Source organism: Mustela nigripes, chromosome 9 (genome assembly GCF_022355385.1).
Source record: "Mustela nigripes isolate SB6536 chromosome 9, MUSNIG.SB6536, whole genome shotgun sequence".
Taxonomy (NCBI): domain Eukaryota; kingdom Metazoa; phylum Chordata; class Mammalia; order Carnivora; family Mustelidae; genus Mustela; species Mustela nigripes.
In genome coordinates, this window is record NC_081565.1 from 5,052,563 (window position 1) to 5,120,799 (window position 68,237).

General features: G+C 60.0%; 3 protein-coding genes across 7 annotated transcripts in view; 2 read left to right on the plus strand and 1 right to left on the minus strand.

Moving 5' to 3' along the window:
• Positions 1-12,237: 12,237 nt before the first annotated feature.
• Positions 12,238-42,277, plus strand: FIBCD1 (fibrinogen C domain containing 1). 2 transcript variants are annotated; one of them, XM_059412171.1, is made up of 8 exons: positions 12,238-12,330; positions 20,528-20,602; positions 21,170-21,649; positions 25,500-25,659; positions 26,030-26,166; positions 37,414-37,510; positions 41,322-41,501; positions 41,953-42,277. In XM_059412171.1, exons 1-8 carry the CDS (start codon positions 12,259-12,261, stop codon positions 42,210-42,212), a joined length of 1,461 nt encoding a protein of 486 aa, XP_059268154.1. In that variant the 5' UTR covers positions 12,238-12,258; the 3' UTR covers positions 42,213-42,277. The 2 variants fall into 2 exon arrangements, with proteins under 2 accessions (XP_059268154.1, XP_059268155.1); XM_059412172.1 differs by lacking the exon at positions 20,528-20,602.
• A 7,771-nt stretch (positions 42,278-50,048) lies between these two features.
• On the plus strand, positions 50,049-52,641 carry QRFP (pyroglutamylated RFamide peptide). The gene has a single exon (XM_059410527.1). It carries the CDS (start codon positions 52,055-52,057, stop codon positions 52,463-52,465), a length of 411 nt encoding a protein of 136 aa, XP_059266510.1. The 5' UTR covers positions 50,049-52,054; the 3' UTR covers positions 52,466-52,641.
• Positions 52,642-52,786: 145 nt separating this feature from the next.
• ABL1 (ABL proto-oncogene 1, non-receptor tyrosine kinase) overlaps positions 52,787-68,237 on the minus strand; it is a 137,341-nt gene continuing 121,890 nt past the window's right edge. For 2 of the 4 annotated variants that reach the window (XM_059410524.1, XM_059410525.1), the window contains exons 7-11: positions 68,099-68,237; positions 65,746-65,898; positions 64,047-64,136; positions 63,586-63,750; positions 57,885-61,497 (exon numbers count right to left, since the gene is read on the minus strand). The exon at positions 68,099-68,237 is cut by the window's right edge and continues 46 nt beyond it. In XM_059410524.1, coding sequence (XP_059266507.1) covers positions 59,780-61,497; positions 63,586-63,750; positions 64,047-64,136; positions 65,746-65,898; positions 68,099-68,237 — 2,265 coding nt within the window. In that variant the 3' untranslated portion in view covers positions 57,885-59,779. Of the gene's footprint in view, positions 52,882-53,857; positions 54,168-57,884; positions 61,498-63,585; positions 63,751-64,046; positions 64,137-65,745; positions 65,899-68,098 lie in introns of those variants that run through there. The other 2 variants (XR_009406228.1, XM_059410526.1) reach the window with 2 other exon arrangements.

Below are 68,237 nucleotides of genomic sequence, written 5' to 3' on the forward strand. Positions count from 1 at the left end.
GGAGGAGGAGGCCACGCACCAGCCCCCCTGCCCCCCGTCACTGTCACCATGGTGGCAAGGCCTCTTGGCAGCGGGGACACCCAGGCTGGGCTGCAGCCCCCATCACAGCACCCAAGCTGTTGATGATGGGGGAAATTTTTAAAAAAACAACAAAAAACCAGATGCTCCTTTGAACATTTCTGGCATTCCCAAGGCTAGGAGTTGCTTCCCAAATGCCACTAACTTCCTCTCCCATGATGCCTGCTGTCTCTGCTCTGAGCGCCCCCCTCCCCCGGCCGGCATCAGGATGACAGGAGGGCCTGCGCCCCCTCCCCCTTCCTCCCTGCCTCCCCCTCTTCTTCTCCAGCCCCTGAGCCTTCCATCTCCCTGCCTGCGCCCCCACCCCACTGCCGGCCTCCCCCGGGAGCCACATGTCTGGCCTCTCCATCTGGCCCTGTGCCCAGCCCGACACGGATGGCCCCTCACCTGCCCCCTCCCCGACTCCGGAGAGGCCATGGCCTTTGCCACCCCCAGGGGCCTCCTGCAGAGGAAATGGAGCCCTAGCTGTGCTCCAGAGAGGAGAGACGGGATTCCTCACAGGGGCTCTGCTGTCGTCCTCCCTCCGGGGCTCCGCAGAGCAGCGGGGAAGGGGCTGGACCTCTCAGGGGGCTTCAGGTGGCTGGCCACCTGCCAGCTAGCAGGACGGGCCAAGACCCAGGCCCCGGGCCTTTCCTGGACACCTGCCCCAGGGTCTGGTCAGGGAAAGAATCCAGGAAGTCGGGCGTCGGGGGTGGGGGGCTTTGCTGGGCGTCCTGGGTCCCCTTTGGGCCTTGGCTCCCTAGCTGGACATGGAGGGGATTTAGGCCGAATGGCCTCTCCTGGCCCTTCCGACTCTGATATCGTAGGATTCTAGAACGACCGCCCCACTTCCACCAGCCCATCTCCACCACTAAGGGAAAATAAAAGGGAAAAAATAACACCCACCCCATCTAATCCTTTCCCGGCTTATACCACGCAGCTCAGCTCTCTTGCCGGTCCTCTGGGGGATGATGGAAATCTGAATTTAAATAGAGTTATGTCAAAAGAACATTACGCGGCACGGTCCCAGCAGGGAGAAGGCCTGCCGCGTCGCAGAGGCAGGCCTGCGGTCGGCACGTTCACAAGGGAGGCCAGCACCTTCGGACAATTACAATCAGGAGGCTTGATTAGCCCTCCTCCCCGCCTCCCCTTCCCATGAATCTCCTTAATAGCTAGCTGCCTTCTCTCGGGGCGCCGGGGCCGGCCGCGGGGGACCAGCCGGGTGTGGATAATCTGCCGGTAGCACCATGATGCCATCCACGACTAATGGGGACTCCGAACCAGCTTTCCGGGTGGCTTGCTTTCTCCTCCTGGCTGGGGGCAGCCACCAGCCCGGGCCGGGATTAGAGCATGGCTGTCGGCTCTGAGCTGCTGGCTCAGGCATGCGGCTCTGGGCGGAACGGAGCTGGGGCCGTCTCCCCTGCACAGTCCTGAGCCCATCTCCCCGGGGCCCCCACACTCCCTGCTCTTTCCCATTGCCTGGGTGCCTTGGAGGGAACTCTGCCTTGCCGACCGCCAGGCACCGAGCAGAGACTCGGGGCAGGGCCCTCCTTCCCCTGCTCCCCAAAGCTAGGGTTTAGGTAACACTCAGCAAGGTCCACTGTGGGAGGAGGGGCAGGCCCAGCAGCACGGGCTTGTCTCAGAGGGGCCCTTGCTGGCCCTCAAACACACGCTTGTGCCCAGAGCCTCACAGTCTTGCCTGGAAATTTCTGCTGCCTTGGAACATTCTGGGTGAGCTCAGATCATGCCACCCCCAGTTCTCCTCTTCTGGCCATGTGCCAACTCTTCTGCGTGGGGCCCCACGATCCCATTTGGTACCTCTGAGTAAATTTTAAAAAGGTGCCTTTCTCAGACCGTGCAACCTTTCTCAGCCTTGTGCAGGGCACAGCCTGGACAACTATCCCAGGCGACCCTGCCTCATTTCTCTGCCTGAACTCTTAGAGCAAAAACCCCTTTTGCGTTAACTGCAAGTCAGCTGGATACCCCAGGTGCACCAGCCTTGCTGGGCTACAAACAAAGCCGGTCTGGGTCTCGGTTTGGGCTCGGCTGGCCCGCCCCCCACGTCCAGGAGCGGCTGCTTTACAAGGAGCTGTTCTACAACTTGGAGTCAGCCCAGGCAGTCTAGGAGTCTTGTTGGCTTGTTTCCTCCCTCCTTCCTTCTGTCTTTCATCCTAACCAAGCCCCTACTCTGTGACAGGAGCAGCCGCAGTTCCTCTAGTAAGAGCTTCCTCCCCTGTCCTTTCTGGAAGAATGCTGCCTCACCGAGAGGCCCGGACCTCCTCTGCAGGCCCTCAGGAGGTCAGGCGGCGGGTCAGGTGCAGCAGACTCGGGCAGCTGGGGGCTGGGCAGAGGGAGGCCAAGCCCGATGCTTTCCAACGATGCTGGGCTCCAGACAGTGTGGGAAAAAAGGCGAGAGATTCCAAAAGCAAGGCCAGAGCGGGGCCACAGGGATGAGGAGTCTTAAAGATGGTCCTGCCCTCCGACCCCATAATTCTGTTCCTGGGAATCCACCCTAAGGAAGTAATTAGCGAGGCCCAGGGCAAGGGAGGGCGAGGTGTGGGGTTCGCAGCAACTAGAACATAGAAATAAACGTCTAAAGATAAGGGGGAGGGACCTCCAAACACCACGACTTCCCACCCCGACTCTGGAGTCTGAAGACCCGGCTGTAAATCTCCAGTCTACCGCTGTAGGACCGGCCCGTGCCTCAGCTTCCTCTTCCGTAAATGGGGAGAGCAATAGGGCTTCACTGCTGGTCCCTATAAGGGTTAGGTGCCTTAGCACGTGCAGCATGCCGAGTTCTGTGCCCGGCGCACAGACCAGCCTCCGTAGGTATTAGCTAAGATCATCATTAATAGGCCTAGCTATCAGGGTGAGCTTTGAATTTTCAAGAAATGGGAAATTTTCACTATCAGGTTAAGAAATGTGTGTATAAAACCTCTGTCTGGTACAGTATGGCTTTAGCCTGAAGCCCTTCTCTGGGTCAAGGGCAAGACCTGGTCACTGGGGCACAGACACCGTTGTTGTGGCCTCCAGCAGCCCACCTGCCGTGGCCAGTGCCGGGGGCATCAAAGCAGGAGGGGCTACAAACCTAATGGGTCACATGGGAATTTGCAGAGTGGTCTCGAGAATGGATGGGACCTGCAGGCACAGGGTCTGGCCCCGAGCAGTGGCTCCCTGAGAAGCAGAGAGGGGCTTCTCAGGATCCCAGCCAGCGCCGCGAGGGGGGAGGGAGGGTGAAATGGGGAAGGAAGGCAGCCGGCAGGGGTGAGGGAGCAGCGACACTTATCCTCCATCTTTCCAGCTCCCAGCCCCCTGGCCGAGGGATGCCCCCGGGGAAGAAGCCAGAGGCCGTGGTTACAGGTCTGGCGCATTCTGGAACAGTGAGTGCTGAGTGTCCCTGAGGGTAGGGATCCTAATATTTTCCCATCTTGAGCCCAAGGGCCTGCCCACAAAACACCGCCAAGCCCCTTTCCCTGCCCGTGTTGCATATTTGTACATTCAAACGGGTCCCCCCAACTCTGCTGTCCCATATGGGTCTGCTTCTTTCTGCCACTAACAGCCCCCTCTGAGCTGTCTCCACCCCTCACCAGAGGTGAGAACAAGCAAGGTCCCCCGGGTCCCTGCCCACCACCCCCCCAGACCCCCTCGGAGCCTGTCCTTGACACGGCAGCTAAAATGCACTCGTGAAAACATTGTGCTCCCACCTCATCATTAGTGTAAAACCCAAACTCATTCCCTGCCCTGTATCATCCCTCCTCCCCTCTCTGACCTCACCTCGGCCCTCCTTGTTCACTGTGCTTCTCCCACAGGGCCCGTTGTCATGGCTTACCATGCCAGTCTGTTTCCTACCTCAGGACCTTTGCATCTGCTGACCCATCGCCCTGGAGAGCTCTCCCTCCCGGCCTTCCATGAGAGGTTCCTTCAAACACCAGCTCCTCCCAGTCTTCTCAGCCTCCACCAGCCCCTCTGTAGGACAGCCCCCTGTTTTGAAACTATCTCTGAGATTTGGGACGAAGTTTTCCCAGGAGGCGTCCAGGCGGAGTGCTACCCGAGGTCTGTCTGCCGGCTGGGCCCTCTCTCTCCTGCCTCCCCTGCCCTCCAGGCAAGACCTGAAGCATGAGAGGGGGGCACCTGGAACCACACATGCCAGGGCCTTGGGCTCCAGGAAACCCGGGACCCAGGGCGCAGCACAGAGCCAGGGCACACCCCCCCGGGACCCAGAGGAGGGAACCCACCTGGTTGCCAAGTTAGGTGATGCGGAAGCCAGGAGGGTGACAGGGAGATGCTTCCCCATGGATGGGTGACCACGGGCCTGTTCTCATGGAGTCCGGGCTGTGCCTTCATTCTCTCTGCACGCTGCCAGCCGGCCTTGGCCACGGCACAGCCACGTTGAAATAAATTTGGCTATGTTTTTTCCTAAGGGCCCCATCCCTTTGCTCCTGGGTGGCGGCGGGGGCCGGGCCACGCAGCTGGACCAGGGTTGGGGGGAGCTAGAGCAGTGATTGACACGCTGACACAAACACGAGGACGAGGTTTGACCAAGACGCCAGTGTCCTCAGCGACGCAAATGACAGCCCAGCTGCTCTCCTGCCACTGCCTGAAGACGGGCCCAATGGGGATGGAGGACACCCGTCTGGGGCAGAGCCGTGCCTGCAGACCAAATGCCATGCATGTCCCGAGGGCCCATGAACTTGGGCGGTGGGGTCAGGAGCTAGGGGGAGGGCGGGGGACTGCAGTCAGTGTTTGTTGAATGACCCAGTTAGCGAAGGAAGGGTGGGAGTGATTGAGAGACGGGGTTCCGCAGACATAGTAGAGACACCATGATGCACCGAGGATCTCAGACAAGCCGTGGGAGAAAAGCAGGTGAGATACGTGGCACCCGTGCCCCGGGTACTGCTCGTGGGGTGTCACCTTGGAAAGCTGTTTCTTTTCAAGTTCACCTTTCTCCTGCTCTATCATCCTGCCGTTCTGTTCCTGGGTATACACCCAAGGAGCGTGTGCTCGTGGGTACCAGGACATGCGTCCCAACGGGCACGACCACCCTGTTCTTAACAGCCTCATGTGGACACAGCCTGAATGTGCGGCCACCTTTACGCGGACGGCGGCCGAGCCATAAAGGGAACACCACTGGCAACAGAAAGGAGCACGTCGCTGGTAGACATGGCAGCCCGGATGCTTCCGTCTGAGAAGTCAGACCCAAGAGAGTCCATACCACATGAGTCCGTGACATAAAGTTTCAGAAAAGACAAAACGAAGCTCTGGCCATAGAAATCAGAACTGGGGGACGCCTGGGTGGCTCAGCTGGTTAAGCGGCTGCCTTGGGCTCAGGTCATGATCCCGGAGTCCTGGGATCGAGTCCCACATCGGGCTCCTTGCTTGGCGGGGAGCCTGCTTCTCCCTCTGCCTCTGCCTGCCACTCTGTCTGCCTGTGCTTTCTCTCGCTTCTCTCTCTATGACAAATAAATAAATAAAATCTTAAAAAAAAAAAAAAGAAATCAGAACTGGGTGGGACGGGGTGGTGGTGGAGGGGGGAGGGGTGGCATTTGTGACTGGGAAAGGGGCAAGCGGAACTTTGCAGAACAATAAACGTGACCGGCACAGTAGTCCAAACCAAACCTTACCCTTAAGATCTGTGTGTTTTAGTATATGGATATTAGACTTTATTTTATGTTTATTTTTGAAAGAGAAAGAGCGTGTGGCGGGGGGGGCGGGAGCTGCAGAGGGAGAGGAAGAGAGAGAATCTCAAACAGGATCCACGCCTAGCACGGAGCCCAACACGGGGCCTGATGTCACGACCCTGAGATCGTGACCTGAGCTGAAACCAAGAGTCGGATGCTTAGCCCACTGCGCCAACCAGGCACCCCTAGACTTCATTTATTTAAAGTTAAGAAAAGGAAAATAGGCACCAGAGAAGAGACGTTTGTGGTCAGCGATACAGTAGACTAGACACAGACCACCAAAAGCCTACAAACGCCAAGTATGATGTAACAAACATCCTGTCCAGTGTTTAGTGAAAACGCGAATGAGGGACATGAACAGAGACCAGAAACAGCAGGAGGCAGGGCCCCCGCGTGGAGATGCCCATCTGATAGGGAAAGAGTTTCTGCTCCAGGTAAACACCTGCAGGCCTGTTCTCGTGAAAATTTGGTTTGAATTTATTCTATGCACAAGATGAGCATTGAAAATGGCCCTCAGTTCGGGGTGTCTTCAGATGCCTCCCTGAACCAAAAGCAAATCCAGGGTAGCTGAACTCACAGCCCAGGACACACCAGATTCCCGCCAATAAAGTTCTGACAAAGATAGCACGCACAATCCAAAATTACAAAACACGCTGGGAAACACGCCACCATGAGTGAGTTGGAAGAAATAAAGGCCTATAATTACCCTGGGGTTAGCACTCTAGGGACCTTGATGTATACAGTACCTTACAGCGTGTATGGTCCAGAAAAGAGGTTTGGGGTGCCAATGTGGCTCAGTTGTTAAACATCTGCCTTCAGCTCAGGTCATGATCCCAGGATCCTCAGATCGAGGCCCACATCGGGCTCTCTGCTTGGCGAGGAGCCTGCTTCCCCCCCCCTCCCTCTGCTCAACTCCACCTCAAGTTGTGATGTTCGCGAGATGCCTAACCTTGAACAACATCTTTGACCTTCATGTACACCAGTTGTTTCTTTTATCTGTAAAATGGGGAAAATAAATCACAGCAGCTGCCTCTTAGGTTCCAGGGAGATCTCCTGGTGGAAATCCCGGCGGCCGGCACGGCACCGGGCTTTCGGTAACATGGTAGCTGTTGTGAGTGCTCTAGAACGAAAATTGAAATGACTCAAGCTCAGGTCACTTGCTGGGCGGATTTTCTACTTGGGCTGAATTCTGGACCTCCTGCCCTCCCCTCCTGTAGCTGGACCCTTCATTCTGTCTGGTGCTGACCTTGGCGTGGGGTGGGGTTCTCCCCTTCCATTTTTTGAAGCACCAAAGACAGAAGGCATCCTTCTACAGCACATTCCTGAAAACCACTCTCTGCGAGCGCACACACCCCTGCACCAGCTCTGAGGGTCCCAGGCCAGTCTACCCCCCACTCCTGGGCCCCGCATGGCCTCTCTTCCCTCTTCCTCTCTGGCTGCTTTTGCTGAAACCATGCTTCTCCGGGGTTTCTGGCTTCCCTCCGGTGTCCTGCTCTCCCCTCCTGGGCCAGCCTTAAGCCTCAGCTTTTCACACCTAAATGGTCTATCAGGATTTTCTGCTGCATAGAAAACTAGACCTCTGCTTCTAGCTTTTAAAATAACATTGTCCTTGACGGCTCTGTGTTTATTGAGGATGGACTATGTGTCAGAGGGTCTCGGGGAAGGGCTGGAGGCACCGAGACAAACAGGCAGGTGCCCTCTTGCCCATAATGACGGAACTGCTCCCGAACTCCAGTCCTAGCCCCGGAGGACCTGGCCTCGGCTCACTTGTCTCTGGTTACACCTGCCCGACGGACCTCAGGACACGCCACACGGCACCCCCGTGGACTCGGGGCACAGCCCCACCGCCCCTGCATGGCACATCAACACTCACACACTCACACACACACGTCCGCTCCATGCTAATTTTCGCCTTTGATGGCGGCCTCTAGACTGTCATCACCACTCAGTGTTGACAAAGCAAAATAAAAAATAAAAAGAAAGAAAGAAATCCACCCTGTCACTTGGGCTCCCCCCATCCTCCACCACCCCCCCCGCCAGCCTTGGCAGCCCCCACCCCCGCCCCCGTCTTTGTATTATAGGTTTATGTCAAGGTATGTTGGATTCTAAATTAAATGTCAGCCCACTGTACATTTCTGGCTCCAGCCGCAGAAAATGAGGAGCCGGCGCTGGAGACCATCCAGTTGTTCAGCTCCCCGTGCCTAACCGTGAGGGGTGACAAGCCCATTGAATCACTGCACAGTAGCTTTCCATGCCACAGGAAGCCAAGATAAATTTATTTTTAATGATAAATGTGACTGTCAGAGTTAAGTTGAAACAGCTTTACAGCAAGAGCCCAGTGCCCTTGGCAGTGCGGGGCAGAGGCTGCCTGGATGAGGGCCAGGGGTCCCGAACTCCTGGCTGGGTGGACCCCCAGGCGCCGCGAGCCAAGCACCGTTGACATTCGGCCCACGTTTGTGGAGCCGCTGCTGAGACATCACTGCATGTCTCGGGACAGCTCTAGATGACGAAGAGGACAAGAGCCAGTGTCAGAGAGAGGGGTGGCCGTGTAGAGACCTGAGTTCCAGTTCTGGCCCCAACCCTTGCTGAGGGATCTCGACTAAGGGACTTAACCTCTCTGACCTTCAGTTGCCTCATCTATAAAATGGGCATGCAAACTGGTCCCACCTAGAGGATGTGGATGAGGATTACATGATATAAAATATATCCCTAATGAATGTATTTGGCCTATGGAAAATGCGGAATGGCAAGCTGCTCATTATACCAGTTTATGTAACATTCCCGAGTCAGTTTTCCCATCCATGAAATGGGGATTACGGTAGCTCCCACTTAGGAGGGAGAGTGCAGGGTGCTTAGTAGGGACCTGAGGGTGGGGGAGGTGCTTAACAGATTGTAACCCTTGAACAACCAGAACCCTGAATGCTGCCATCCGATGCCCCTGGCCATCTCTTCTCTTCTTCATTGCTTCTCTTCTCCAACCCTCCAGTGCCAGCGTGACTCACTGCCCTGCACCACTCCCTGCTAACAGAGGTGTCCTGCATCAGGAGGACCCCCACGGCCATGCCCTCCATCAGACTATGGTGGGCACCTCCATCAGACTATGATGGGCACCCTCCATCAGACTATGGTGGGCACCAGCTGTCCCTGGCCTGCTGAGGGTCTACAATTGATGTTTTGACCCCAAACGACAAGCAGGACGGATCAGTCTTTTTGGAATTTGCACTTAAATCCCAGACAGTTTTTTCTGTTGGTGGGACCAACATTGTGTCTAGGCAGACACGGGCAGGGAAAGTAGGGACGTGTGGAATTGGCGAGCCAGAGGGAGGAGGGTGAGTGGATGCCCAGGGACTGTGCTGGGGTGCCGGGACAGCCTCAGGCCTATGCCATGCAACCTGGGGTCCTGAGTCCTGGTTCCCCCAGGTCCTGGCTGGTCCCCAGATAGCCTGGATCCTGCCCTGGCCAGTTGAGTACACCTGTGCTCCTCCTGGGCTCTGGGGACGCTAGCTCTGTCACAAGGGAAAGGAGAGGGGACTGTTCCCTCTGTGAGGTCAGCTTCGATTTTTCTTACACAGATCACGAGGTCAGCGAGCTGAGGGTGGTCGTCCCCTCTCCCTGACGCTCTGCCCCAAGCGGGTCAGGTGAATACGGTGTGTAAAGCACAGAGAAAAGGCCTGCAGGCTCATTGCCAGAGCCGCACCAGGACAGATTCTTGTCTTGGGGTGCCGAGGGGTGACAGGTGGAGATCGTCCTTGGCACAGGTACTCACTGCACGCCCTCAAGGGCGGAGAAAGTGAGGGGTCTGCCCCGGAGCAGGTGAGACACCCCGCAGCAAGCAGTGCCTGGAGGAGCCGCTAGGTGGCCCCCGCTTACCTGTGCAACCGTCCTTAGGCAGGCCTGGGCGCAGAGCCCCCGGCGGCAGCCTCCTGCTTGCACCTGCCCACGCGGCCCGCCGGCCCTCACTCTCCACGCCCTGCCTTTGCTGTAACGCCTTCTCGCCCAGCGGCCAGACATCCCGCCTTCAAGGCCTGGCTCATGCCCCTGCTTCTTCAGGATGCTTCCCCTGCCCATTCAGAGCCCATGCCCCGAACCTCTGTTCACCACCCTCGGCATCACCGCGCCCTCAGATTCTCAGTTCAGGGCTCTGCCCCAGGGTGAGCTTTTGTCTTTTCAGAGACACATCTGGAGTTCACATCCTCTCCCCGTATCGGAGTCACAGACTTGCAGTCCCTTGCCTGTAAAGACTTGCAGACTTGCCTGTAAATGTCACACTTTCCCATCATGAAGGGGGAGGTCCTGATTTCTTCAGTGAGGAAACTGAGGCTAGAGGAGACAGGAAATCTGCCCAAGGTCATAGCAGGAGAGTTTGAAATGTGCTCAAGTTCTTCAATGCACCGTCTCTCAGAGCGCCACAAGAGCTCTTCCGAAGAGGGTGCTGTTAACCTGTTGGCACACATGGGGAAACTGAGGCTCAGAGAGGAGCAATAGCTTGCCCCAGGCCTCACAGCCAGGGCTCTGTGCTTTCCGCCACAACCCTCTGCCCAAGCCAGATGCCCCACCTTCCCACCCCAGGTTACCTGCCAATCCCTGGAACCCATAGGAAAGGGGCCCCGGGGGAAAGGGTGCCATCCTGAAAGAGCCTGGACTCCACGCTGGTCCCCTGCCTCTCAGCCAGTGCTGTGGGATCCTGTCCAGCAACCTAGACAGCCTCCCTCTGGGATGCAGACGGAGTGGGTCTGCAGGTTGGGTAGCCCTTAAAGGAAGAGGAAGGTAGGGACAAACAGCTGGCCTGTTGTGAACCCAGCTGCGGGTGGGTGAGTGACAGCTGCTCAGATGGCTCAGGGCATGGGGTCTCCCGGCTTTCCCCGCTCAGGGCGCGGCGACCTCGCAGGCTGGGCTGGGCCCCCACCTCCAGGCCGCCTGCGTCGCTTGTCTGGGGCTTGGAGAGGGGCCGGGAGAGGGACGAAGATGGGGCGACAGACTGGCAGCCGGTGGGGAAGAGACGAAGATGGTGCCAGGGAACAGCGTGGCGGGCCAAGGCTCCCCAGGAGCCGGAAAACAGCTTTGGGGAGAAGCGGGGGGCGGGAATGGGGGTGTCTATTCTGAAGCTGGGGGGGGGAGGGGGGGGGGGGGGGGGGGGGGGGGGGGGGGCAGTCGTCCCGGCTCCTGCGGCGGCCTGGAGAGGGGGCGGCCCGCCGAGAACGCGGCGTCGGGCCGTGTGGGCGCCTCCCGGTCAGAAGCCACAATAGCAGCTCGTTAACGGCGCAGATTAAGGACTTTGTCGATTACCTCCGAAGGCTGCGCCCGGCGGATTAAATGCTTTTAAAAGTGCTGCTGGTGGGAGGGGGCCGCTAAGAAGCCCCCTCCCGGCACAGATCCCTCCCCTCCCGGGCAGAGGAGGCGGGGGCTGAGACGGTGCGGGGCGCGCCTGGGGAACGCGGGCGGTCGGCCGCGAGCGCGGGCAGAGCGCGGAGCCGCTCGTACTTGGGACCGCGGCGCCGGTGGCTGTCGCGGTGGCGGCGGGGACCCCTGGACCGCCTGCACAGCGAGGCGTCGGGCCAGCTGTTGGCCCGCGAGCGCCAGGATCCAGGGTCGCGGACTCCGGCCGGGCCGGGTCGGGGTCGGGATCCGGAGGGGAAGGTCCCAGCAGCTCGAGACTCCAGAACGGACGCACTTGCCCCGGAGCCCGGACCGAGGCCTCAGAGACTCGGGGGGGGGGGGCGCACTCCGGCGGGCCCGCACCCCCTGCCCCGCCCCGGTCTCGGGGTGAGCCCTGCGCCCCAAGGAAGCGGGAGGAGCGCGGCGCGGCTGCCGGGAGACGCCCGACGGCCCGGCAGGGGCACCCCTGGGCCCGCCCGGCGCCGCGCCCCCCGCGCACGGTGAGTTGGGACGCGTCCGGCCCGGGAGGAAGTTTGCGAGGAGGCTTCGCTCGGGTTTCCCTGGCCCCCCCAGGGAGCCGGCAGGAGGCGGGCTGCCCGCGGCGTTTTGCCACCTCCCGGCTGGCCCCCGGGGCCTGGGGCGGGTTCTGCCCCTTTATCTGGGCTTTCTTGGAGGTGAAGTTGAACTATGGTTGGCCGCGGTGTATGTGTGTATGTGTGTATGTGAGAGAGAGAGAGAGAGAGAGAGAGAGAGAGAGGCCGGGGGGAGCAATAAAAGGCAAAGAGAGTCCGAGACAAAAAAGACACGGAGATTGAGAAGCGAGGAGGGAGGAGGGAGGAGGGAGAGGAGCGCGCAGGGGGAGGCGCGGGAGCGGGGACGGCGCGCAGCGCGAGCGGCGGGCGGGCTGGCGGGCTGGCTGCTCTCGCGCTCCCGCTCCCGCTCTCACCCGCGCACACCCGCGCACCCCGTCCTCACCCGCGCATCCCCGGACACGCACGCCCGCCGGCCCGGGCCAGCCGGCGCGGGGCCTCCAGGCGGGGATCTGGAGGGCGGAACGCGCCCCGCGCCCGAGCCCGCGCCCACCCCGGCGTCTTTGCGCTCCGCAGCGGCGCGCCCGGCCGGGCGCCCCCGCCAGTCCTGCCGGAAGATGGTCAACGACCGGTGGAAGACCATGGGCGGCGCTTCCCAACTTGAGGACCGGCCGCGCGACAAGCCGCAGGTACGCGCGGGTCCGGGGCGTGGGGACACGGAGCCCGCGCGGTTGGCGAGGTGGTGGCCGCTCCGGCCGGCGGGGTGGGCGTCCAGCTGAAGGCTGGAGTTTGGGGTGCACCCCGCGAGGCGAGGGAGGCCTGGGGCGAGGCGGCGCCCTCCTCTCCTCCTCCTCCAGAAGAGGCTTGAACTTGGGGTTCGGGGTGCGGATGGGGCAGCACCCCTGCAGGACCCGGGCGCTGTGGCAGAGGGCCCTCTTGTGCCTCCAACAGCCTCCCCGTGCCCGCCTGAGCAGAGGGAGTAGGGGACCTCTAGTTCACAGGCTGACCAGACCTTTAGCAAACTGTGGGTGCACACGAATCACACCCCTCTCTGAGTGTCTGTCTCCTCACCTCTACAATGGGCACCTTAATCCCTTGCTAGGTGTCCACTGTGGGCACCACCCTGTGCCAGGTGGCTGGTAGGGTAACCCCAGCTTTTGGACCAGGGTGCCCATCCCCTGCATCTCCCATCAATGCTCACACTTTAAACAGCCACCCCTCCCGCTCTACAGTAAAGGATCAATACATTTTTGTCTCATGCGAGAAGCCCTGGGTATGATGATTCTCCAGCTTCAAGACAAGAAAAGCAGGTCTCAGAGAGGGTGGCTCCTGCCAGAGGCCACGAGGCTCTGCTGGGATTTGAACCTGGGTCTGTGGTGCTGGGTATGTTCATTCCACCCTTCCTGCTGCCTCTTCTGGGGCAGTGGAGTGGGCGGGCTTGGAGGGTGCCCAGGGCGGTGCACTGGAAAGGGGAGCGGTGAGGGCAGAGCTCCAGGGCCGGTCAGAGAGGGGCTGGAGATGCGAAGTGGAGTGGAGGGACAGCCCTGGGGCTGCCCCAGGCCGCGCTGCCAAGGGACTGGGGCAGGCAGGCAAGACGAGGAGGCCCGCTCACCAAGGAGAGCAAATAATGGGACTGCCCGTTTTAAATTTCAAATTTCTCCCAGACAGATGTCATTGGGGAAAGAGCTGTTTGTGTTTGCAGTGACAGGAGGGGGGGTGGCAGGGATGCGCCTTGATGGGCCCTCGCGCTCTACAGGGCTGCCACTCTCATTCTGTCTGGAGGGACAGTGCCGCGGTGTGGGGGCCCAGCCCTCTACAGGGTGCAAAGCTCCTTCCCAACTATCAGCAGAACCTCCCTTCCTGCAGCAGCCTGGGGGCTCGGCAGGGATGCACAGTCCCACATCCCAGGGTGATGGGACTCAGAGAGGTTGAGGCATGTGCTCAGAGTCACACAGCGTGTTGCAGGCGAGTAAGGATTCGAACCCAGGTCTGAGCCCAGCAGCTCCCAGCGCCTCCCAGGTGGTCTGTTCCTTTGTTTTCCCTTTTTACTCTCTTAGCACTGTACCCATTCTCCTTTCCCACTAGCCCCCTTCCCGGGACTGACTGCTTGTCATTTGTCAAGCCCCAGGCCTACTACACTAGGCTGCCCCTTTCTAGACCTTTGCAGTGTCATCTTGTTGGCTCTACCAACATCCCCAATGTGTGTGCACACACGTGTGTGCACACACACACACACATTCTTTTGCTTTGGCTCAGGGAAGTCCTACATGTACTTCAAAACCTATTCAGATGCTGCCTCCTCCAGGAAGTCTTCCCTGATGTTCCCTGGCTATGTATCAAAGTCCTGGTAGCATTTAGCCTGTGCTGCCCAACTACTGCCTTGTTCCCCTGTCCCAGGTCCCTCCTCTACCCGGAGCCCCCTTTGGACACATGCTTCTTCTGGACTCCCATCTCTAGTTCCTCCCCCAGAGGCCCAGGCTCCTTCCTGCCCTTCCACGCAGCTCGGGGTGAGAGCTTAGGGCTATGTGCTGAATTGAACTCATGAAGCCTCAGCCAGGCGCTGTGGGTGAGGAGCCAGCCAGTGCTGCTGTGTCTCAGGGGGAGGTGGCTTCTGGGGGATCTATTTGAATTGTGGCTTCAGGGCCTCCCTCTGTTGCTGCCTGGGGACACGTATTCCAGCTGCCACCAGCCAGAGCCCAGCTGTCTGCCCCTTTGGCATCAGAGGCAGCTAAGGGCTTGTGGCCCTAGGGGCTCAGGGCCAATATCTAACACCACCTCCCCTTCACACTCCTTTGGTGACCCAGCATGTAGATAGGCTGTCCCCTGCGTCCCCCTCAGGCTCATTGGAAGCTTCAATAAGAGGCAAGGCCTTTCCTGTGCTCCGTGTAGAAGGAGAGAGCCTTGCTGTTCTGGGTCCCTCTAGACTTCCTCCCTTAGGTCTGGCCTTCTCTCCTCCCTCGTTCCTAGTTTTGCCTTGGCATCCGCATGCTGTGTGACTCTGGGGACGTTACTCCCCCTCTCTGGGTCTAGGCTTTTCCACCTGCAAAATGAGAACAGCGGTTCCTGCTTCCTCCTGGATTCACAAGGGCTCCTCGGAGGGTCAAGTGAGGAGGGCAGGCCTTACTGCAGCCTGTTCCCTTCTGCAGGCTGTCAGTGTCCCGAACTTCCCTCTGCCCATCAGGGAGAGTGACCTGACCACCCAGCTCCCACCAGAAGGGCCACCTCCTTTGGGAGAACAGAGGCCCTTTGCCATACTTGGAGCAGCAGCCGGGCTCATCTCTCTCTCTACACCTCTCATTTCTTAGCTGTAACTGCCCTGGGAGGTTGGCAGTGGGGATCATCAACCCATTTGACAGATGAGGAAACTGAGCGTAAAGGAGCTAGAGCCAGGACCTGAACCCCGGGCCTCCCAGGTGTTGGAGGAGCCTTGGCGGGCAGAGGAAGGCAGGAGCGGCTGGCTGTCCTTCCCTCATTCGGTCTGCTCAGCTGTGTGATGTAATTCCAGGGGGAGAGTCCTGGTGGGCAGGCCTCGGCGTTCCCCGGGACCCTCACGGCTCCTGCTGCCCATGAAGTGTCCCATGTTGCTGTTTCTGGGGACCATCTCAGGCCGCTCTGCCCCTGACCCCTCCGCACTCAGCTCCTCTTTCTCTGGGTGACCTTGGACAAGCTCCCTACTCCCCTCTCTGCCTGCAGAACGAAGGGGCTCTCTCACCCCTGGGGCAGGAGATGATGGTGGAAAAGTTGCCAGTTTGGAGTCGCTCAGATGAAAAGATCTAGAAATAGACATGATTCTTCTCTCCTGGAGTGTAGGGGCAGAAAGTCACCCTGTAACTGGCTCCTCCTGGGCGGGGGCTCGTTCCTGAGCAGCCCTCGAGTCACGGCACCCCCCAGGGAGGTCAACCTTGGCAATCCCAAGCAGTGCCTCTTGGTCCTTTCGAAGCTTCTCGAAACGTTGCAGAAGGAAAACGAAATCCTCATTGGGAAGTTCTTCCCGACGTCTAACCTAAACCCCGCTGCATTGCATTCACCCGGGGACTGTTTTCAGAGTCACCGCCTCAGCTGGGATGCACAGCTGGGAACCTGGGAGCAGGGAGCTCGGAGTCTCATGAGGGGGACAAAGAAACCCACAAGTCAGGTAGTATTTAGCGTCTGTCCTCTTGCTCCCTGGGGTTCCGGTGGAGGTCACCGGGTTGGGGGGGGGTGCTGGGAAAGGCGGAGAGGAGAAGAGACCCCCAGGGACGACTGGCCAAGGACTCCCTTCTGTCACTTTTCTGTGCCCTCCTCCTGGCCTGGCCCTGCCCCACGGAGCTCGCTATCCAGTCTGGCGGGGTGGCTGGGACATACGGCAGGGTGGGAGTGCGGAGGGACGGCTTCCCGGAGGAGGTGAGGTTGAAGCTGGACGGTATTTGTCAGATCCGTCCGGGAGGGAGACCGAAGTGTGCTGGGGGACAGGGAAGGAGCCAGGCAGGTGGGAAGAACAGGGTGTGTGTGGGGGGGTGGAGCCTGCAGGGGCCCCCACCTGAGGGGCCCAGTGGAACCTGCTCTGGAGGGCAGGAGGCCTCCGTCGCTCTAGAGGGGTCTCAGCGGGGCCTTCGGGAGGGGTCCTTTGCGGCTTCATGGGGCATGAGTTGGTGGGGCTGGGAGGTGGCCAGGAGGCCGGTGGGGAGATGGTCACAGTAATTTAGAGGCAGGCGAGGGGGCTTAGACCAGGGCAGGCCTGGGGGCACGGGGACAGAGCCGGGAGGCTGGCTGGGTGTCGGTGGGGGGAAAAAGGGGGAGCTCAGCAACGCTCCGGCTTTTGGGGGAGGTGGTGGTGTTGGTGTCGTCCCCAGGTGGGACTCTCCGGGGGGCTCGGGTCAGGGGATGGACAGAACCTGGTGTGGTGCTGGCGGGCTGGGGGCACATCCAGGAGGCCAGGAGCTGTGGGCGGGCAGGAAGAAAGACCCTCCCAAGAAACATGGAGACCCGCCCCCCAAAATAGACCCAGAGCTGCGTGCTTCCTGATGAGTGCCAGAGCGTGGGGAGCTTGGAGCCCCCAGGTGGACTTGGGCAGCTCTCCAGGTCCTGTCCCTTTGTCCCCTTCAGCCACTCCCCCAGGACCTTCCCTGTGGCCCGAGGCTTCAATGCCCCTCAGGGTGGGATGCCCTGGAGAGAGCCTAGCAGGACAGGGGGTTCTCCTCGGCGCTCATAGAACAAGCTAGTAGGTCCTCTTCCTGTCTTTGGGACCCCAGAATTTTGAGCCGAACAACCAGCCCCTCACTTTAGGAGATCTCTGGGACCCCCCACCCTGAGTCCGGCCAGAACCAGGAGCTCCGAGTTAGCCAGTGGGAGGGGGAGATGTGGGCTCCAGGCTGGAGGTGGGGAGGACGCCCCCAGGGGCTCCGGGCCGCCCCCTGCAGCTCCGCCCCTGAGAGCCCCTCCCTGCCGCGCCCCTGCCCATCCATCACCCACCCCTGGTCTTCCCAGCCCACAGCCTCACCAGGCTGTTCTGTCATGATGCCTCCGGATGGGGTGCTCCTACGAGACGGAGGGGGGGGGGGCTCGGAGCCGCTTGCATTTGGATCTGACTTTGCCTGGCCTCCCCCTAGAGGGACGCTTTCTTCTTCCTGCTGTGCTATAAGGAGTAGAATCCCGTCCGCCCCAGGCTACTGCCTCCCAGGCTCGCCTAGCAGACAAGGAAGGAGCAGGCCAGGCTGGCCTGTTTGGCTAACAAAGCATCAGTGTGGTGCGTCCCTCCCTCCTGAGTGCTCCTGTCCCCCGCAGGACCCCAGGGGCCCCTCTGAGGCCGGGGACACAGAGAGGCGGCCTGGAAAGCCCCTCCCCCTTCCCTGGGGCATCTTTGTGGCTTCCTCCCTCCTGCGTCCCCGGGCACGAGCCCCCCGTCTGGTCCTCCCCTGGTCTGGGCTTCCTGAGAAGCCACCAGCCCTGGGCCGGCACTGGGGGGGTCACACAGGAGATGAGGGCACGTCCCTCTAGCTGGGGGTTCACACAAGCAGTTAAGGGCAGAGTGGACCTCGAACCCGGGGCTCCTAGCTCCACGTGTGCCCACTGCCTGGGACAGCTTCCCAGAGTCCCCACTCCTTGCCCCGCGCACTTTTGTGGCGTCCTGCGGACCCCAGGGCGTGCGCCCTGCTCAGCCACGCCGGCCCGGGGCTCATTAATGAGCTCCAGCCCCGCGGCATGGTTGGGGCTGCCCGCCCCCCAGAGGCCACCCCTTATTATCTCAGGCAGATTCCTTTGCCAGACACGTAAACAGCAGCCTGTAAAAGTGAGCAGGACTTCATGCTTAAGGTGATCTCAGAAGACTAATTCTCCTCTGCTGAGTGGCCTGTTTCCATCCAACTCCATCATCCCCAGCCCCTCAGGGGACCCCCTGCAGCTTTCTCAAGCCTCTCCCTCCCAGCCACCCTCTGCCTTCCCTCCAGGGACCTGGAGCTTGGGTGGAAGCAGGCTCCCGAGAGGGTGAGGGTCCTGGAGACGCGGGGGGACGGGGCTGGCCGCTCTGGCTTGCCAGCTGGGGACTTTAATGTTCTTCAGTTGGAGGACGGCGCTCAGAGCTGCTCGGGGCAAGGTGTCTCCCGGGCTCCGGGAGGGGCCTGACAGGGACTTACTTGCTGACACAGAGCTTTGTCTCGCAAGCCCCACTCACGCTCCAGACAGAGGGAAGAACGTGGTGGGAGGCAAGCAGATTCCGGCCACGGGCCCCGGCTGGCCCTCCCGTGTGCCTCCCGTGTGACCTTGGGAAGGGGTCTCCGGCTCTCCGAGCTTCAGTTTTCCCATCTGCCAAGTGAATCTAACTGGAGCCAGGGGTCGTTCAGAGGTTTCGGGGTTGGGGACAAGGAATGGCGGCGATAATCTGGAAGTTTCTGACCTGCAGGTGACTGGGGAATTGGGGCAGACCTGGAGGCTGCCTTCATTCTGGGCGAGGCCATCGGAGGGGGTGCGGGGTTAGAGGTGGCCTTGCGTCGGGGGTCCAGGGCTCAGCGCGGAGGTCATGAGTCTTTGCCCTGCCGCACACGGTTGTCGGAAGAGCTTTGCCCTGCCCCTCCGTGTGAGCGCAGTCACCGGGAAGTGACCCGGTCCATCTGCTTTCCTTCCATCCATCCAACAAGCAGCTGCTCCGTGCCAGGCAAGCGGCCCTGCCCTTGGGGGCTCCCGTGGCCCAGGGTAAGTCTCCCGGGCTTGGGGCTTGCCAACTGAGCCGTCCTTGTGTGCACACATTTTAGAGGTTCCCAAAGCGATCCACGCCCCACACAGGCGGAGAATCGCCATCCAGGGGACATGGGCTCCCCCAGGGCAGGGCTAGGACAACTGCCACCCCAATCCTCAGGGACTGGCCTGGAGCCAGGCTCCAGGGGACATCCAGTGAACGTGGAATGGGTGTCTGAGCAAGTAGGCGAATGAAGTCAAAGAGAATGACGGTCTTGTGTCTGGATGAGTGTCACCACGGGGGAGGGGGGAGCGAGGGTCGTGGGAACATGGGGTAGGAGCCTCTCCATAACTAGCTTGGGGCGGGGAGGGCTGGGGAGACAGTCTTGGAAGCCTTCCTGGAAGAGGTGGCATCTAGCTGGGCCCTGAAGGAAGAGAGGGAATTAGGAAGGGGAGCAGGGACAGCAGATGCCTCAGGCTCAGGGAGCAGCCGGTGCGGAGCTGATGTGGGGAGCTCACGTGTCCAGGTCTGGCAGGAGCAAACCTTGGAGATGTGTGGAACCTGGGATGGATGGGCCGCCTGGGGAGGGTGTGGAGAGAGGAGGGCGAAGCGCTGAGTCCTGGGGCATCATCCCTGCAGGGCCCGGCTAAGGACGTCTCTCCCTCATCTCGCCAGCAGCACGGCCCCCTTCCTGGAGGAGGGGGGCTTCTGTCCTGCAACTCGGCCCCGGCCCCACCTTCCTCTGATGCCAATTAGGAGACTGAGGACTTACTTGTAGAATCTGAACTTGTGCAGAACAGGCTGCTTGCTCGATGGTGCTCTCTCGTAGTAAGCGGCGTTGTGTAAGAGGATACACTATTCCATGTGTCGCTGGGAAAGCAGGGGTTGATTTCAGCTGTAGGAGCCCCCACCGTCGGAGACGTTACAATGTGGAAATATGGGAAGGTGCCTCCCAGCATCGCTGACATACAGAAGTAACACTTTGGGTGGAAAACAAAGAACAAACACCTCCGGGTGCTCTGTGCGCATCTATCACCGTAGTAAAAGCTGCTAATATTTACCGCACACGCACAGCGGGCCAGGCGCGGCTCCAAATGCGTCCTGTACCGACTCCTGCCAAGACGCATCTCCGGTTCCTAAAGTTGTAAATGTGGGGGAAAGCCAGCTGGAGAAGGGGCTTGGCCCCGAGAGGAGGCAGGGGGCTGGGGGTCGAGTCGGAGCTCATGTCTCGTCTGCTATGCGACTCTGGGCAGGCCCTGGGCTCTCCTGGGCCTCCTGTCCCCCACGTGGCACCCGCTCTGTGGCCGCGCTGCGGGCTCCCTCGGGGCTGTGAACAATCTGGTACAGCGAGCACGGGGTGCGCCTCCTTTAAGGATAAGCTGCCCCCCCTGGTTCTAGCGGGTAGACCCCAAGGAACTCAGTTTTTACCTCCCCCCCCTTTTCTTGCTCTGGGGGGCACAGCTGCCCGGCGGCCCAGCCCCCACCTCCTTCAAGGGAGGGAGGCACCTTTTTCCAGGGTGCCTGGCATTAGCCTGCTCTGCGGAGAGGGGAGGAAAGAGGAGAGGAGGGGCTGGGCGGCCCCCTGCGCCCCGGGGACTCATGCCTGGCAGCCTCGCAGGCCTGCCCAGGCTTCGGGACTTGGGTTCTGGGTGCTGCAGGTGGAAAACTTAGTGACGGGTGCTCATTCTGCTATGACAGTGTGACAATTCTGAGCGTGGTTGCTGTCACCGTTACAGCTCTCTCTTCCTGAGTCTGCGCGGCGGGCACCCACGTGTGGGGCAGGGCGCGCCGTTATTGCCTCCATTTTACAGGTGAGAACACCGAGGCTCAGTGAGGTGAGGTCCCTCACCCAAGGTCACCCCCCACCCTTGGAAGTGGCAGCGCGGGGGCCCGAGGCTGTGGGAGCCCTCACCTGCAGCCGTGACCCACCCAGGAGGGCTGCATGGGGGAGGTGTGCCTGCCTCGTGCAGGCCACGTGGATCAGGGCAGGGGCAGTGAGGGGAGGGCGGTCGGCCCTCCAAAGGTCTCCCTGCCTTTCTGCCTCAGTTTCTCTTTTCGTCCTCTCCATCTCCAGCTGCCTGCATCTCTCACTCCCTTGCACTTGCTGTATCATTGGTCCTGGGCTCTCTGACTCCCCGCTGGGCTTCTGTCTCTCATCTCTGCTTCTCTGTAGGACTCCCTTGCCCTTGTCCCCATGAAGAGGGCCCTCTGAGTCTCGCCCAGGCCTCCCAAAGGCCAGAGGCCCCGTCCTGAGGCTGCCTGGACCCCCCTCCCCAGGCAGAGCTAGAAGCCCCTTTCCGCCCCTGATGCCGCCCCTTCTCTCTCCTGTCCGTCTGTCTGTCTGTCTCTGTGTCTATGTGTGCGGGGCCCGCCCACAGTGGCCCAGCTGCGGCTACGTGCTGTGCACGGTGCTGCTCTCCCTGGCGGTGCTGCTGGCCGTGGCCGTCACCGGCGCTGTGCTCTTCCTGAACCACACCCACGCGCCAGGCACGGCACCCCCGCCCGTCGTCAGCACCGGGCCGGCAGGTGCCAACAGTGCCCTGGTCACCGTGGAGAGGGCCGATAGCTCGCGTCTCAGCATCCTCATCGACCCGCGCTGCCCCGACCTCACCGACGGCTTCGCCCGCCTGGAGGGCGCCCAGGCGTCCGTGCTGCAGGCGCTGGCCGAGCACCGGGAGGAGCCGAAGCTGGCCGGCGAGCAGGAGCGGGAGCTGCTGGACACCCTGGCGGACCAGCTGCCCCGGCTGCTGGCCCGGGCCTCGGAGCTGCAGGCGGAGTGCACCGGGCTGCGGAAGGGCCTCGGCACCCTGGGCCAGGGGCTCAGCGCCCTGCAGAGCGAGCAGGGCCGCCTCATCCAGGTGAGGGGCTGCGCCTGGGGTCTTGGTGGGGGCTGGGGTTGCCACCAGCAGGTCCGGCCCAGTGCTGGGCACCTGATGGCCACGGCATCTCTTAGTCCCCAAGGGTCCTAGGACTGGGGAATGTTGCTCTTCCCATCTACCTTTGAGCAAGTGAGCCTCAGAGAAGCGAGTCTCATCCAAGGCCACCCAGAAAGGGATACCATTTCCTGCCGACTATCCTGGGGATCCTGGGTATTTGTGGGACACCGCATGGCACCCCACAGTCAGGCCAAGTCCAGGGCTCCAGAGGCTTCCCAGATGCATCTGTACAGGTGAGGCCAGACCTGGCCTCCATTAGTGGTGACTTGAGGTTCACGGTCACGCGGCAGGTCAGGGGCAGACCCTCTCCCCAGCTGTGCCACATGTCCAGAAAGAGCCGTACCCCTTCCCAGCTCTCTCCCCCTTTCTCTGCCATTCGGTGCTCCCAGCTTTCTAGGGAAGGACAAACCAGCTGAGAGAGCTCAACCAGACCCTTAGGCCGCCCTGAAACACCTCTGCCCCAACTCCCCTGATCCCCTTCCCTCCCCTGAGCCAAGGCAGGTCCTAGCAAGCACCTGGTAGATCTGGGAAGAGTTTGCAATGTTAGCCCCTCCTGGAGCACCAGCAAGAACCCCCGCCCCCAACACATGATCAGGGATTTGGTTTTTCACCATTTTCCAGAAGAGACAACTGAGGCCCAGAAAGAGACAATGGCCAAGAGACAGGGTCCAGTGGCCTCTGACATCTGGCCTTCCAGCGCCCTGCCCAGCCTCTGGCTTCGTACCCTGTCTTCCCAGTGACTCAGGTCCTGGGGAACACCCTGCCATTGATTCCAGCTCCTTCCGGACACTGGCGATGACCAGGCACTCGGTCACCCAGCAGCTCATGAGCAGTGGGTCTTTTCCCTCCTCGGAAGGCTGCAGCTGGAGAAATTATAGCCCTCGTCCTCCTGTCTGGGTGACTGATCGGAAGGCACTTCCCTCTCCCGGGGAGGGGTGGTCAACCACTCCCTCTATCAGCAGGGCTTGGGGACACCTCCAGATTCTCTGGGTGACCTGCGCCCCCCCCGTCCTGCTCTCCACATGGTTCAGCCCCTGGCCATCCAGGCCCTTAGTGCAGGGGTGGGGATTCTCAGGGAGAGACCTCAGGGTCTCCCACCTACCCACCTACGCAGAGGCCTAGAGCTATTCCTACAAGACTGATAGCTTTTGGGGGATCCGGTAGTGCCTTGGCTCCCCTAATGTATTTACTTCTCAAAAGAATGTTTAATTTGACTCATTTCCCACAGACTCAGGGCGATTTCAGAGACCACATGTCTTGCAGAGCTAATGGCCCTGTGGCTCCTGGTTCCTCCAAGCTCCGCAGACGCCCAGGTGATCAGCCCAGACTGGGTTTCCCAAGGCACTGCCCACAGGCACCCTCTGTCAGAAGTGCCAGAGCTGCTTGCTAAAAGGCATCTCCCTGACCCTCATGGCAAACCTCTGGGCCCCACAGCAAACAGGCCTCGGGGCGGCTCTTGTGGGCACAGATGTCTCTGGCCCCTGGCCCGGGAGCAGTGGAAGGGAGCGGTTCTGCCTTTGGGGCTCAGGAGCTGGGGTCCAGTCCAGCCTCCAGCAGGTAGCTGCTGTGGGACTTGGGCCCATCAGTCACCCTCCCTGGGCTCAGTCTCCTCACCTGCAAAATGGGGACCGTGTAGTCCATACCCACGAGGATGTGGGAGCTCCTGGCTGGGCTGGGCTCAGCTGGCATCTGGCACACACAGAGATGGGCCTTTCTTTCGTTATGATGGAAATAAAATCATTTGTAAACTAAAGTTTTGGCCAGTGGGGAGCCACCATGGAAAAATCTCTTTTGCAGGAGGGAGTAATGATAGGAACCCCTGGGGGTTATTAGACGCTGTGTAGCAGCACCATGGCCCCAGGAGGTGCCCATTCTACGGAGGGGCAGACGGAGGCTCAGAGTGGCCGAGTGCCCTGCGGAAGCCCAGGACCCCGAGCAAGAAACAGAAGCAGCCTGGACTTCACGGCCGCTAACGGCTGCCAGTCCTCTTTAACGCGCGCGCAGCTCGGCGAGCGGGGACTGACTCTCCCTATTAATTCGGAGCATGTTTATGTGTACATTTCAACTTTAATCATTTGCTGGTTTAAACTGAGGTCTCCCCTGCCCGCCAGCAAGAGCGGGCTGTGCCTGGGTTTCTCGAGTGTGTCTGCTCGTGGCAGAAGGATGGGCCGGACCCTGGAGACGCAGCCAACGAGCCCCGGTGATCTCTGCCGCCCACACCCAGCAGGTGCCCGCTGCCCTCTGCCCCCACTCTGGGGGCTGCCTGCACCCATGTGGTCCACGGGGCTCCCCCGAGGGGGCCTGTCTAGGGGACGCTGCTCTGATGGCCCAGGGAGGGGTCCACCGCCTTGCCCCCGTGGCCCCTCTGCCCACCCCTGTGCCCTCCCCCACCCACCGCCCTGGGCCTCAGCCCTCCCTGCAGAGGCAAAGCTGACAGGGAAACTAAAGGCTTTTGCCGGGCCCTTGCTTCTGGACAAGCCAAGAATCATATTTTGTAAGCTGCTGGCACTGTGTATTTCTGTTTTCCTTCCTCGAACGAGCTATTATCTGGCAAGTGACAGGTTTGGGGTGTGAAGCCCCAGCAGGTTCCGCGTCTCCCCCCGCCTCCCCCCTCATGGTCCCGCAGCCTCCCAGATTGTGGGGTGGGGGAGGTGACTTCAAACCATTCAGGCAGCAGGCACAGCCCAGAGGCCCCTCAGGATGGGGGGAGGCGGACAGTGCGACGCTGGCTACGAACCCCCAGACCCAGCCGAGTGGTCGGAATGACACAGGGAACCCAGACTGAGCCCTCGTGCTCTGAACATGTGCTCCCATGAACGCCCCCCACCCCCCTTCAGAGACAGGTGCCATTACGCTGGTTCAGAAAGGGGGTTCCGTGACTCCTCCAGGGTCACTGGCCCCGTGAATGGAGGAGGGGCGGAGTCAAAACCCCGAACTGACACCAGAGTTTGGGGCCAGACCACCGCCCCCCACTTGTACGGCCCCCACCCCCAGGTTCCTTTCCTGCTGGTCAGCCCTGGGGAAGCAGCCCGAGGTCGTTCTCCCTTAGGGATTTGTCCTTCTGGGCCTCAGTTTTCTTATCTGTACCAAGGGGACAGCGAGCCAAGCCCTCCCTCCCGGCAATACGGTGGGGGAGAGGTGAGGTGGTGGACATCGGAGCCGTGGCTCATGAATGTGGAGTGGGGATGGGGGCTAAGTGGGGGGAGGGGTATCCCAGGGCCCCCAGTTTGCACGCAGCACTGCCACCCCTGCCTTCGCAGCCTCGCTGGGCATCAGGAGAGAGTGTTGCGGGCGAGGGTGTTTTGTAATCTGCATCCGAGTAACAATGTGGGCCAAGTCCTTTGTGCTCTCCTGGGGTCCCCACCCTGTCACTGGGCTCCGTGGCGGTTGCAACAGGGAGCCCTGGCAGCCCAGCCTTGAGGCTTGGTGACATCACTCACCGCCCCCCTGACGTGTACCTGGTAAATGGGCAGGTTGGGATTGAACCCAGCTTTGCCTGGTGCCGCCTCCCCCTGCACGGTAGAACCTTCTCTAGTCCTCTCACCTGGGCTGGGGCACAGAGACGGAGGAGGACGGGGCCCGGGTGCAGCAGGACACAGCTCTCTGCTGGAGCCTCTGTCTCCCCTCCCACACGAGCCCCGGTCCTCTGAACACACAGACACTGAGCTCCTCAGATCGGGCCCCAGCGGGGCGCACAGGAGGGGACGGCCATACTGGCAGGGGCTGGCTGGCCGGAGTCCCTGCCCCTTCCACTCACCCCTGTGCCCCACAGCTTCTCTCCGAGAGTCAAGGCCACATGGCTCACCTGGTGAACTCGGTCAGCGATGTCCTAGATGGCCTGCAGAGGGACCCAGGGGTGGGCCGGCCCCGCATCAAAGCTGACCTCCAGAGGCCACCTGCCAGGGGATTGCGGCCCCGCGGCTGCCCCAACGGTGAGTGCGGTGCGGGAGGCTGCCTTTCTTGGGTGACCTGGGTGCCCAGCTGTGTACCCCCATCGCCCCTTGCCCACACACTGCTGCTGTTCGCTGAAAGCTTCCTGCTGCCGGGCAGCCCCGAGCACCCGACCTGCACCCTTCTGTTGAGTCCTTTCCCAGCCCCTTGTGCCCATCTTCCAGATGGGGACAGCAAGGCCTTCAGAGAGGCGGCACGGCTCACTCACCCAGGGTCTGCCCCCAAGGCTGGTCCCTTGGAGCCCATGGGACACTGCAGGGCAGACCGACAAGCCAGGGAGACCCAGGGACAGAGGCGGACGGGCGGGGACACAGGTGCCCTGCGCAGCCCTGACAGCAGGCCCTGTCTCAGGGTCTCCGCCCCGCGACTGTCTGGACGTGCTCCTGAGCGGGCAGCAGGAGGATGGCATTTACTCGGTCTTCCCCACACACTACCCAGCCGGCTTCCAGGTCTACTGTGACATGCGCACCGACGGCGGCGGCTGGACGGTGAGTGTCCCCGGGGGGCACAGTCCGCTTCCTCTGGGCCCTGCAGAGGTCCAGGTGGGCCGGGCTGACCCACAGGGTGGCGTCCGCGAACTGGGGTGCTCTGAGCGGCCCCTCACCCAGCCTTCTGCCTCTGGCCAGGCTTGCCGCCGGCCCCCACAAGCCTGCCCCTCATCTCACCCCCAAGAACCCCACACCTCCAGAAAGCGGCACAGGGCAGGCAGAGGCTGTGGGTGGAAACTTGGGCCCCCATGGGAGCAGATGTTAGATCCCGTCTCCTGCCCACGGAGCCCCCTCCTGCTCCCCGAGCCTCGAGTCTCCGGGAACACAGGGGTTCCCCTTGAGCACTGAGCAAGTCGGGGATGGGCTTTGGCATGGAACGCGGCACCAGGAGCCTCTTGCTGTCCGGAGCTCAAGGGCCAGCTTGTGTAGACGCTGTCCTTCAGGTTGTCCGATATATGGCCCGTGTGCAGGCGATCGAAGGAGGAAAGGAGGGAGGCACCTACGGGGAGCAGAGATCCCAGGGGCTTCCCGGCAAGGAGCTGGTGTGACTTACTGCCTGGGTGAGAAGTAGGGACAACGAAATGTCCCCACGGCCATGGGAGGGCGGGGTGGGGTGCCCGTGGGCGACCCTGATATCTCCCCTGAGCTGGGAGAAGGGGGTGGGGCAACGGGGAGTCTCTGGGTCTGCTAGTGGGGAAGCCCCTTCTGGGAGTGGGGTCTGCGTGCGTCGCCTCCCACAGCCTCTGGGGCGACGGCTGGCTTCTGCCTTCGTGCGGATGCCGGAGCCACCGGCCAAGGGAAACGCATGGGCCTGGCAGCATTTTAGTAACATGCGTGAACGCCGAAATGGGAATTTCATAAAATGTTTGTGCATTCTTCAAATATTATCACAAAGATATTTTTAAATATTTTTTTCTTTTTCTTTTTAAAAAAAACTTTAAAAACGTTCCCGACCATTCTTGGCTCACAAGCCATTTAAAAAACAGGCAGTGGGCAGGAGCCCTTCTGTGGGCTGTGGTTTGCTGACCCCCATTCTAGAGCTGGGAGATGAAGTGAGCTTGCTGTCCCTCCCTCTCGAATCAGTGGCCTTCCAACCCTCACCTGAAGCTCAGCCCTGGAGCCAGGCTTCAGCAGGGCTGCCACTGGCTCTTGAGTGACTTCGTGTGAATTAAAAATGCCTGTCCTTTCCTTTTGGCTCCCCTGGGACACTGGGCTTGGTGAGGAGAATAAATGTGGGCCGGGTGCCCCGGAGCAGTGAACAACCTGTACCACTGTCCCTGGACATCTGCCTCCACCCTGAAAGCTGCTCAGCCTCCCCAAGTTGGCCATGGTTGGGATGCCCAGTGACATGGAAAGCGGGGCTCGTACAACCGACATTTTAAGGGTTCCTGGCTTCACATTTGGTTTCATAAATGGGCAAACAATCTTGAGCACCTACTGTGTCCCAGGGATGCACAGAGATGGGGAAGTCCCTACTGCAGTCCTCCTGGAGAACTTGGAGTCTGTGAGGTTTTTGGGTGGAAGAGGTCACGGTAAGCAGAGGTAGGGGAGGCTCTGTGCCAGCTTCCTGCACAAGGGGGGCTTTGCAGATAAGCTGTAAGAAGTGGGTGAGAGCAGTAAGGGGGCAGGACAGAGAAGGTACCCCAGGCAGAGGGACCAACCTAACCAGGGTCTGGGACGCAGGAAGCACACAGGCTCTTCAGGGAACGGAGCGATCTGGGGTGGATGGCGCGTGAAGAAGTGAGACCAGAGACCAACGTCAGTGTCCCAGGCTGTGGGGTTGCGGTGGGCACTGGGGAGCTTCTGAGGGTGCCGGAGAGAGGAAGATGGCTTAAGGTGGCTTCAGGATCTGTAACCTAACGGTGCATCCTAGAGCAGAGCGGGGAGAGGGGACAGGAGGAGGCCGCTGGCTCACGCTGCGGACAGGCCTGTGATCGAGGTTTTGCCAATGCAGTGGGGAGCTTGGGCTCCAATATCCACAGACAGATGTCGGGGTAGCTCCCAGTCCTGCTGTTTGATCTTGGGGAAGTTACTTAATTCCTCTGAGCCTCAGTTTCCTCAGCTGTAAATGGGGATACCCACTTGCCTCACTGTGAGATTTTAACTGCAAGCAACAGAAAATCTCTGATTTAAGCAGAAAAGGAAACATCCTGGAGGGAGGCTGGGAGGCCCGAGAAACCAGCTCAGGGCCATGCCCCCAGGAACGGAGCCCCCCAGATCTGGCCATGGGTGACAAGGTGGGAACCCCACTGCCCCCGGGCTGCTGGCATTGGGGCCCCCCGGGGCACAGCTACCCCTCGGCACAGGCACCCCCAAGATGGGTGCTGGCGCGGGGTGCAGTCTGAGGTTGTTTGAAAGAGATCCCTGTGTCCTCGCCTCTGCTTCCCCAGCCGTTGGGCCAGGGGCTGTGCTGATGGATGGGGCCTGGGCCACAGGCCTGCGACCCTCCCCAAATCTCAGAAGATGGGGAAAGACGGTCAGGTTGACCAAGGCTTCCGGCAAATGCTTGTGGGGCATTTGGCATAGGCCCATGGGTGGCGCGATCACTATTTAGGATGATGAGCCACGCCATGTGCAAGGCCCCGGCCGTCCAACGGGACCAGGACGTGCTTGACCCCTTTTGCTGAGCTTTTTGCCAGGAGGTCACTGACCATCGTGCAGGGGACAGTCATGGGGGCCTGAAGCAGGGTATCGGGTCGGCTGGAGCCTAGGCAGCCCCCCCGGGTCTCTGCCCTTGGCACTTGGGGCATGAGGAGAGGTTGGCATTACCCCTCCATTTCTCACCAAGGAGCGTGGTAACGATTTCTGGTGCGCGGATGGCCAGGCAGAGGGCAGAGGGAAGTTTCTCCGGGGGAAGGCGTGGTGGGATATGGAGGTGTGGGCAGCCAGCATCGGTTTTGAGAGGGGTTGGCCTCCTGAGCGGGGGTGGGGGGGTGGGGGCAGAGACAGGGGAGGCCAGAGTGAGGCAGGTGGGCGGTGGGGGGGTGGCGAGTGCATTTGTAGGGCAGAGTCGGCAGCTGAGAATCCCCCAAAGGCCCAGGGACAGACAAACGTGCAGACATGTCTTCAAGCTCCAGAGGAGAGCACTTAAGTGTACTGCGCCCGGTCTGGGGCCCAAAAGCTCTTTTGTTTTCCTAACTCAGAACATCTGAGTTATGGCGTCTGCCTCTGGGAGCCCCTCAGCAGGCAGAGCCGCACCTACGTAGGAGCCAAAGCCCAGAAATCAGAGTTAAGGGTTAGGACAGGCTTAATGAAAGACCCAGGTGCAAGCCCAGGCTTCGCATCTCCCGAAGCCCGTCTCCCCGGAAGTGGATGAGGATCTGGGCCGGGAGGCGGGTAATACCCAGGGCCTGGGCTTCAGGGCCCATTACTGGGGAGCCGATGAGGAACAGCGGACCCCCCACCCCCCTGCCCTCCCGCTCAGACACCTGGATCAGGGGCCGTGGAAGGAAGGCTGCTCTTGGCTGAGAAGTGTTTGCGAGGCCGATAGACGTTAATATCCATTTGGGCTTCCGTCAAAAGCAATCTTTGCCCAGATACCTCTGGGCATCTGTCAGGATCACCTCCCTGCCACACGGAATCTCTCAGAAACTCAATTGTTGTTTGGGAAGGAGCCCGCGGCTGCCTCTCCGAACCCTGGTACCATCCATCCTCGTTAGGCCCAGTGTCTGAGCTGCCAGGCCCCGCGTGCCGACGCCGGGTGGCTCTCCCTGGCGGCCAGGGCATCTGGGGCTGGACGCGGCAGCCAGGGCCTGCTTCCCGGTGAGGCCGGACCGGGCAAGGCTGAGCATCTGCAGGTGCTTCATGGCTTAAAGACCACAGGCCCTCGCGCGTGTCTGTGCAGCCGGCCGTCACACGGGGACCCTGAACCCTTCAACCACCGAGCGCCAACCGCAGGCTGGGGGAGCCAAGAGCAAAGCTCCTGGCCTGGTGGGGAGCTGGTGGATGAGCTTACCTGTGTGAGGGCTGTAGGGCTGGGGTGGGGGCGGCGGACCCCAGAGGAGAGCCCCTAACCCAGCCTGGGGCAGCACAGGGAAGATTCTGGAGATTCTGGACAGGGAGGTCCTAGCACCGGGGGACGAGGCGAGACCAGGGTTCCAAGCAAAGGGAACAGCCAGGCAGAGGTCTGCGGGGACAGGGTAGCATTGGGTCTGGGCCCGTGTGGGCTCTGTCTGCTGGTGTTCGGAGCTCGAGGGGGCAGGGGCCAGAGGAGGGAGGCGGCCAGGGGCTGGGTCGTGTGCGGCTGCGGGCACGTTCCGAGGGCTGACCGGGCTTCCCCAAGTGGGGAGTGGCCCAGAGACTCGGGGCGAAGGGCGCGGCGGCTGTGGGGGAGTAGTTTGGGGCGTGTGAATTCTGTGGGCCCTGGACTGTGGCTGTGGTGAGCAGGAACTGCCGGGTGGGAAAGAGGCCACGTGTGGTTCCTTGGGTGGGGAGGCCCCCGAGGCCGGTGGGCACACACACAAGGTGGCCTTTTGGCTGATGTGGCCACCGGCCTCGGCTGCATCGCGACCTTCTCTCCACAGGCCCCAAAGCCCACAGCGATCCGGGCCACACGGGGTCGCGCCGATTGTCAAGGTCACTCCTGAACTTGACACAGGCACTCACCCCGGCCCCAGAAAAGGAGGAGGGAGGCAGGAAGGAAGGACCCCGTCCTGCCGACCTGTGACTCGGGGTGAGGGGCCTCCTTTGGAAAGCCTCTGCCCACTGGGGCCCGGCCACCATGGGCCTTCTCGGTACAGGTGTGACCAAGCGGTTTCCTGTCCAGCTGCTGCCCCTCGTCACACACGTGACCACCGACACTTAGCAAGGACAGTTCACCTCACTGAGCCCCGTTCATGTGGGGGGAGAGTCAGAAGCCTCCGCGGGCTCTTCCCCGGTGAGCGGGGCGCCGGGGAGCCGGCATCCAGGCTGAGCCTCGGGACTCCCGCGAACAGAGGAACCCGGTTCCCTTCTGCAGGATCCTCACAGGCCCGGTGTTTAAAGGCAAGTCTCGTCAAAACAGAAGCAGATTTCCTCATTCGGAAGGCGATGCGTGGGGTGGAGCTGGCTGTTTCCAGCTCACCTCACCTCCCAGCGGGCCGCGTGAGGCTGGAAGGTCACATCCCCTCTTGGGGCGCCCCCTTCCACATTCAGCCTCCAATGTGGCCCTTGTGGCTTGTGCGGACGCCTTGCAGGGGATGGTGTGGGTTTCACGTGGTCAGAGGAGGGTTCTGCTGGGCTTCTGCAGACGGCCCCCCCCCCCCCCCCAACTTCCCTGCCTCTCTGCCCCGAGGCACAGCCTTGCCCCCCGCCGACATCTGCTCACAGCACTTCTGTCACCAGGCCTGATTGCTGGTCCCCTCCCTCGCCTTTGCATAATTACCTCTGGGGTCACGGAAATCAGGTCCAGGTCAGCATCTCGGCGGCAGGAACCCGCCGTGGGATCGATCTGGCTCTGCGCCCCCACTGGGATTCACGGCGCCCGTCGCCTGCTCCCAGCACCGTGAGCTGAGCGGCCCACGCCCCGTTCTGCACGGTGGCCGCACGCTCTGCCAGGCGCGTTACTGTCGCGAGGTCAGCGGCTCAGATATGCTGCTAATTGGCTTCGCTGTGAGAGAAACGGTCCCTCCCCGCCTGGCTCCCCAGGCGGGGAGGAGAATCCCTCCCTCACTTGCAAAACATCAAAGGAGCCACTGCCAGCCTGGCGGTGGGATCAGGCTCTGGGAGAGATGAAAAGCTTCCCGGGCCGCCCAGCCGGGGAGGCTGGACAGCCGGGCGGTGGGACCCTCGTCCCTATGCGGGCTGAGGCTTCAGCCTGTCCTTGCTGCCGACATCAGCGGGTCACGGTGTCCCCAAGCCGCGGCGCGGCTCGGCACCGGCTCCCCGCTGCCCTGGGGGGTCTTTGGGGCTATATGCCCTCATGCATGAGCAAGACGACAGCCCCACGACAGCCCCACGTCCCCTCGACCGGTGTGCTCGGAGAGAGCTTGCCTCCGCCCAGAGCAGTTTGGATTTTGTAAACTTTTAACGTAAAACAGGGCAGCACGCGCGGGACTCGCCGGGGAGCTCAGCATCTGATAAATGGCAGCTCCGAGCACCGTTTGCCGGGAGCCGGCAGGCACCGACTGCCAAGCCGGGAAGCATGGCGGGGCGCCAAGCCCGGGGGTACCATTTGCAGTCAAAAACAAGGAGGACTGCTTCCTTCTGGGCTTGGCAGCTGGCTCTGAAGGGGAGGGAGGGGACGTTGGTTAGACCTACTGTGTGCGCCCTGTTGCCGCTGCTTCTTCACGGCGCGTTTTCCTGCAGCCCGGCAGGGGTGGCGAGGGGACTGCTGCTGGCTCCTCTTTACAGAGAGGGAAACTGAGGCTTGGAAGGGGGGCTGTGACTCGTCGGAGGTCACACGGCCCGCGAGAGGCAGAGCTGAGATTCGAAATCTGGGGCCTTCTGCACCTGTGCTCCTGCCAGCAAGCCCGGGGAGCACCCTGGGGGCACGGCCCAGAGGTGCCCAGAAAGGATTCGAGGAACCACGGCCGCCTGGGAAAGTGGGCAGAGCCTCCGCAGCGGCCGCCTTTGAAGGACTACATGGCCCGTCCAAGTTCTTTGTTCCTTAGAAACAAGAATCCGCCTTGGCCGCAACGCCCTGCCCCTGCCCGGCCCAGACTCGCCTGCGCAGGAGGTCTGGGGGCTGGTGGACCCCGAAGCTGCACAACCCACAAGATCTGCCTGCAAGGGATTTCGTCAGCAGCTTCATCCGAGTATTGGGAAGGTCCCAGATGCTGCCTCCTGGGGACTCTTGAAGAGGCAGAGACACTCCCTTCCCATCTCATAGGGTTTGGACCCACCCAGCGAGCGTCCATCTCTTGGCCTCTCTGACCACCTGCCAAGGCCCTGCTCAATAAGCAGTTCAGTTGATTGTCTCCTACTCCAGGCAGCCCCCCTGGAGCCCACCCCAGCAGAGGCCCCAACCCCCTCTGAGCTCCCAGCAAATGTACCAACAGTTGTCACCATTTTGGACTAATATGCATCCCCTCAGCGCTGGTAACCATGACCGAGTCTTTGTGGGTCGGAGCTCGTATGACCCATTTGATAGTAAGAGAACAGGCATAGGCACAGAAGGAGCAGGCCACGTTAGGAGCTGCCCAGCCCTGTGACTGCTGGCTTCTGTGTCCTCCTCTCCCGAGGCTGTGAGCTTTCTGAGGGCCTGAGTCAACCTAGGAGCCCAGGCTTGGCACACAGGGCCTGGAGCAGCAAGCTTTTCATTCTGCAGAAGAGAGAAGCCCAGACTTAGGAGGACACGTGGCCTGTTGCTGGAAATCCCCATGAGACTTGGTCTCCCAGGGGCCACCCAAGGGCACTTCCTGGGGCTGGCCCAGCTCAGCTGCGCTGAGGGCCGAGTGGGCTTACAGGCCTGGGGACGCAAGGCACACCCCCTCAGCACTGAGGGTGTCCCCGCTCTGCAGTGGTCACCCCACCTCGAGCACTTGGCCTGCTCATTCGCCAAATGGGAGCACAGAGCCCTCTGGGCTGGGGAGACCACGGAGCCAGGCTGGGGCGTCCAGGATGTGCCTCTGGCTCTTAGCCCCACGGCAGACAAGGAGCCAGTCCAACAGGGCCCATCCGAGGAGGGGGTCCCGGCAGAGACGTGACCCAGAGACGTGGAGCACAAGACGGGCCCCTGGAGCCCGGCGGACAAACGCGGGACCATCGGCCACTCTGCTCCCCCACCCCCCAGCTTGCCACCGCCCAAAATGCTGCCGCTCCTTCCTTTGGAACCGCCCGGCACCATCTGCGGGACCATGTGGGCCCAGCCCTCCCTTGGCAGAGCCCCCAAGCAGTACTTGGAAGACACGCCGGGCGACAGGCACTGGCTTTTGAGAAGCCGCATCAAGAAAACACGCTCTGTCTGTCTTCCTACGTGCCACCTGCTCGAGCGGCCGGCCGGTGGCTGGCATCCTGCCTCGGTCACTTTGCTGCTGAAACCCAAGGGAGACGCCCGGGAGCCGGGCCCGTGAAGATTTGAGCCTCCAAAGGCATTCTTTTGTTTCCCTACCTCTTTCTGCCCACCCCCCTGATTTTTTTTGGCCTAAGTGGGATTCATGTTCTTTTAGGACAGGTGGCCGGGAAGTGGCTCCCTCCGTCCTGTGCTTGCTCCCTCTTCCGCCTTCCTGTCTGGCTGACCCTTGCTCTGTAATTGAAGGCCTTCTGCTTGGTGACATCCGTCCAGCCAGCGTCCCAGAGGTCCAGCTGTGGCCCAGCCTGGGCCTCTGAGTCAGAGAGAGCCGACTCCTGCAAACGTTGGAGAACTGGCAGCCGGTCTGTGGCTTCGAGGGCCCTTGGACACCGTGGGCCACACTGAGCAGGGACTGGCTTGCGGGCGGGCCCGGGGGGCCTTGCCCGAGATCCCGGCCGGGCCGGCTCCCGCTGTCACTCAGCCCAGGAGGCAGGAAGGCCCACGGTGAAGGCCGGCAGCATCCAGAGAGCCGTATCTCAAAGGGCAAGTGTCAGTGCAGGAAGATTTGTCTCCAATACGAACATCTGTGAGTGTGTGTGCCATGATGTCACCTGCCTCTCCTGGGATCCTGGGCATCAAGTCTAAGTGCCGCTTCTGCAAAGCGTCTTCATGGAGGTATCTGGGCCATTCCCGGGGTGGCTCACGGGTCACGGGTGAACACGCTCACATGGGCGCACAGTCGTGGTGGCTTCTCAGCGGGTGTAGACTCAAATCATCTCATTGGGAGCGTCTCCCCTCGTGGTTGCTTGAGGCGTACTGTCCCTGGGGCGAGAGAGAGGCGGGGGGGGCGCCCCGGGCAGCCCCCAAATCCTGAGCTCTCACCCGCTGATCACGCACCCAGGCTGAGCCCCAGCCGGGCCCTGGCCTGTTCCTGGCAGGGGAGAGAGGGGCGGACAGAAGTCAGAGGTCGGCTTAAAAGCCCTGGCGGGGGGACAAGGAGGCACCTCCTGGGGCTGGTCAGTGGCAAATGAGAATGACGTTGAGGGGGGACATTGGCTGCTGGTGTCCAGCCTGGCCTTCAGCTGCGGGCGTGAGGGGTGGGTCCGACCCCCCCATGCTCACTGCCCCCCCGACTTCCGGCTGGTGTCCGAGCTTCTGTCTACTCTGAGGATGAGGGGGTGGAGAACAGGGTTGGGGTATGGATTCCGTGAGTAAGAACGTGAGAGGGACTCAGTGAGAGGGACTCGGCCCCGGCATCAGCCATGGCCAACTGTGCACAGCAGCCCACCTTGAGCACTCGGTCCGTCTGTCTCATCTTCCAGGGCTTACACCCTGCCTGTGCCCAAAGCCCAGCAGACCACCCCCCTAACAGCAGTGCCATTTATCCTTCCCTGGGGCCCTGGGAGGACAGGCCTGGCTTGTTAGCGAGTGAGGACCAACGAGGCCAAGAGGGGAGGAGTGATGTCCCCAGGCCACACGGCCACACTTGTGGTCAGGACCCTGCCCCCCTCCAGGCCCACCCTGGACTCCCCTCCAGCAGCCGGCCGTGCCGGTCATATCCACTGTCCCCACGTTGTAGAGCGGTCCTGCTTCCCATCTGGTTGGGGTGGGGGGGTCCCCTGTGTCCCTCTGCCCTAAGGGAGAGGATCTCTGGCGCATCTGAATGGATGATGGAGGCACCGGGTGGGCTCCCAGGCGGCTCAGGGTGGATGTGCGTAAGGCCCGAGTCTGGAAGGAAGAGCAGGGTGTTCCTGGGACCGGGGCTGACAGGGAGGGGTGGAGGGGAGACCCCCGGCCTGGCCTGGGGCTCGGTGCTGTCGTTCTCCTGCAGCCGGCGCGCGCTGAGCACCAGCTGTGTGCCTGGCCCTGAGTGTCTTCTCAGTGGACCGCCAGGGCCCACAGGGGAGGTGCCGCTGTGACCCCCCAAGGACAGAGAGGTGGGCCAGTGGCCGGCGCTCTAAGCCGCAGGGCCCAGGTCCTGACTGTCGCCCCCCCACCCTCCCCGGCCCCCCGCCTCTCTCCCCCTCCGGCAGAAACAGGCTCCTGCCGCCTGCTGCCTTCTCGAGACTTCTCCGGGGAGCGCCTGCACTTCTGCCAGGATTAAGCCTTTCAAAGGGCACGTGCTCAGGGTCCCAATCGGGCCGTCAATACCTCTTCCCAGCACCTCTCAGATCTCTCGGAGCCCGATCGAACTTCCTTCCCCATCTAGTCCCTGCGGAGCACTTGCACCCATCGGGGCCTGGCCAGGTCTGCGACGTGGGACAGGAGGGACGGGAGGCCGGCCACTCCCTGACGTCACAGCAGAGCAAAGGCTGTGACCGAGATCGGGGTCCCCGGGGACCCGTGCTGAGCAGGAGGCCGAGCTCCCGGCGGAGGACGGTTCCGGGCGACTGAAATCAGGCTGCTTCGTCAGGAAAGCGGCAGCTCGCAGCCCGATCTCTACCGCCTGGCTCGTGGGCACAGATGGAGGGGGCGGGTGGGGGCGCCGGTGCTGCCTCGGCACATGAGCGAGGAAAAGGCTTGTTACACAGAACGAGCTGGAACGGGGCAGCCGGGAACAGGACTGTCAGCGGATCCTGTAAACACTCGCGGCAGCTCGGGCCTGGCCCAGCGTGGCACTTATTTCAAAGCAATTTAACCGATGGGATTCCTGACTCCCAACTCGCGGACGTTATTAACATGAGTTACAGACGCAGCGCGGCTGCTCGTTGGTCCGGAGTCAGATCCCTGCGGGCTGTGGACTCCCGTGCCCACCCCCGGAAGCGGCTGGGGCTCCGGTCCCCCAGGCCCCCACTGGTCCCCCCCTCCGCCGGGGCCGCTTCTCTGGGGAGGCTGTGCGCGACTCCACCAGCCTTGTTTCGCGAGATGGAGCTCCGGAGGCCGGGCCTGGGCGCGCGTTGTGTTTTCGGTTCTTCAAAACTCGAGAATGGATTTTTGCCCAGTTTTGTTTCGACCTGGGAAGAGGTATTAGGGCCCTTCCCCACCCTTCTTATTTGGCCTGTAGGGAAAGTGAGGCCGAAGCCGGGGTTGGGACCAGTCCCAGGTCCCACAAGTGAGGCAGCCGAGGTGAGCCTAGAAGCCGTGTTTACTCCAGCCCCGTCCACCGTGATTCCTTCCTGGGGGGACGTTTTGGGGAGGTCTGGGGGCATTTAGTCAGTCCTGCCTGGGGCCATCGTGAGGTCCTTGAGTCCCTGCTCTGCTCCAGGCCCCACGACCGCCCCAAGCAGGCAGGCGGCCGAAAGGAGCGAGTGGAGCAGGGGACACGTGTTGGGGTTGGGGTCCCGGGAGGGCAGACACCAGCTCTCCGTCCTTCGCAGGTGTTCCAGCGCCGGGAGGACGGCTCCGTGAACTTCTTCCGAGGCTGGGAAGCGTACCGGGACGGCTTCGGCAAGCTCACGGGGGAGCACTGGCTAGGTGAGAGCTGGGACACCAGCAGGGCGGGCTGCTGTGTGTCCGGGCACCGCAGCCCGCGGGAACACGCCCTCCCCACCTGGTCTGGGTTTTTTTAGTCTGTCTATAGCATTCACCGTCTTAAAGCACGATTCGGGGGTTTGTAGTACATTCACAGAGTTGGGTGACCCTCGCCCTTACCTAATTCCAGAACATCTTCTCCACCCCAAAAAGAAGCCCTGTGCCCCCATTGGCAGTCACCCCATTGATATTTTTAATACGTTAAAATCGGGGCATCTGGCTGGCTCAGTCGGAGCAGCGTGGGTCTCTTGATCTCGGGGTCCTGAGTTCGAGCCTCAGCTTGGGTGTAGAGAGGATGTAAATAAATACACTTTATGAAATAAAGTAAAACCCACAGCCTTGGACCCACCCCACGTTAATGGGCTCATCCACCCCACAGCACAGGGCCCCACTTTGACGTCCCCACAGCCAGGTATCTGGGAGCGCCCCCCCGCAGGGCTGAGGCAGGAGGTAGAGGAGGTGGGAACGAAGGTGTGAGGCCTGTGGCTGGTGGGGAGCCCCGTCTGGAGGGCTGGGCTCCCAGGTGGGGGTCAGGAAGGTCCTAGGCCTGTAGGAGTTTCAGGGGAATTTCTGGGGGAAAGACGGGGTCAGTCCCAGGGGTGGGACCAGGTCTGTGACTACTTGCCCCCCTGGCCAGAGGTACCTGGGTGGTGATCTACAGTGTCCATTGGCCTAATGTCCTTCTCCCCGAGGGACCCACGAGGGCAGGACCCTCTCTGTCCTGGCCACCCCCCTGCCCCGCCCGCCAGTGTCCCGTTACCAGGCAGGGACCAGCTACAGAACTTTATTACCCCAAGTCTCTATTTAGCAGGCACCTCCTGTATGCCAAGCCCATTCTGTAGACTTCGACCCTGACACCTCGCACCTACCCTAAGATGGTGGCTGGGCCTGCATTGTCCTCCCCTTTTATGGGGGAGCAAAGCGAGACCCAGAACGAGAGGTGTGTATGTGAGTCTTGGGATGGAGGGAACCTGAGCAGGATTCAGAAGCTTTAAACTACACCCTGAACTGCACGAGTGAGAGCAGGGGCAGGGGAGGGGCTGCGGGAGAGGACCTTCTGGGGGGGAAGACCCCTCCCCTGCCGCCCACCTGGGTGGGTGTGTCAGATGGGGAGAGGGTGGCCCGGTGGGGGCCCTGTTTCCGCATCACCACCCACCTCCTTGGACCAGTGTTGGTGACTCCGCCACTCACCGCATCTTAATTGAAATCTATCAGCGGCCACGGAAGGTGCGGGAGGAAGCATTTAAGCGGGGCCTTGATTAGCTCCCGGCAGACAGGGAGCCCTGAGGAGAATGTCAACTCAAGCCTCAACTCCCCTGGCCGTTCCCTCCCTCTGCCTTTCCATGCTCCCCTCTCACCTTCCCACCTAGTGTTTTGTCTTTTCCTATTGAGTTATGGGAGCTCTTTATATATTAAGGTTATTGATTCTTTGTCAGGTGCCCATGATATGTATTTACTTCTGTCATCTGTCTTTCAGTCTCTCTCTCTCTCTTTTTTTTTTTTTGTAAAATTATTGCTTATTTCCTAGACATTTAAAATTTGATGTAGCCGATGTTTGCCCATCTTTTCCTTCATGTCCTCTGGGTTTTAGGCTCTGCTTTTCCCTCCCAGTTTTACAAAGATGTCTCCTTTTTATTTTTTTAATGTTTTTGAGTGTTTGTGTTAGGTTCAGATCTTTAATCCATCTGGGAGTTTTTCGGGGGGGAGGGGAGAGGTCTGGGGGTCTAAGTATTTTTCCTCTCCATTTTAACCCACCAGCTCCCTGTCCCTCCAGCTCTGATGGGGGTGGGGTCCGATCTCAGCTCAGCATCCAGGAGCCCAGCAAAGCAGGGGGGTTGGAGAGACGCAAGAAGTGAAGAGAGAGGGAGAGCAGGAGGTGGCCTTTGTGGGAAGAAGGGTGAAGACAGCAGAGGACCCTCGGGGCCCCACCCTGCCCCTCCTTCAGGGCACCCTGCCAGGGGCCCCTCCTGGGCACGGGGAGGAGCACGGCTTTGCCCGGAGGAACGGCGTGCTAATGGTGGGCCTTTGGGCCCCAGCAGCCACTCAGTGGGGGAAAGGAATCTGGAATCTTCAAGTGTTCCTGCTGGGCTGGTGTCCCTCTTGCCCTCTCCCTGGATCGGACTGTTTGTCTTGGACGAGAACTGAGTAAGAGCAAGGAGTCCAGGCAGGTCTGCCTGGGTTGAAATCCCAGCTCTGCCACTCCCCAGCTGTGTGACCCGAGCCTGTCCCTTAACCTCCCTGTGCCCCAGGCTCGGCCGTCAGGCAGCGACAACAGGGCCCCTGCCTCGCTGATCCCAACAGCAGCAGCAAACACCTGGATAATGTGTGCAGTGGGCCAGGCCCTGTTCTAAGAGCTGTACAGGGATTCTTTAATTAAATTGGACTCATTCTAATTCCACTGGATTCATTACGCCACGTGAAGCGCTCGGAACGGTGGCTGGCATTTGCGAGGGCCGTCCAGCGGGTGGGCAGTTGTCATCACTGTCCCCCGGCCTGCCCTTTACAGCATGTGGAGCCCTCGTGGCCCCTCACCTCGGCCCCGGAAGGCCGGGGGCACAGGTGCCCAAGCTGGGGTGCACGCTGGTGCCCCCAGAGGGGGAGCCCAAGGATGAGCAGACAGAGGCAGGGGGATGAGACCCTTCTGCTCTCAAATCCCGGTCCTGGGAAAGTAGGACGGGGCGGGGATGGGGGATGCTGCCTGGAGAGCCTGGGTGGGGTCTGCCTCGGACAAGGCCACTCACTGCTCAGGGTGGCTCTCCTTAGTGCTGGCCCTGGACCGTGGGCCTGAGGCTTCCCTCTGGCCTGGATGGGGAAGGGGCCGCTCGGTCTTCTCGCCCCCTTAGCTTGCACTATTATACCCTGACCCTCCTGCGGGGTGTCTGGAGCTCAGGAGGGAGAGGCTGATGAAATGTCACTAGATGCTGATAACTTGTAATTTTAATTAAACGCCCTCTTAATCAAGAGGTAATCAAACTGGCAGGGAAGCACCTTGAACGTGAGCGTGTGAGGGAGGGAGAGAGGGCGAGGGACGCTGGGGCGCGGGGGCCGGGCCCTGGAGCCAGCAGGAGACTCAGACCCCGCCTTCCGCTGCTCAGCCGCTAAGCCAGCATTTGTTGAGTGCCTACTGTGTACCGAGCCGCACTCCGATGCTGGGAGTTAGTCGTGAGCTTCCACGCTGTGTATGGGGCGGGGGGAGCAGACAAGGAAACAGGCAGTGGGGACACAGAATGAGAAACATGGAGAGGGGGAGCTCCCGGCGGGCAGAGGTCCTCAATCCAGGCAGGAGGCCAGGCAGCCTTCCTGAGCTGAGTCCTGAGCACGAACAAAACCCAACCGGGATGAGTAGGGAAAAGTGTCCTGGGCAGAGGGAACAGCATGTGCAAAGACTCAGAGGCCAGGTTCAGGGCAGTGCATACAAGCACCAGATCCCTTCCGGCTGGAGCCCAGAGTGGGAGTGAGGGTAAGAGGTGCTGTCACCCTCAACCCAGATTTTCCACGTTCCTTCGGACTCCTGCCGTCTTTCTACTAACCTTCCGCTCAAACATTTGGAAATGACTTAAAGCAAACAGAGAAACGGTGAGTCCTCAGTTTCTTGCCAAACACAGGCCGGCCGGAGGAGAGACACAGCCCGGGGCTGACGGCGCAAACCTTCCTGTCGCCAGCCGCGTGAACTGGGCTCTTGGGTCTCCTCAGTTCCCTCTGTGGGGGTCCCCTTGTAAGCCCCCCGACTTCAGCCATTTCCCCCCCACTCTAGGGCTCAGGAGGATCCACGCCCTGACCACGCAGGCCACGTACGAGCTCCACGTGGACCTGGAGGACTTCGACAACGGCACAGCCTATGCCCGCTATGGGAGCTTTGCAGTGGGCTTGTTCTCCGTGGACCCCGAGGAAGACGGGTACCCGCTCACCGTGGCCGACTACTCGGGCACGGCAGGTAGGATCCCAGGCCACAGGGGTCTGGCACTTCTGGCTTCCTCCTTCAAGTCCCGCCTGGCCCTCACCCCAACAGCATGAAACGGCAGGACCCGAGTCGTTCACCCATTCTGCAGATGAGCAAAGTGAGCCCCGAGCCGGGAATCAGGATGCCTGGGGCTTGGGTTCTGCTGGACCTGTCAAGTGGGGTGGCCGCACCCCTCTGGGCTGGGTTTCTCTTCTCAAGGGGAGGCATGGCCAGGACAGGGAGTGTATGAAAGGGGGGGAGGGGAAACAGAGACCGCCAGGACCCAGGGATAGACCATGGACCCTCAAGGTGGCCCCATGCGGACCCGCGAGCCACACAGACACCATGGTGTGTCGGGACAGACGTGCGTGCACATGCCCGGGTGAGGGTCTGCATGTCTGGGAGTCCCCGGGACACACGCCTGCACGTGTGCGCCTCCACGCAGGGGACTCCCTCCTGAAACACGGCGGCATGAGGTTCACCACCAAGGACCGTGACAGCGACCACTCGGAGAACAACTGCGCCGCCTTCTACCGCGGCGCCTGGTGGTACCGCAACTGCCACACGTCCAACCTCAACGGGCAGTACCTGCGCGGCGCACACGCCTCCTACGCCGACGGCATCGAGTGGTCCTCCTGGACGGGCTGGCAGTACTCGCTCAAGTTCTCGGAGATGAAGATCCGGCCGGTCCGTGAGGACCGCTAGATGGGCGTGGCGCCCGCCCTCCACCCGCGCCACCCCTGCCCACTCACCCCTCATCCCCCGCCCAACCCTACCCTGCGCCACTCCCAACCCCTCACCCCTCCCCATCCCCGGCCCGACCCTACCCTACCTCTCCTCTGACCTGCTGTCACATTGGAGGGGCTGCACCTTACCTCTGTCCTGTCCCCGCCCCCCAGCTGACCTCTGCTGACCTGGGGCAGGGCCCACTTAACAGCCCCAAATCTTGCCTGCCCAGACTTTGGCTCCTGGGGTAAGAGTCTTGATTTCCCTCGGCCAGCAGTCCTCCGGGCACTCCGGCCGGCCCCTCTACTTGGCTGGTCCAAACCCCTGGTGCTTGGGGGGCACAGAGAAGGGGCAGGTGGCACCCCTGCAGCCCTTTTAGTGGACAGAGGGACTGTTTGGATCTTTCTGAGTCAGGTCCGAGGCCGGCCTTCTCTGCCCTCCCGGCCCTTCCCTCCTTCAGTTCCATGGTGCCTGGGGTTCCCACCTCTCCCCAAGGCCCGTGGGGAGTGGTGGCGGTGAGGGCTGCCCGGGGTGTGGGGCTGGCAGCCGTAGCCCACCATTCCAGGCCAGGCTGGGGCACAGCTGTCTGTGGGGACTCCTAGCCCGAGGGGGCCAGGGCCAGTTCCCCGGGGCTCCCCCCAGCCTTCTACCCGCAGGCCTGGGAGGTCCTCAGTCCCTTGGGCTGCTGTGTCCAGCCTCCTGCCCTCCTGGGCAGCCGGAGCCCCACCCCGCCCTGTCCTCTTGCCTGTGGGACGCTGGGGCAGGTCCTGCTCCCTCCCGGCCTGGCCCGTCAGGACCTCTCTATTTCCTGGGCTGCCGTGGGGCTTGAATCACCCCCCCCACACACACACTCCCCAATTCCCAGGGACTCCAGGGTCTTAGGGTTTCCTGGCATCAGGCCTGCAAGGTGGAGGCTGGACCAGGAGGGGTCTGGGAGCGCTTTCCCGGTCCCCCCGGAGACTGCTGTCTCAGTGGGGAGGCCGCCCCCTACTGGTGACTCTGGGTGCTGCCACCTCAGGTCGGGGGGAAGGGAGGGACTCACTGGGCAAACAGGGGGACTGAGGCACCGCCAGACACTGGGCACACGCTTCCATCGAATCTTCCCAATGTCCTGTCATCCCCCGCAACATTGCACCTACCCAACTGCGGGTCCTGAGGTCAGCAGCCAAAAAGAGCAGCCCTAACCCCCCTCCTGGGTAGTGCCGGGCCCCTGATGCCCTCGCCATCAGAACCAAGCACGGGGCTGTTCTTCCAAGCTCCCACCTGGGGGGATTTGATGGGCCGCTTCGAGGTTCTGGGATGGGGTGGGCCGCACCAGGGACCCCCTCAGGCAGGAGGGCGGGCTGTTTCCTTGTAGGACGCCTGGAGTCAGGTGAACACGGGCAAATAGAGAAGCGTGGGGCTCCTTTCTCCCCCTCCCACCAGAGTTTGTGCTGCAGGAATCACGAGTCAGAGTCAGCCAGGGGCAGCAGGAGGGGTCGGAGTGTGGCTGACCCGCTGTGCCAGCCGGCCCGTCCCCTGGAGCTCCGCCTGGTCATGGCATTCAGCCAAGATTCGCTGGACATCTGCTGTGGGCCAAGGCCTGCCCAGGTGCCGGACGGCACCGAGTCCCTGCCCTGTAGGCGCCGTACTTGAAACAGACGCGGCCAAGAGACAGGCGGCGCAGCCCAGTGTGACCCGTGCTGGGGGAGGAGCCCAGCTGCAGGGGTGGCCGGGGCAGTGTGGGGGGCTCCATATGACATGAAGGGAAGGGCCCCTGCGATCCCCCTTCTCCGTCCTCTAGAAGGGGAGCCAGCCCACCCAAGCTGCTGGGGGCCCCCAGCCATAGTGCAGAGGCCGGGTGGGACCCCAACTCCTCATCCCAGGGAACCCCCTTCTCCCCCATCAGCCCCAGGCTAGAGCCCGCTTCCGCTGCCAGCCTCACGGTGCCAGCCACTGTTTGGAAAGTGTCAGGCGTTTTCTGATCTGTCATCAAACAAACTCCTGGTGAGCGTGATGTAAATGGATTCACAGATGTGCGTGTGCGCCAGGAAGCTCGGGGCGCTCCTGCCAGGGCTTGGCTGCACAACAGACGTGCCGGGGCTTGGGCCGGGCGGGAGGGAGGCCGAGGGTGGCTTTCAGGAGCATCGGCCGACATGCAGACACCTGTTCCTTCCTACCCGAAAGCCCCAGCCCCACGCCCAGCCCAGCAGTGGCACCGTCATGGGACCTGGGCCAGATCCAGTGCTGGCTGCTTGGGCATAGAGCCCTCTGGTGGGGACAGCCAAGGCCGGCACACCCCACTTCCTAAAGGGCATAGATAGCCCCGCGCACATGTTCCCTCGGGGCTTGGTGAGCAAGGCAGGCTCTGGGCTCCAGGAGCCCCCGCTGTGATGTCCCCGGGAATGGCTGCCTCGTGAGCAGCAGCGACCACAGGAAGAGGGGCTGTGAGGACAGCAAGTAGCATAAGACAGCTCCACCAAGGCCTGACGGACGACGAATGTGTGCGAGGGGCCCGAGCTGATGGCTTGGCAGTGGGGGCCTGTGGCCCCACTATCCCATGTGAACTGACTGAAGTCCCTGTCCCTTTCTTTTGTCCTCTGATGAGGAGAGCGAGCCAAGCAGAAGAGGGGGTCTTTACACAGGACCCCGGGGCAGTGCATGTGGCCCCACGAAGCTTCTGAAGGTTCCTTTCCGCCAGCACAGGCAGGTCCTGCAGAACCGGCCAGTGACCGCACTCGCTCTGCGGCCCCCACACTTCGGACACGAAGCTCGCTGGGTCTGGAGGACGGATGGCTCCTGGGCCTCCACCCTGATGGCCTCAGCACCAGCCACCAGGAGACCAGGACGGCGCTAAGAGCAGCTCCCAGACTGCATCCCCCCCACCCGCCCCGCAGCCACATGTGAAATTGTTTTCATAAATATTTGTCTTGGAGCAGAAGTCATGTCGCAGGCCTGTCTCTTCCTTGTCCCCCTGCGCCCACCGTTGGCCACCCTCGTTCACACCGGCCTCTGACCGGCCTGGCTGGGCCCTGAGCCCTGTCGCCCAGGAGTCGGAGGATACTTCAACAGGGGCTGCCAGGCGACACCGGGAGGGCAGGGAGGCTGTGTCTGCAGGCATGGGGGTGCCGGGGGGCCTGAGCTAGGCCTGTGGTCAGTCACGCATCTCTGTCCTGTGCAGGTGGCGAGACATGCTCGACCTCAGCCAAAGGACATGAGGCTTTGGTCCCAGGGGCCGTGCCTCCTCAGGGCCGTGTCTCGAGAGAGCTGTTCCCAAGCCCCCAGGGGCCAAGCGGCTGACGGGACCATGGCTGGGGCTGGCCGTGGTGGGACCGTGTGGAGACAGAGCCAGTGGGGACCGGCCTCTGGCTGTGTAGACGGGCAGGCCTGACAGTCCACACAAAGCTGGCTGGGGGGGCGGGGGCTCAGAGTGGCTGTGGGGCCAGCACGGTTCGGGACAGAAGCTGGTCTCGGTGGTGTCCTGTGTGCTCCTGTCCCTAATAAAATCTCGTGGTGACTCGGCTGGGGCCTCCGCCTCTGACCTCTCTTGGTGCCCCACATCCAGCGCAGGCGGGCTCCGCGACGGCCTCCCGCACCATTTCCCAGGACTGCCTTGCCGCTCCCGTCTTGATTTCTATCGCAGAAACAGTGTTTCCCGGAGAACTCCGTGCCCTGCCGAGGCTGAGGTAGATCCTTCGCAGCAGCATCGGCACAGCCGGTCAGCGGCTGGGGAGGTGAGGCCTGGCCCTGCCCCTAGCTGCACCCAGTGGGGACATCCTCCTGGGGCTGGGCCTCAGGGGAGGACCCTGTGCATCCGCCCTCCTCAACCAGGATCTCTCCTGGGGCTGGAGTCCTGAGGAGCTGAGACTTTATTAAAAACAGCCCCTGGGGTTGGGGCGCCTGGGTGGCTCAGTGGGTTAAGCCGCTGCCTTCGGCTCAGGTCATGATCTCAGGGTCCTGGGATCGAGTCCCGCATCGGGCTCTCTGCTTGGCAGGGAGCCTGCTTCCTCCTCTCTCTCTCTGCCTGCCTCTCCATCTACTTGTGATTTCTCTCTGTCAAATAAATAAAATAAAATCTTAAAAAAAAAAAATAAAAACAGCCCCTGGGGTGCCTGGGTGGCTCAGTGGGTTAAAGCCTCTGCCTTTGGCTCAGGTCATGATCCCAGGGTCCTGGGATCGAGCCCCGCATCGGGCTCTCTGCTCAGCGGGGAGCCTGCTTCCCCCTCTCTCTGCCTGCCTCTCTGCCTACTTGTGATCTCTGTCAAATAAATAAATTAAAAAACAAACAAAAAACAACAGCCCCCAATGGCTGTTCATTCACAAAACCACTGAGAAGCTTGACAAAACCACCCCCGGGTTTATTTCACCAAAGCCCCCATCAGAGGGCCAGTGGGGGGCCCATGGGGTATGGCTGTGCCAGAGTCCCCCTCAGGCCCACCAAGGAGGCAGCTGGAGGGTGTCTGCGCTCCCAGCCATGCGGTAGACAGAGGGCTCTGTCCCAGCGGCTGGAAGTTTCCAGACTGTTCACAGAGCACGACGCCCTGCCCCAGTGTTCCTGGCTGACAGGCATGAGGTCCTGCCAGCTCCCTGTCAGGTCCGTGGGACGTCACTGCAGTGATCGTGGCCACCACGGGCCACACCTGCTCCAGGGGTCCAGCCAGGCCCCTCAGACACCAAACCTGCCGGGGGACCCTCAGGGGGAAGCTGCTCTGCCTCAGCTCATGGGACCAGTTGGAAAGATTCCGTGAACTCAGCCCCACAGGTTTTCACAGCTGACGAGGGTGGTTGTGTTTCAGCCATAAACAGCGCGTCCTACGGCATGGGAAGAGGCTGCCTGAGGCTTTGGGGGGTGGTGGGGGGGGTTCAGCTGGCAGCTCCGGGAGTCTGGCAGGGAACAACAGACCCTGGGCCCACGCATATGAAGAGGGCACTGCCTGGGCTCTCTGGAACACCGGGAGCAGCCAGCACTGGTGGAGTGAGTACTGCACCGGACCCAGCTTTTACCCAGTAGCTCGCAGCACCCGCTGTGATGTGGGCACCCCTGCCATCCCCAGGCCTATGGAGAAACGGAGGCTCTGAGAGTGACTGGCCCCAAGACTGCTGGTGTGTAACCAGAGATGGTGCCTAGTTCTGGGTCCTCACGTGTGGTTAAAAGGTCGTAGGAGAGGAGTGGGGGGTCCAAGAGCCCCGTGAGGGGCGTGGGCTTTCCACAGCCGCGCTGTGTCACCCCAACAGGTCCCCACTCTTGCAAAGTCACAGCCCCACACAGAGAAGCAAGGGCGGTGGGGGCTGCTAGTCTGGTTGGACATCCTGGGACTCCGCCCTGACGTTTAGGGCAGTTTCCCAGGGAATCTCTCTCTGGTGTCGGAAAGCAGGACCTTGCGGCAACCCCCACCCCATTTACTCTGCCCCTGAGAAAAGCCTCTGCTGTGGGAAGCGGAGCCCTCTCACCGGCACGGCCTGAGCCATCCATGACCTTCCTACAGCCCAGAGCCCGCCCAGCCACTGCTCTGGGGGCCCAGACTTGTCCCCTCTCCCACTTCTCGTTCCCTAGAGGGAGCCCAGGAAGTACACTTAAAAACGATCTTTCGGGGGTGCCTGGGTGACTCAGTCGGTTGAGCGTCCGTCTCTTGGTTTCGGCTCAAGTCATGATCCAGGGTCCTGGGATCGAGCCCCCGAGCTGGGTGTGGTGTCCGCTTGAGATTCTCTCTCTGTCCCCCACCCCTTACGCACCTGCTCTAAATAAATAAATAAATAACTCTTAAAACAAACAAACCAACCAACAATCTTTTGGGCCAGCTGTTCTGGGGACACCTGGCGAGGCCCAGGAGTTGGGAAGTTTGGCACCAAATCCAACATCAGACTTGACTCCAGGCACTGCTGCCTGAGGACAGGATGGCTCGGGGCTGAGGAATCTGTGGGCTATTCGCCCCCAACCTTGCCCCCACGCCCAGCCCAGGCTCCAACACTCGGGACTTTCTGTGGCCTCCAGTTCTGAACGGGCCCTGGGGCAGTGGTAGTTCTCACAGCAGAACCTCGGAGCTCGGTGTGTCAAACCCCCAAGTGGAGCTTCTCTCCCGGGGGGGTCTGGGGTGGCCCTCAGGGCTCGACCCCACGCCTGCCCTTCCCACTCGCCACAGCTGTCCCCAAGAAATTTCACAGAGCACAGCTCAGGAACCAGAACCTCTCATTTGACACCCAAGGGGACTGAGGCACATCCCATCACCCAGAGTCACCCCAGACCTGCACTGGCTGGGAGATAAAGTGACCCCGCGCCCCCCGTCTCACACACACACACACACACACACACACCAGCCCCTCAGAGGCACCCCCGCCCTGGGGATGGAGGCGGCTCTGCACCTATTCTGGTCGGCACAGGGGTGCCCCTTCCCCCAACACCTGCCTGGGGAGAGGGGACAGGTCCAAAGCTGAGCCATGCTCCTGCTGCAGATGGGCCTGGAGAGGGTTCAGGATGGGGGCTGGGCCTGCTCCTGCACAGCCAAGGGCTCTGACCCGCTGGGTCCCAGTCCTGCCCCTCCCCCTGCAGGGGGATAGCCTCTCGCCCTTCTCGGGTCTACAGGGGAGAAGTAGTGCCCATGAGACCATCTCCATTCGCGTGTGATGGTGGGGTGACTCTCCGCACCCTCAGCACTGCACAGGCTGAGGTGATAGTCCACTGGGCGAGGGCCCCCCGGGACTAGGGGAACCCTCTGTGCTTCGTCCCCAGCCTCACCTGGCACCTGCACCCCTCACTGCCCTGCTCGCTCTCAGGAGAGGGGAAATCGAGGCCAAGCGAGTAGTAGAGTCTGGGGACCTGGCTGGGCTGGTCTCCCCACGGGTGCCCGTCCCAGGCACAGGCAGTGGGGTGGGGGGACAGGACGGGGAGAGGCTCCTGGGGCTGCAGGCTGCCGGACTAGCCAGGGCGCTGGTACCCAGACAGATGCGTCCCCCTGCGATGGGCGCCTGCCTCCTACCTCCGCCGGGGCTGGGAGCGTACTCCGCAGGGCACTCGCCCCTACCGGGCACCTAGCCCTGGCTCAGCCATGCAGATCCTCGTACCGGGAGCAGACCCCGGGGTCGCTCCATGAGGCAGGCAGAGTAACCATGGGGTGAGCACCTGAGATCACTGCGGGCAGGCCGTGCAGGTGGCACCGCGTGACGCTCCCCACTGCGGCGTAAGTTGTCCTGGGGAGAAATGCCCGGGGCGTGATGGATGCTGGCGGCCTCCATCGTGGCTCCAGCTGTGGGAAGAGCCGGAGCCATGACCATGACCGTCCTCTCCCAACCTTTGCCAAATCCCACTCTGGGCGGACAGCTTCCTCTCCACCGCCCGTCCCCACGGCACAAAGCCCTCGCAACATTAGTTCCGAAAGCGAGGCGCGGTCACCCACCCAGCGGAGGGTCAGCGAGTTTTGAAAACATTTTGCAGGTGTGTCCTTCCTTTCCCAAATGGGTGTCAGGCACCCGGGCAGGCACGGGGGTTGCGGTGGGAAAGCCCAGCCTTCCATCCGAAGGAACACATCGACTGTGGTCCAGGGGGCGTGGGCTTGAGAGGGGATCGGCCGGGCCAGGGGCTCCGAACCCCTCCCATGTCCATGAGTGGGGCAGCAGGGTGAAGCCGCCGTCCTGCTGCCCCCCTCAGTCCCCGGCCAGGCTCCAGAGCTGGCGAAACACGGCGCCTGACACAACTTCCCGCAGAGCGGAGTGAGGGAGTGAGAGGCAGCTGCCGGCTTCCCAGGTGTCTGACTTCCCGAGCCCACGGGAACGGCTGTGCTGGCGGGGCAGGGCTGGGTGAGCCGTGGACACGGCCCCCACTTCTCCAAAGAGTGAGGCAGCGCTGCTAGGACTGGGGGGGTCGTGCCATGCACAACTCTTCCAAAGGACTTAAGGGTCTGTGCCCACGATTTAATGACGCTACCCGCTCTCCTCCAAGTGAGGCGGCCTCTGGGTAAAGGGCAGCCCCCTCTGCTCCACTCATCAGACCACATCCTGTCTGTGTTGGGTCTTTTATCAACACAGTCCGCACCGCCCCGTCCTTCACCACCGGCGTCCCCAATGGAATCCCAGGGTCAGGAATGTGCAGCAATCAGAGGGCAGCGGCAATCCACCCAGGGCCCTATATAAAGCCGGGAGAAGCCAGGAACCACACCGCCCAGCCAAGACACCTCCCAGAGGACCCTGCCCAGCAGCCTTCCCGGGGAGCAGGTGCGCAGCACGGTGAGTCCAGCCGCTCCATCCCCAGCAGGAACCCTCAAGGGTTCCGCCCTGGTCTTCCCTTGTGTGCCTCTCCTGCCATGTCCTGAATGCTGGGGCCTGACGCGCCAACTTATGCTGGGGTCCAATTTTTGGTGGTGAGGGTCCCAAGCTTCCCCCATGTTCTTGAAGGGTCCATGAACCCCCAAAAGGGGACAGGAGCCACTTCCTCTACGCGTCAGTACACCTTTTCTCAAGCCCCAGAGGCCATCCGCAGGTGGAGTCGCCCACCAGGTGGAAAGCGCCCCGTTTCCCCCGGGCCCTGATGGAGAGTCTTCCCCGCCTTGGGCCAGACGTGGCTCCAGCCCCGGGGGATGAGGTGATGGAAGTTAGGAGGCTGGATTTACGTAGGGAGGAGGGCGGCTTTTATGATTTTTTTAAAGCCTTCTGGCTGGGTTCACTTTGAAATGTCTTCAAGGGAGCCATTTCTGGAAAGAGCTCTGGGGATCCCAGGCTTCTTCTCCAGAACCAGCTCTTTCTTTCAGGCTCAGAGCTGCTCCTCAGAACAGCCGGCTCCGACTCACCATGGTCATTACCAAAAAGGCTTCCTTTCAGAGGGAATGAGCAGTTTTTGTCAAAGCCGGGGCATTTGGGGAAGCTCTATTTCTGTTCCGAATCCCCCCGGACCGCCATCTGTGGGGTAGCGGAGCGATTCTGAGTCACTTAGACCCGGGCATATACCCCAGCTGTCTCTTGTAACGCTCGCTGTGAGACGCTGGGCAAGTGCCCTGTTCGCGGACGGCCTCCCCCGCAGAAGAGGGGAAGACCGCCCTGCACCAGGGCTGTGAGGACAGTGCGGGAGGGGGCCAGGAAGCTCTGCCCACGGGCCTGGCACACCAAGATGCTGTCTGGCCGTTAGAATCCCAAATCTCAGGCCTCCATTGCCCGCTGTGTGGCCCAGGCACCACCTCTTAGCCTTCCTGACAGTCTTCGTGCCTGAAGACCTGGGATGAACAGGGCCTAAAAACGAAGCTTATTGTAAAGAGGACTCGCAGCCGCACACACAGACGGAGCTCGTAGGGAACCTCGGCAGCCCCGCCACGTCCACATGCTCGTTCCCCGGTGGGTGTCTGAGTTAGGCCTGGACGCAACTCCTTTCCATGTTAGAGGGACATGAGCTGAGTGTCCCGGCAGCACAGTTTAGCCAGACCCATTTATGATCAAGTTGGAAACCAAGACTGAGGCTATGAATTTTCTGCCCTGTGGCTCTGAAACGATATGGCCCAAGAGTCAACAGTTAAAATAAAAGAGAACGAGCTCCAATCTGCATGGCATGGCACTCGGGGGCTGCCGGCACACGGTGCGCGGCCGTCCGCTGTCCCAGCAGCGGGGGTATTTGAATGCTAAGCTGCCAAGGCCCTCAGATGCAGGGACTGCAGGAGAGGAGAATCAGCCTAATTGGTGCAATCACTCCTGAGCCTGCTAATAAAGGCCTGACCCCCAGCATAGTGACACTTCCTCAAGCTGCTTGCTCTGCGGAGCCACCAGCCTTTGATGGCTGTCCAGGCCCCGGGAAACACTGTTGACAAGTTGTCACGTAAGGCCCACGCGTGCAGCCGGTAACTTCCTCTCTTCTTCCTCCGGCCCAGATGATAAGCCCACGCGCCCTGCCGTGCCTCCTCCTCCTGCCGCTGGGTGCCTGCCTTCCTCTCTTGGACAGAGAAGAGCCCGCTGCCACCGTGGGAGGTGTCAGAGGCGGAATGAGCTGGGCCGACCTGCCCGGGGGATACCGCATGCTCCCCCCACGGGGCTCCCCTGGCTGGCCGGGGGCCCCACAGCCACACGGCCTGCTGGTCATGGCCAAGGAGCTGCAGGTGTCGGGCCAACGGCGCCCTGGCTTCACGTTCCGGTTCGGGAGGCAGGATGATGGCAGCAAGGCTACTGGCTTCCTCCCCGCAGACGGCGAGAAGGCCAGCGGCCCTTTAGGGACCCTGGCCGAGGAGCTCAGCAGTTACAGCAGGAAAAAAGGCGGCTTCAGCTTCCGCTTTGGCCGGCGGTGAGGGGGCCGGGGCGTCCGTGGACCCTCCCGGCTACCACTCCCCCTCCTGTCTTCTCCTTGAGCCCGAAAGATCAGGATACTAAGAAGGCAAGGGGATGCCTGTCATGAGTTCTTAGCAGTAGGATCACTTAGTGGGCACCGAGGAAAAGACCGGATGGGATCCAAAAGGAGGTGGCCCAAAGCAAGCTGCACCCCTGGGAAGAAGGAAGCGTGGCCCTGGGGTAGCTGTCCCCGCCCCCTTCCCAGGGCCGTGAATGTGGACAGGCAGGGCCAGCGGTGTGGGCTCCAGGCTGAAGGCAGGGGGCTGCTGATGGCAGTGGGTAATCCAAGTTTTGACAGCCTCCACGGGGACGCCTGCCGCTGACATCCACAGTGCAACTCGGAGTGAACGCGTCCCACCGGGTAGAGAGGATGGTTCTGAAAGTTAAAGAAAAAAAAATCTTGTTCCCCATCCCGTTAACACAAGATCCCTCTGGCAAGAAAACCCCACTGCGGTGTCGAGATGTCATTCGGAACCGGCTGCCCGTTCCCTTCTGGTAACTGTCCTCGGTGGCGCCGTGTGTGCGGAGCCTGCAGTCTAGCGGGAGACGAGCAAGGAAGGGATTCATTTTGCTGGAGCAAGGTTGCCTTTCAAATGTTCGGAATATGAATGTGTTGTGTGTATCTTTTGAAATAAAAGTTGTAACTGCAAAACCACAATGGAAGGCCCACCTGGCTCTTGCCTACAGGTCCTCTGGGCCCCAGCAGTTCTGTTTTCCTGAGCTGCCACTGCCTCCGCTCCGGGGAGATGGAGCTCGTGCTGCCTGTATCCACACCTGTCCCGGCAGCCCCTTAATTGGCAGTTGGTAAAATACCCACGGTGAAGGGTAGAGGGAAACACAATACGGGGTGCATTTTCCTCCTGCACTCGATGGTTCCTTCCCTGGTTTTCTCAAAGCAAAGAGCATTCTGAAAACAACTTCCCCACCCCAGGGGAGGCCAGCGCTCAGCCTGGAGAGGCTGCAAGCCCGGGGCAAGGAAGAGCATCTCTTTCGGGCGCTGCTCTGCCGTGTCCCGCATCCCGCCCTGTGTCGGCTACGGCGGTCGGATGCTGCTCACTCCCAGGCTGGCTCCCACCGCTGAGATGAGAACCTGGATTGATGTTACTATAGCAACATCTCCCCTCCTTCCTTCAAGCTGCTGCTTGGCCCTGTTCACAATTGAATAATTTTCCATTGAGCTGTCACAATTAATTGGTGGATTTTTATTAGCCTTTTAGAACCACACTGGGTTGGGCCCAGCTTGGCACCTTGGAGCATTTCACAGTGTTTTCCATTCTATTAGTGACTTACCTTCCCCGGTAGCAGCTCTCAATCCCCGGCAGCCAGAAAGCCACTTTATTAAGGGGTGACAGATCGGAGCTACAAAAGAGCCAAGCTGACTGGGAGTGCGGAAATTGGGTGGTAGAACGGGCCGGGAAGACAGGAATCAGAACATCACCTCATGTTAAAGCGAGCTGCCTTCTCCCGGAGCTCCTCACTGCTTCTGCCCCACGCCTGGGCACACGGGCCCCACCGGGAGAGGGGCCAGACAGCGACACCGAGCCTGGTAGGCATGTCATCATACTCTTTGGCCTCCATCTCCATCCAGGGAAGGGATGAGCCAGGATGCCTCCTGCTATTGTGACAGTCTGATGGGGACAGAACACATCCCAGGGTCTTCGTCTGTTGATAAAAGAGGCAGAAACTCAGCCCTCAAGCCACAGAGGGCAAACCTCAAGAAAATGAGTCCCAGCGTGTCCACAAAGGGCAGCTCCAGCTGTGAAGAAAGTGGCCAAGTGAAGGAAGTGCGATCCTAGCTCAGGCTCTCACCCGGCTGTGCTCACCTCCACTTTGTTGGGAGGGGGGCAGGGCATTGGGGGTGGGGACCGCAAGCTGGATCACTCCGCCCTCTGCTCATTCATATAGAGAGAAGCCAGAGAACGGGCTCGTGGAAAGACCAGGCGAGACAGGACACACCAAAGGCCAAGGGCAGAGGGACGCTCTGCAGCCGGGTCCCCGGGTGAGCCTCACCTGCCCATTTCTCCTCTTAGAACAAAAGGAGCCGCCTCTGTGGTCACCGATTACAAGAACTTGGAGGTCACCGAGGCTGAGATGCTCCCGCACGTGTTTACACACACTTTGGGGACATACTGGCTGGTTTCTAATTTCGTAGGATGAGATTAACCTCAGAGAAATCAGAGATAAAGCAGGGGGTTGGGCCTTCAGGAGAGTGGCTATCCTGTCATTAGACTTTCATCATTCAGCAGCAATCAACGACTAAGTTATTCCTTCCAGTTGCTTGTACATTCGAGCTCAATAACCCTGAAAATCCAAACGATCGAACTGTTAAGGGCATTGCTCTGTTAAGTCCTTCCTGCTGTACCTGGCTACCTCGCCTCTTTAACCCTCGCTTGACCCCAGCGAGGCTTGCTTGAGGTTTGGGGGCCTGTCATGCCATCCCCGCACCCTCTTGGTGGGTAAGATCACCTTCTAGATTAGGGAAGGTGAGTCTCCTCGGAAAACCTTGACTTGGCCAGCACAGATTAAGCTCCCCTGGGCAGTCTGGGTTCACCCCACCTGGCGTGGCAATGCTGTCTCCCCCAGTCCAGGCGCCGGAGAGCTGTCTGCACCCTTTCACTGTTGACACAAGACACACACAAAAGCCTTCCTCTTGGGGTGCAGATCTAAAAGCTATTTAGCTATTAAACTGCCGGGGAATGTTTTTGCTTGAATTTTCCCATGTGTTTGAAATATTCCTAAAAACGTGTAAGAAAGAAAGGCTCATGGGGCAGCAAGTCACCTAGCAGCTGTCCTAGTAAACAAGCCACCAGCTCGTCCCTTGTCCCGGGGCTGGAGACACTGGATGACTGAGTCCACTCAAGACCCCAACCCAGAAAAAGATGCTGTCACCCTCCAGGCAGGGGGCTGGGGTCCCGCCCAAGAGGGTGGGACAGTCACAACGGTTGCTCAGTGTTGTCCCACCGGGTGCCTCTTGTGCCAAGAACATTTAAAAATCGACTCCTCAGGACACTCAATCTGGGATCTCTTGCAGCAAATCCTGACACCGGCGAAGCTGGGCTGTCTCTAAGTCTTGACTTCTTCTACTCCATGATAGAGGGAGGAGCCGGACTCTGGAGCAAGCTCTGCTGGTCATGCTGGGGCCATCTGCACTGCCGACAAGTTGGTCCGGCACAGCCGGCGTATGGTGGCATGTGTGACCTCGGGCAAGCTGCCTCACATCTCTGAGTCTCAGCTTCCTGGCATGTTAAATGAGGACAGGGACAGAACCTCCCTCATTAAAGAAACAGAGGGTTTCAGGTGGTCACACAAAGCACATCTGTAGTGCACAGCTTCTGCATATGAGCTGTAATTTTAAGAAAATGCTCACTGAGGGGCGCCTGGATGGCTCCGTCGGTTAAGCATCTGCCTTCGGCTCAGGTCATGATCTTGGGGTCCCGGAGTCGAGTCCTGCGTCAGGCTCTGTGCTCAGCGGGGAGTCTGCTTCTCCTTTTGTTCCTCCCCCTCCTTGCTCAGGCTCTCGCTCGCTCTCTAACGAATACAAGCAAACACCTCTCATTGAAATCTGACACACTTGGAGAATGTGCTCCAGTTCTGAGTGTCCAGTTCAGTAAACTGTCCCCAAGTGATACACCCGTCAGTCAGTGTGACCGAGACTAGGAAACGGAGCACCATCTGCTCCCCCGAGCTCCCCTGCGCCCCAACCAGGCATGACCCTACGTCCTGACTTCCAACACCAAACCACAGACCAATGTGCTGCTTTAAATAGATGGAAGCTTCTGGCAGCACTACCAACTGTCTGGCTGCTCCTGCTCACGATGCACTGGCGAGGCTTATGGACACCGGGCTGTGATGAGTTCGTCTGTCTCCACTGCTCGCCCTACCCCACCCTGCAGGCACCTGCCACGCGGCGCTCCTCCTGGCTGTTTGCGCTCCGCGCTCTGTTGGTGCTTGCTCGCTCCCATTCGGACATTTTGGCTTGTGTTTCATTCTGACGACAGTGACAGCAGCTGCTAGCCCAGATGGCAGGCCTGACCCCGCTCCCCGGCTCTGGACCTCGAGGGCAGGCCTCACAAGGCTCGGAAGGCCACGTATGCACCTCTGTGCTCTCTCCTGGGGCCGCAGCCAGGTGCGCCAAGTTCTCCAGGGCTTCTGTGGCCTACCCAAGTGGCGAACCGCTGTTCCAGAACAGCCAGACCCAAGAAAGTTTCGGAAGCATGAGCAGCACACGCAAAATTCCTGACTGAGAGAAGACGCGTATTTCCCATGGGCACAGCTGCCACGGTGACTGGCACATGCCACCATGCCCAAGCCATGACAACCCGTAACCTCACGGCTGGGTGTCAAGAAAATGGGGTAACACGCTCTGCCCAGGAGGTGCCGTGAAGTCTCCGGGACCGGCCTATGTCTGGCACGGAGGGAGCAGCCATCGGTGGTGGCTGTCATCGTAGTCACTCTGCGTCTTCTTTCCAACTCAAGAGTTGTCCCTTGAGGTGACGCCCCTGACCCGGTTAACAGGGAGAAGGCCTTGCAGCCCCTCGGCGCGCGTGCTCCGCGAGGTCCCAGCACCCAGCCCGGGGCTGCGACCTCACCTCCCCTGCCTGACGGGCTGCGCCGCCGCGCTGAGCTCCCACTGAGCCGTGCTTCTCACCATGCTTTGCTGAGCAGATCTGGATCCTCTGACAAGTCTGCCGCCTAATAAGTATCATTATCACACAGCGCGACTTACTTCCCTGACTTCCACTTTCCAAGCTGTCAGCTGGTGCTAAATGGAGGCCCCGATGGGGAAAATGGCCTCACGGACCCCCCTCAGTCCCCTCGGTGGGGGGCTGGGAGAGGACACGGCCCGCCGGGTGGCATTTCCATCACCCTGAGGCCAGCATCCCCACCCCTCCTCCTGTACGCAGAGAAATAAGACCCGGGGTGCGTGGACCGCAGCGAGCAAGGGGTGCTTCGGGGCCGGGGTGGGGGGTGGGGAGCGGGGAGCGCAGGAAAGCACACCTGTGGAGGGACTAAGGCTTCCGGCCCAACGGAGTCCGGGATGCCGCCTCCCCACTTCAGTGATGCTGTGACAGCCTGACAGCGGGCACAGCCCTTGGACTCTTCCTTTCCCACATCAGTCAGATGTGGCCCCCCCCCCCCCCCGGTGGCAGAGCCCACTCCCAGGGCTGCCGGCAGAATCGGTGTCAAGAGCACAAGAAGGGCCTGAGACCAGGGCAAGGAGACTGCTCTCGGGAGGCGGAGGAAGATGCGAGATTCGTGCTGCGGCCCCGCCGCCCAGCCTCCGGTCCCCCTGCAGGGAAACAGGGACCCCGGCCCCCCCACCACACGCACACCACGGCTCAGAACAACAAGGAGAAAGTACAGACCAGAGCAATCTGCCCGAGTTCTAATGTTGTAAACATTTATTTAAAAAATACTACAGAAAGATGTGGATTCAAAAACCACAGAATCATATACAGAAACAAAATGTATGCGACAAAAAAAAAAAAAGACAACTAGAAGCATTTGAGAAGAGAGAATAGTGGAAAACTATTTACATGTCATTTATAAAAGAGTGTAATATCAACGTATAAATGTAAAATATAGTGGCAAATCATGTGAACAAAGAGGCCAGTACCTCATGGAAACACGCAGTTGAGGGAACCCAGGGGGTCCGTTCTGCTTTGTCCGAAAGGCCGCTGGTGGTGTTCGAGCGCCTCCCCCAGTGTGTGCAACACGGGAGGCTGGGGGGGCGAAGAGGTGACGCGCTGTGAGGACAGCGGAAGTTGATCCAAACGAAACAGTCTCTACCAGGGAAATAAACTACAAGTCTAGGTGAGGAGCATAAAAATGGGGCCCGTGTGCGGTCACGGTGCGAGGAGGTGCGCACCCCTGGGGGTGCGAGGTGGTTCTTCCTCCTGGGCCTGCTGAGAGGCCCAGGCAGGTGCCTGCCCACTCTTCAGTAGCTGCTCCAGGTCAAGCTCAAGACGGCCCGGGCTTCTGCCCCACGAGCCTGGTCCGGGGCCGCCTGGGGAGAGTAGACAAAGGCCTGTTCTTCGAGACACATTCTGGGGCTTCATTTGTTCGCGGTCTTCATGCCTGATAACCCCAGCAGAAAGGGGGGCTACGTGTTGCTCATGGCGATTCAACGGGACGTCTGCCCCTTCGTGCACGGCCAAAAGGGGCTTTTGGCTCCACAGTCTTTTCCTCCCAGGTGCTGGTGGCCGACGGCAGGTCCTGCTGTACCACAGGGGGCTGGGCTGAGGGTGGAGCCACAAAATCCTTCCAGAACTCCAGACAACTAAGGACTGGCTTGTTGCACAGGAAAAGAGCTCTGCATGCAGAGGAGTAGAAGGGAGCAGGACGACACTGGTCAGAAATCAAGACCCAGTGCTGCTTCTGGGCACCTGGAAACCTGAAAGGAAGGTGTCCTGGGCCCAAAGCAGGCCTCCCTAGGCCCAGCCCCAGGCCACCCGGGCACCAGCTGTTTACCCCGATGGCCATCCGTCCTGCCTCCCGTACGCTGGTACTCTGGACTGAGACCCTGCTACTAAGACTCCAGCTTTCCGTCCTGGGTGAGCAGTGCCTGTCACAAGACAGCAAGGCGCCGAGAATGGGTGGCAAGGACGGTCGCCCACACCACGGGCCCCTCAGCTTCCCCACTGTCCCGGGACCCAAAGGCCGGTTGGTTAGCACCCTGTTTTACGCCCCCCTCCCAAATCAAGAGGTGACCTTCACACGAGGAAACGTGAGGGCCCCAGTGCCTGGCAGCAACGGAGGACAGAGTGACCAGCCAGCAGCACTTTCCAGGATGGAGTTCTGGAAACGCGTCTTCAGGGCAGGAGGCACAGTAAGAGGCATGCATAGGCTCCTTCCGAGTGGTAAGTGGAGGGGACAGTTCCTAGGCCTTGGTGACAAGATTCCTGTTCAGGGTACTCGTTCTTGGGGTAAATGGAGGAGAAGGCAGAGCCAGAGGAGAAAAAAAGAAATACTCATCTGCTTTCCCACCTGGCCCAAAGAGCTCAGTTTAAGTCCACAGAGCAGGAACTCCACAGATAGAACTCGGCACAGAGGAGGCTGAGGAGCCCGGGCGGGGGAGGGGGAAAGTGCAGGAGGACAGCTGGCGCAAAACATAGGTAGTAGGGCTGTGTTCCACTGTGACCTTTGGCTCCGTCCAGCACGGCACTCCTGGGCCAACGTCCCAACTCACGGGTCTCGTGTCAGCCACCATGGCAGGCGTGGGGAAGCCCTTAGGCACGGCCGGTGGCTCCGGCTGCCCTGACGCCTGGCTCCTGCTACCTCTGTACGATGTCACTGATCTCTTTCACGGAGCTGAGGAGTTTGCTGAAGTCCTGAGTGGCCGCCGGGCCGCTGCCTGCTGTCGCCGGGCAGATCTGAAGCTCCCGGAGATTATTCTCCAGTTTGTTGATGGCCTCGCGGAAGGCAAACTTGTTCCTCATTTGCTGGATGGAATCCACATAGCTCACGCAAAACGTGTAGAGGTTCTTGCCGGCTTCGAGCACGGCGCTATGGCTGGCCATCTGCTCAGAGTTCTTGGAGATGGCCAGGCACAGAGCCTCCGTGCCGTCCAGGACCACGCCCTTGGTGATGGTGCCACTGGCGATCCGCTCTGGAGGCTGGCGGGTTTTCCGAAGAGACACACGGGTTGATATGAGCGGGATGAAGGCAGTGGAGGCTGGCTGGTCTCCGGCCAGGGCAGAAGATGCTGATGGCGAGGCGGAGGGGGCGGGAGCTGGGCTGGTTGGGGTCCCTGCCGGCTTGCTGGACGACTGTGGCTTTGGCATGGACGGAAGCCCAGGCTTTTTGACGCCTTCTCCTAGTGGCCCGGGCTTGACGGTGTCACTGTTCACAGCATCCACAACCATGGCCGCGGCTTTGGCTTTCCCACCAGCGCCGGCCTCCCCCGCTGCTTCCTGGCTCTGGCTCTGAGAGGGCTTCCCGGCTTTCCCAGCGGAGGCCGGTGGCGGGGGCGGCGGGACGGGCTTGAGCTTGGACAGCTTCCCCTTGTCTCTCCCTGGGGACTCGGAAGAGGGCTTGTGCCTCCTCGCTCTGGGCTCCTCAGTGGGGGCTTTGCCGGCCCCCCCAGATGCTCCTGGCCCTGCTCGGCTGGTGGCAGGCACCGGCTCAGCTGCGACAATGGTCCCCAAGGCACCGGACTTCCCGACCTCGTCCTTGTGAGGAAGGCCAGAGGAAGAAGCCCCGGCGACCTGCCTGCGGAGGAGTTTTGGAGTCAAACTGGGCGGGCTGGAGCCCGGGCTGGCCTCCCCGGCGTCTCTGAAGACCTCATCCGCTGCGTCCTCGGTCTTCTTCACCAGCCTGGGTGGGGGAGTCACCGTGCCTCTGGTCACCTGGTCGGACCTGTTCTCACTTGCCCGCTTCCGAGGCAGAGCTGGCTTCTCGCTTTTGTGCCCTCCAAATGTGGACGAGTCGAACTGCCTCCCCGTGGACTGCAGATCGCGTGGCAGTGTGACAGACCTCCACTCTGTGTCCTTGGCCCCGTGGGGCATGCAGGAGGCAGAGCAGGACCTGAGGAAGCGCTTGCTGGCGCTGCTGCCGCTCTCCTCCTCGCTGGCTGCCAGGCGGCCGCTCGTCAGTGTACTGGACTTTTTCCACAGGTGGGGAGACCGGAAGCCTGCACCTCCTGACTCCCGGAAGGCTCCGTTGGGGACGCCAGCCCTGCTGCTGGGTTTTGGGGACTTGGCTGGCTCGGCGGCGTCCGAGGGTGTGAGGACTGGCGCCCCATTGCTGGTTTCTCGGCCCTCTACCTCGCTGGTCGCCTTGCGCTCGGGCTGGCCGTCCATCTCCCGGAAGGAGCTGCTGCGTTTCGGGGGGGTTGGGGCTGTTTTCTTCTTCTTCTTGATCAAGGCACTGAACAAGTTGGTCTTTTTGTCTTTGGGGAGAAGGCGCTCATCTTCATTGAGGCCGCCATCCTGGGGACCTCGTTCTTTTCGAGGGAGCAGTGGAGACACAGGAGGCTCGTGGTCCAGAGGCTCTGAAACACAGCGGGGAGAGTTTGAATGCCTCCAGACCAGAGGCTTCTTTGTTGAGGGGAACCTGGTGCTGGACCCTGTTCTCTACAGAGCAGCCGCCAAGGATCTGGGCTCTGGTAGGCCTGCACGTGAGCGCCGGCTCTGCCATTCCCCAGCCTTGGCCCGGGCCAGGGACACGTCTGCGTGTACCCTCAGCTCTCTCACATATGAAATGGAGAACAGAACGCACCCGCAGTGTCGCGGAGCGAACGTAACTCAGTGAGCGTAAAGCGTCCATCCCAGCTACTGGCATGTAGCCTCTCACTGACTGCTGTCACCACTGTTAATGTCTTCAGGAAAAGTGTCTCTTTTCCCTAAGGACAGCAGCACAGAAAGCTGGGCCCCTCATCCCTGCCCCGGGGCTTCCTTGACAGCACAGAGTCCCCCAGTACCATTCCCTAGCACATAAAAACCGTGACAGGGCTGAGCAAAGGGTCAAGCCCCGGGCCTCTCGGGCCTGCCATTTGAGGTCCTAGGAGGTGAGGTCCGAAGGGAAGGGGCCGTGCACCACGTTGACAATGGGCTACTATGCTTGGCGAACAAGAAGGAGTGACCTTTACACATTTTAAAATGGGCATTCTTTATACGTGAATAACAGCTCCCAAGAAATCTTTCTGGTGTTGCCAAGCTCCCGGCTGGTGAATGACAGACTTCTCCCTCTGAGGGCAGCTGGGAGGAGCGGCTTTGTGTCAGTGCCCAGAGCAGCACAGAGGACGTCTACAACTGGAGCAGAGGTACAAGGGGGCGCCTGTCAGAACACCAGGGGGCACGCAGGACACCTGACTCAGAGGACGCTGCGGACCTCCAAAACTTTAATCCAGCGGAAGAAGTTGAAGAACGTGAAATCCTAATGAATTATGCACCGCTCTAGTTCAATGCTGAACAGCTAACTGACACTCTCGGCTCACCACGAGATTACATATCAAAACACCCCTCAGATGAATACTGATGGGCATAAATGAACATGATTGCTTATCACTGGGCTTTTAATAAGCCTGAAGTTCCCACAGCGGCCTCTCCCCATCCCCTCTGCTCAGCTACCTGAAATCCTGACAACTAACAGAAGGACACAGGCCCGAGCTTCTGGAGAGTCTATAGGCCACAGACTTCAAAAGTGGGTGAGCAAGACAATCGGGGGTGTGGAAAGAAAACTCTGTAATTTGGATTTTTTAACATAAACCTTCTAAGTGTACATTTCTGCTGTATTTTATAAAACACATGTCTGGGCATAGTACGCGTACACACCTAGACTCATGTGTGACCTTTTTTTTTTTTTTTTTTTTAACTAATATGGGTACACGAGAAGAAGTATTTGGGAATCGTGCTATGCCTAAATATCTCGTTGTTCTGGCTTTGTCCTGCATCTCCCCACTCACTCATCAGTGGACCATGAGAGCTTCCCCCAGGAGCCTCCACAAACCCGGCTTCCAGGGTTCTGCTGGGAGAGCAGCAGCTGCTGCACCAGAGCAGCCGAACTCAAAGGACAGCAGGGCGCGGGGGGCTGCGGGAGCACTGGTTGGTGCCGGCGGGGGTTACTCCTCCCGACACCCGGAGACTCCTGGGCACCGCTGCCACCTCCCGCAAGCAGCTAGGGAACGGGGGCCGCCAGTCTTTTCTCAGAGACCATGTGTGGACACTGGCGCTGCGCTGCGGGTGTCCCCTGGCTCCGTCAGTTCTAGGGAGCTTTCATTCCGCACTTCGCAACGAGCTGCTCTTCGTTTGGTTCAATATTTATTATTGTTCCGGCGCCCGCAAAAGCAACCACCAATGCCGTGAATAATACATGAAAAGGCGGGTTTGTTCTCAGTCGGCTTCATAAGCACCTGTGCCCACCTGACCAGAGTAACTGCTGAAGCCGGCGGTTCCTAAGGACTCCCAGAAGGAGGGGCACGACGCTGTGTGGAGGGGAGAGCCTTCCACTTTTCAAAGCTGGATCACTAACGAGGAATTTGCCTGCCCTCTGTGCAGGCTCTCTTACTGCTTCCCATCTGCCTGTACTGGCCCTGAGGGGGTGGACGCCCCTGGGTGTCTGCTGGGGGCAGGGGACGTACCGGTCTCTCCCGGGCCCTTGGAGTGGGGCGTCTCAGGCACCTCAGTGGGGTCTTTGTGTTCCGCAGCTCTCCTGGAGGTTCTGGTCTTGGTGGGCAGCTCCGGGGCCTGCAGCAAAGTACTCGCAACCCCTCGCACACCTTGCTTCCCCAGTTCCTTTTCCACTTCTATGAACAAAACCCACACCAAAAATCAGCAGCCATCAGTAATGGTGTCAGTTTGGTATGCTGGTGTTTTCCGTCTTTTTCTCCCCCTCGAGTAAGAGAGCTCATTCATGCACAGTTACAGAAGAGATACAGATACTGAGAAAATCACCCTCGGTACTTCTCAGAGTCCGGCATGGCTGCAAGACAGCTCCACGCCCAACACCTCTGCCCAGCTCTCTGGTCTCAGAGAACTCGCTGTCCCCTTCCATTCCAAGCTCTCACCCCACTGCAGGCACCCCCAGGAATGGGCACTTTACCATCTGATATGCTGGATTCCTGGAACATCGTCTCAAAGGCTTGGTGGATTTCAGCAAAGGAAGGCCGGTCGGAGGGATTCCACTGCCAACCTGGACACACGAAAAACAGTCAGACCATGCATGAGGCCCTGCTAATAAGCGGGGGTCTAGCAGTTCTTAAGGAAAGTCTGGTAATGAAAGAAGCACCCCAGGGATGCCCGGGTGGCTCAGATACGGCTCTGCCTTTGGCTCAGGTCATGATCTCAGGATCCCGGGATTGAGCCCCACGGCAGGCTCTCTGCTCAGCAGGGAGTCTGCTTCTCCTTCTCCCTCTGCCCCTCCCACTCGTGCTCTCTCAAATCTTAAAAAAAAACCCCAAAAAACACAAAAAACACAAAAAAACCCCCAATCCTGCTAACCATGTTTTGCTGTGACAAGTTAAAGTGACAAATGTCACTGTGTCCTATTACAGACATTAAGAATTCAAAAAGACTTTAGATATTGGCAGGAATATGGATTGTAAAGCCCCAGAGAGATGTGACAGCAAGAACTACATTTATAAGTCTTTTCCCCAGCCCCACTCTAACAATTGCAGAGAATCACTAAGTCAAACGGCTTGCTTTCTAGTTCACCCTTACTTCTGGGTTATCAAAGTCTGAACTCCTTATCAGTAAAGAAATGTTAATTAAGACAAGATTAACACAAGGATTTTTTTTTTTTTTTTAAAAGTAGGCTCCATGCCCAGTGTGGAACCCAATGTGAGACTTAAACTCAGGACCCTGACATCACGACCTGAGCTGAGATCAAGAGTTGGATGCTTAACCACCTGAGCCACTCAGGTGCCCCAAGATTAATGTGAGGATTAGGGACTGATAAAGCCCCATGTTGGTGAGAACAGTTACTCTCCTACACTTCTGGTGGGAGAAGTGGTACCTTTTTTTGGGGGGGTACCTTCCATGGAAAACAATTTGGTAAAACCTATCAAAATTTAAAATGCAAATAGCCCTCTGAACCAATGGTTTAACTTTGGTTTTATTTGCTTTATTTTAGAAATACCAGCATAATGCACAGAGGTATACATATAAGGGGGTTCATCCTTGCTTTCCTAGTAATGGCAAAAGCCAAACAAATATGTGAAACAACCAAATGTCTACCAAAATGGTTTTAGATGAATGAATAAGTCATTTAATGGGAAGCTAAACAACTATATAAAAATAAGGGGGTGGGGAGAGGGAGAGATACCTTTGAAATGCGGACCAAAAGATAATGCCTGTCATACAGCTACGTGCAAAAAAAAGTTGAGGGAATGATCTTATATAAATATATACATAATAAAACCAACTAGCTAGACGTCAGCGGAGCATGTGCCTACTACAGCAGGATATTCGAAGGCAGGGCCCAGGAATTTGTATTTATTAATAAGAAATCCAAGCTTGGAATCCATCAATCCCATTTTTGCATTAAAAAGAAACCAAAACCCCCCCTCCCACGTAATCGCTACGTGTAAACAGTGGGTACAGAAGCGCGGAGGACAGTATGGGTGAGTGTGGACCTAACCGCCACACTGGCTGCTTCTGGAGAAAGTGGATCGAGAGAGGCAGGGAAGGAAGGGGAGCACTCGCACGGGGCGCACACACTCTCGCGCGGCCCCTCGCACGGAGCCCGCACGGAGCCCACACGGCCCCCACACGGCCCTCTGGCACCACTGGGCAAGGCTCACACGCTCGCATGAGTCCGTGGACCTTCTCCGGGCAGCCTTCCGGACGCTCCATGCGGTAGTCCTTCTCCAGCAGCTCATACACCTGGGACAGGTCAATTCCTGGGTAAGGTGACATGCCATAGGTGGCAATTTCCCAAAGTAATACTCCAAAAGCTACGAGAAAAAAGAAAGACAGAGCTTGTTGAAGGTGTATGAAATGGAACTCTCCTGCACTTAAAACTGGCTAAACCTAGGTAGCGCACATGAGAATTCCGCCCTCAGAAGCAGCCCAGGGACATCCTGCTAGGCTCTTAATGACCAACAGCCCAGAACAGAAGGAGACGTTCAGTTAACACCCTCCCCACTCCACAACGAGCTCAATGGGGGGAAGAAACTGGGTTGATCAGCCCTGCCAGTGTCTCTGATGTAATGAGACCACCGTGCTGGGATTTACGGTGGAGGACCCCGACGGCTGGAAGTCAAGAGGCTATTTCTACTCCTAGCTCTGAGATCGGCTAGCTAAGTGTCTAAAACAAGCCTCCTCTCCTCTCTCGTGTACAGTATCCTCTCCAAGGCCCCTTCTAACTCCAAACAGTTCATAAAAATCATGTAAAACTGGGACACCTGGGGGGCTTAAGTGGTTAAACATAGGACTCTTGACTTCAGTTCAGATTAGGATCGCAGGGTCATGAGATCGAGCCCTGTGTAGGCCTTCATGCTCAGTATGGAGTCTGCGTGGGATTCTCTCCCTCTTGCCTCTTCCCCCACTGGTGCACAGGACTCCTTGGAGAAATGGGTGATTCAGGTCCAGGACATGGAACGGACCGGGAATATCTTTATGGCCCCAGACGGACACTGTTAACGACTACAAGGGTTTTGTCAAAAGGACCAGGAGCAATCTGCAGTTCCCACTGGCCATATAAGAGACAAAGTATCAAGAAGAAAAAGAACTGCAGTGGGTTAAAACATAGTCAACCATGTCACATCTATATTTTATATACACCTATATCATAATAGTGTCACAAAAGAAAAAACCCCCAAATCTACTTGGTCATCACTGGAAGGCATTAAAACACCAACTCGTCTGTGTGAACACGGGTGAACAACAGCAAGGAAGCGAACGATGCTGCTTTTTCTAAACAAACTGTACCCCCGAGTAACCAAACAGCAGAGGACGGTTTCTTCTTACAGAAGCGCCAAGCTAACGGGTGAATGAGGAGTGGCAGAATTAGAGCAGCACCACTCCGCAACCCCTAACAGATCAGCAGATCTAGGCACTGGGTATCAGGAGCTGTAAAATCACACGGGAGGGATAATGGAGCCCAGCACTGGCTTGATTAAACAGCACACGATGGCGCATGACGCTGTCCTGCTGAAAAGAAGTCAGACCCGAGGATGACCCGGTGGACCAGCCACAGCTGCGCACATACCAGGAGTACGGAAGACAGAGGAACACACTGAATTACAGCGCGGGATGCGGTGTGGGAGACGTGGAAGGACCCAGGAGGGGGTTTCTTTAACAAACAGACAGCAAAGGCCGTGGAAAGACGGGGTGGGAGCTTAGACCGGACAGCACAGAGGGCGCACCGACCGCCTGCCTGGTGTGAACAGTGCTCAGATCTCAGCTCAAGCAGCTAGGAGAAGTAGGACTTTTACGGCTCAGCTGGAAAATGCAAACGCTGACTGCATCGTGATACTCAGGAATTACTGTCAATATGGGGAGGAGGGGCACTGTGGCTACAAGAATAAAGAGCCATCTTTGAGAGACTCCTACTGAAATATTTATGAACAAAATCATACGCTATCTGGGATCTGCTTCAAAACCGTTGGGGCGGGGGCGGGGTCAAGGCTGCAGGAGAACCACGACTGACGGCCAGGAAGGGGGGTGATGTGTGCACGGGGCCCACGGTGCAACTCCGCCTTCTTCAGTGGATGCTTACGACCTGCCACAATAGGAAGTTCTTGAACAAAACATCTAAGTACTGGCAGGTGAAGCTTCCAAGGGCAATAATCTATTTAAAGCCCAAACCAAACGACACGGCCTTCCCTGCTCAGAGGACCCTGTGTGCCTGCAGGGCTGGCTAACTGCCCCTGCAAACCCAAGGAGCACGCTTCGGATGAAGGCGGTGAGTTAGTGGGGGAGAAAAAAAGTTAAGCTGAATTATTTTGGAAGAAAACACTGGCTTTTACTTCACCTTGGAGAGAAAACAGGAGTAAAGACTATCAAGTGAGAAAAAAAATAAAAAATTCAGGAATAAAGGAAAAGAAGTGAAGGAGCAAGAAAGAGGCAGAGAAAAGGCAAGAGGAGTGAGGACAAGAGGAGACGGAGCCGCCCCGGCAGGGAGGGTTGACCGCGAGCAGCAGCAGCCCTTACCCCAGACGTCGGACTTGATGGAGAACTTGTTGTAGGCCAGGCTTTCTGGCGCTGTCCACTTGATCGGGAACTTGGCCCCGGCATGGGCGGTATAGGTATCCCCGGTCATTAACCTGCTCAGGCCGAAGTCAGCCACCTT

What these genes read in the sequence shown, in the direction of transcription:
- FIBCD1 (XM_059412171.1), top strand. Translation starts at nt 12,259, where the DNA reads ATGGTCAACGACCGGTGGAAGACCATGGGCGGCGCTTCCCAACTTGAG. An exon ending in AGCAGGGCCGCCTCATCCAG is followed by an intron (nt 21,650 to 25,499) that starts GTGAGGGGCTGC and finishes TGTGCCCCACAG; the next exon opens with CTTCTCTCCGAGAGTCAAGG. An exon ending in CACGGGGGAGCACTGGCTAG is followed by an intron (nt 37,511 to 41,321) that starts GTGAGAGCTGGG and finishes CCCCCACTCTAG; the next exon opens with GGCTCAGGAGGATCCACGCC.
- QRFP (XM_059410527.1), top strand. Translation starts at nt 52,055, where the DNA reads ATGATAAGCCCACGCGCCCTGCCGTGCCTCCTCCTCCTGCCGCTGGGT.